Raw genomic sequence first — 72,089 nt, forward strand, 5'->3', positions numbered from 1 at the left:
AAAAAGTAGATTAGTCCATAATTAAAAGGGATAATATATCTAAATCCTAAACAAATTTGAAGAAATTAAAAAACTTACTAATAACTCGTACCGATAGGTCTTCGAGCGAATCTCGGATCAAATAGATCTTCGAGTAATAAACTACATAAAAACTAAATAAAATAGCCAGAAATTCCAACGGTAGACCGGTTTCGTCTTTACAGCACATAAACGTAGTAAAATGAAAATATTTCTTCATACCACGCCACTTGTCATCAAATATGCTAGACCTTGCGCGTCTCTAAGTGTTTTACTGACAATGTGAGTTGTAAGGCTTATTTTTATGCAATAGTGACATTCCAAATTGAAAATTTATTAAACCGGCAATATTTTTTAGAAAATATAATATAAACTTCCACAGTTATGATAAAAGATGTTTTAAAAATGGTATTTTTTAATATTTAATGATTTTATTCTTCAAATATTTTTTTAAGAACCACAAGTTTATTTATATTCGAATATTTGGCATTTAAAATATACTTTAGATTGAAATAAATTTTGTAAACCACGCCACTTGTCATCAAATATGCTAGACTGACAATGTCAGTTGTAAGGCTTATTTTTATGCAATAGTGACATTCCAAATTAAAAATTTATTAAACCGGCAATATTTTTTAGAAAATATAATATAAACTTCCACAGTTATGATAAAAGATGTTTTAAAAATGGTATTTTTTAATATTTAATGATTTTATTCTTTAAATATTTTTTTAAGAACCACAAGTTTATTTATATTCGAATATTTGGCATTTAAAATATACTTTAGATTGAAATAAATTTTGTAAACTGTTAAAATTTAACTTTATCTTTATTCGGGTATTAACTTAGTCGTTTTAGTAGACAAGAATGACCGTCACATGGTCATCGACATCCAGATGGCTTCGCTCCACGAATCTTCGACGTTTCTCTCTTAACTCTTCGAGCGTCGCCTGAGATGTCTTACTCATGACCACAACATAGTCCCTTCACCGTAATGGGTTTGGCCACCCCTTCGATGGACTTCGTATCATAGTGAAAAGACTTGTGATAAGTAATAAGTTTAAACCGAAGATTTAATATCATGGCAGATGGCACACAATTAGGTTAGGTGAAAATGGAATCTAAAAGGGGTTTAGCTTAGGAGGTTTATTAGTAGTTTTTAGTTTCCTTTCATTTAAGAGTGTGCATGTTTTAACCATTTTTATGTCGCGTAAGTGTTTAAAGTTATTTGTCTAGTAATAATTAAAATTGGCCTTTTGGTATGGCAAAATATATTTCCTTATTTCATCTCTACCCACAAATTCAAATAGTAGCGTACTCCGGGCAGTCGGTTAGAGTAGATTCGCAGTAGTAGTAAAATAATAGTAACAATTGACAACTGGTAGGCCCAGATCTAATAGAACGGTCAGGGGATTGAAATTGTTAGAACTTCGAGTAGTAGTTTAGAAGACCCAGAAATGATTTTAGTTCTTCCACGATCTTCGGCTCAGGTGCTTCGGATATGGTAGAAATTTTCGTATTTTGTAGATGAAGTCCTCCGTGATCTAGATGGTAGCCAAGGAAGTCTATAGCTTTCTTCGCCAATGGTCACTTTTCCCAAAACAGCTTCAGATAGGCGTTTTGAATGACTTGAAGTAGCGAGTCCAGTTTCTTTATATGGTCTTTGTTGTCAGTTCCTGCAAGCAGGATGTCGTCCTGGAATGGTGTGACTCCTTTTCGATTTCGTAGCATAGACTCCATGTGTTTTTGAAACACTACGGATGCAGATGATAAATGACTACGAGATCTTTCGAAGAATCGTCCAGCTCCAGCTGACTATAAGCATCACGCATATCGAGTCGGGTTAATACTTTACATCCTGCAAGCTTGGCGAATATGTCTTCTGCTCTCGGGAGTGGGTATTTCTCGGTCTGGATCTGCCGATTGGCCGTTACTTTGAAATCTCCGCAAATTCTGATCTGGCCGTTAGACTTCATCACAGAAACGATGGGAGCCGCCCACTGTGCAAAGGGTATGGGCGATATGATTTTGTCTTGAAGCTCTTGCTCGACTTTGTCTTTATACGCATACGGGATAGTTCTTGTTTTGGAGAATCTGGGTTCTGCGTCAGGTCTTCAGTGGATGTACCTTCACGCCTTTTAAAAATCCCCTTTGCTTCGGGTCGAAGACGGACTCGTGTTTATTCAAGACTATCCTGTAGCGTCTGATCCAGATTGTAAATACTCTTGGTGGATCGGAAGTGACGAAGATATCCATGACCTACCGTAGAGCATTGGTCCGCGGCCATTATATACGATAATCGGGAGTATATCTTCGTGCAGGTGGTACGATACTCTGACTTGGCTGACTCTTACTACGTTAATCTTGTGAATTTGAAATGATTTTAGTTGAACGTTGGATTTGTCCAACGCGTCCATCTTGTGTATTCCTTCAGTGTCTTGACTCGACATTAGTGAATGTACGGAGCCGGTGTCGACTTCCATGTTAACTTTAACATCGTTGATGAAGCAAGTAATTCTGTATGGTTCAAGAAACCCCTTCTTGTGTCTTGTCTGCGATGGTTCTCGACGTTCTTATTTTGATTAAAGAGATAGTGTCAGAATTTTCATCAATTATTGAAAAATATACTAAAGAAAAATATAGTTATAAAATATTTGGTATAAATATAAATATTCACGATTAATTTCAAATTTTAAAATAGAAAGATAGCGTAACTTTTTTTTATCGTCATAGATAGGTTGATGTTTATTGGTTGCTACTAGAGCGAGCGGGAGAAAGAATTTTTAGGGGATTACAGGAGGAAATTTTACTCCCATCGCTTTCGCACGCTTTAAGGCCCTCATTCGATTTAAAGTAATGGAAAGATAAGCCACTTTTGTTGTTGTTATTACTGCAAAAAGGAACTGCACAATACACTGTGGCGCCTACGGTCTTCGGTGCTTTCGGTGGCATCTTTCTGTAGAATATAAATATTGTTATAATGACTACGTATAAGAAATAATGATATAATTTATAAACAATACCTTGTTTTCGATTTTTTCTTCAATTTCTACTTTGAAAATAATATTTTTACACGTAGCCGGCTCGTTAAGTCGTGATTCGAGAATCTCGAACCGAGTGGTCCGCGAGAAGAAAGTCAAAAAACGCGCTTACAAATCCTCTACGCGATAGTAGAAAGGAGGCGACTGGAAATTCCCCGCCGCTCGAGCGCGCCGAAATCGACCAAACTCATGACGTCAAAAATCTGTGAAGTTTTGCGCGGCTATTGGAATACCATTATTTTACATTAAAATATAAAACTAAATACTAATTGAAAGTGCTAATATGTATATATATTCTGATTCAGGACTTAAAAATCTATCATAACGTGTAAGCCAAAGAACAAAATTTTAAATTATTCTGAGTTGGCACTATCTCTTTAAGGTATTTAATATACGCTTTCCTCGCTGAGGGCAAGTGGTACCATGGTTGTAGACAGCACGAAAACGTCGTACTCCAGGGACTGCGTATCCTCCGTGATACGATTCGTCTGCCCTTCATTTCTCCTTGGAATCTTGTTGTAGCAAGCTCTCAATATATGACCTTTCTTTCTGCATTGCTGGCAAACCAATTCTTTGTATGGGCAGTTGATTGAATTGTGTCAGCTACTGCTGCAACGAGAACACTTCTCAGTGTTGGTGGTAGCTTGCCTTGATTTGATACCATCTCTTTGGGCTTGAAGCCAGTTCTGGTTCTTAGCATGTCGTTTTCCGGATGTGCTTGGTCACCTTTTTCTGAAGAGAAGTGAAACGGCGTGAACTTTTTCGGACGTGTAGCTGGTTAGCTGATTTATCATGGTGCTGACATTCTTAACCCCCTTTTCCATAGCTTGGGCTATGGACATGGCCTTGTTGAGAGATAAAGTTTCTTCCGCCAACAGTCGTTTTTGTAGGGAATCATCTTTACAACCACACCAGTTGGTCTCTCAGCATATCGTCCAATGAAGCAGCGTGGTTACAAATTTCGCTCATCCACCGTAGCTCCGTTGTCTTTCCTGGTCTTCGATCTCTTGAGTTGAATTTACACCGTTCCACGATCTCTGATGGTACTGGATTGCAATACTCGCCTAGTACCTGGACCAACTCGTCGCAAGTATTGTCTGTGCGTTTCGCCGGTCCTACGATATTCCGAAGTGTCGCGTATGCTGCTGGGCCAATAACACAGTTAACAGTGTCGCTTTCTTTTTCGCCTCGTCGTCGATGCCGTTTACAATGAAGTACTGCTCCAACCACTCTGCGTAGTCTCCATGACTCTGTCTGGTCATCGAATTGTTTAAACCGATTGGTGACTGACATCGCTCCTTTGGTGCTTGTCGTCTCAACTCTTGGATTCTGGTAGCAATTTTCTTTTCAGCAAGTCAATGGTGAAACCTGTAGACTCGAACAATCAGGAGGATCCCATCCCGTCGCCAATTTGTTGTGTTCAACAAATAATCGTTTAGAAATTAGTAGAAACGTTTATTATGAGGATTATATATTTACATGATATGTTGACATGACACTTTATATCTATACTAGAAGTAGAGAGTTATACATGCTATAGTACTCGGTGATCTGCCTGTGTTACAATAGGGATATGACTATTTATACAGTTCATTTCAGATAAGGTCAAATTATTTTTGGTAAACAACAGTTTTTATGCCTAAACATTTCTAAATGAGGCTAGATAGTGGTGGCTCAGTTGTAAAACACTAGCCTCTCAATCTAAAGACCCAAGTACAATTCTTGTCCGTATATTATCTAAAAATTTTAATGAATTTTTCTACTATATTACGTGCGCTCAATCAGAAAACTCGTTCCTACCATGCTGTAGAACCGGGATCGATTCTCATCCGGCACGATTATTCGTATTCCTGAATTTCTCTACTAAGTAAGCAGCTTCGGTGCTTCAATGGATGAACACGCGCCTGCCATGTAGGTGACCCCGGTCCAAATACGAAACAATGCTATTTGCCTTGATAATAAGACATATACCGTAAACAATTTGTCGAAGCTCTGCCATTTGGATGTTGAGAGGTTTCTCATAACCCTCAGCACTCGGTTCGTCTTAAACGTCAAAAAGCAGTAACTATCAACCGCACAAAACCAACACACGAATACACCTAAGACGACTGCAGATTACGTAATTAAAGCGGTAGTAAAAGATGCCTTTTCTATCCCGCTAACACTTTGCACCGGGTTGCCAACTGCGAACACTGTTCTAACACTTAGCCCCACGACGTCAACTGCGAACACTGTCACACACACATGCACAGACACGGCGAAAACTATACCTCTCCGTGAACAAGTTCACTAGGAAAGGTAAAAATTGAAACGTTTAACGATTGTTAGTTCCACATGATAAATATATATATCGAGTGGAAATACTGTTTTCGATGGAAAGTTGTGTAGTGTAGCTGTGGTTGTCGTCCACATTTGCAACACCTTTCATATCGTTTTAATGGACTGACATAACAACGACGTTTTCTCCAATAATAATAAATAGGTTTTCTCTATCTGCACAACCAAGTTCCGGAGGTTAAAAGTAGTTAGTGGCGATTTGTCAGCCCATTTCATCCGACCCACCTTAAAAACTTTTATAATAATACGCACTCTTATAATTTTGGATCCGTTTGACTTTTAAATTTCGATTATTTTTTAATCTTTATTACTTCTATACCTCTACATTGTGTTAAAGTGTCAGCTCTAGGGGGTGCAACATCCACCCTTTTCGATTGTGGGCGTTGATTTACGCACTCTAATTATTACCCAACTGAGTGACTAAAAAATTTAAATTATTTTTAAAATACGTATGTTATTTCTAATGGTGTGCCAGGTTTCTGTGTCCTAGAAAACGGTTCCTTTAAACATTTTGTTTTATCCTTAAATTTATGTCCCCTTTTGTTTAAGTTGTTTTAGTGTCCCCTCTTTTTAAGTTTTTTATAGTGTTTCCCCGTTTGTATAATTTGTTTATTAACCGTAATTAAATAAGGATTATTTCTAATGTTCTTAAATCTACCACATGGCAATCCTCAATTTAATTATAAGCATACCCCTAGAACCCCATTAACCTCGATAACCTCACCAGTAAAGTTACGCGAGAGGAAGGACCACATTTTAATGTAGGCTTGGTCGCCGGGTTTCCTTTAAGTTAGGAATAGCGACTTGGATTTATCTAGAAAAATCCCTACAAATGCTGATGGCGCTTGATATTGGTACAACAAATTCATTAGAAACTTTAGTTAGGCTTAAAAAACTAGAAAATCCTTACCTTCAGCGGAAAAATGCCTTGAACAAACCCATATAATGCTGGTGTGATTCTTCTCCAAGGCTTAAACATTTTAACCATTTCTTGGGATCAGGCTTCAGTTTTTTCTCTTTGATGCCGTACCACGCACGGAATTGGATAAAATTTAAAAAAAATCACTCACGTTAGGTTTTTTATTTGTTCTCTTTCAAGTTTCTACACAGCAAGAACGAACCCTTTTTCACTGATGCTATGGCAACCTGGGATATGAGACCCCTCAGTATGGCGGCGACAGTTTCTAATTTCTAGATCAGATTCCGCGAGGGTATAAAATCGTCTGCTATTTCGCGCTGTGACGTAGTTTTTTTTATTGAAGTTTCCCTATAGGAACTACGAAGAAAATTCGCGTTAGACTTCAGCTTCTTTATCAAATATACCAGATGCCCGTTACAAGCATTGGCGAGCTACGACAAAGAGTGGTTGGAACTTTCTAATTGGCACTCCCGATATGATCCAGTGCCCATTTCCACCGTGCGGAAACCTGTATAGCGGTAAATGCTGGTATTATTGAACCGTTTCTAAAAATTGGCTGATGGTAATAAAAATTATTTACTTTATTTTATATGAGACTAATGGATGTGCTATGCTGCAAAGCTACAAAATAGGGACACACAAAGTAAATTTCCAACAATTTTTAGTATGGCGCTTGCTTTCTATGACAAAACATGCCATGGCGCTACTCCCTAAAATGCGTAGGTGGCATAGTTGGCATAGTTCCGGCATAGGTCGATTTCCTACCGTAAACGTTGCTACTATAGCAAGTAAACCAAGGAGCGGAATCACTATTTAAAAGGCATTGTTGTTTTGTACAATTAAACCAGATTTTTGGGTTCTTCACTGGGGTTGAACAGACTATCGTATACTATATTTCCTTTACCTCAAACTTATTTGGCGTTCGAGATTAATAAATTCTTGATGGATATGAGTAGAAGGTCATTGGTTTCTTTTCTGGGTTTATTGGGGTTATCGTTTAAGACTATACGGCACTGTAGAGTTCTCTCAAGTAGAAGGGTGATATTGCCAATGTGCTTGAAAACTGCTACCGAGACAATCTACCCGATAAAGTAAAGCAATATATACTGAAATAAATTGTTATTTAACAAAGCTTGTGAGCAATACCAATTTTAATTCACGTAACGCTGTAGAAACGTTCGCTGATTTTATTATCACTTTGCAATTGGTTGTGGATGGGATAGAATTTATGTTATGCAAGTAGGTTCGACAGAGTAAGCGTAGAGTAAATTCCACTTGAAATAAAATTTAAAAGCTTCGTTAAAAATAATTATTTTGGAAATCATTCCGTAAAAGTTAGGTATATTACACGATAGGTGATGGATGCATACATTTCATGCCTTGAGGAATCTATTGGCGAAGGTGCTAAAATTTCTGACTACATACGTGCGCATTGCGCAATTTCCAAAGAACGAATGGACGTCGAACAAGAAGTAAGTGCTTGAGGAAGCAGTTTTCGATTCTTTGAAGCGTAGATGAAACCAAAGAGTTGCTTAGGTTAGAACTAGTACAACGTTCGTGATCCATTACGGAAGGCGCTTATAGCTTAGCGCTTCAGAGCATTGCTCAGCTCTACTCAAAAATCGTTACCTGAGAGCTTAGATCAAGCAAGTCTGAAAACTCTTTATTGAGAAAAACAGTCTTTAATAATCTACAATTATGACAATATTAAACTAAACAAGTTCGCCAAGATGGCGAGAATATTATTTCATGACCCAATTTAAAGTGTTCTTTCACAATGCGTTTATTGCAGAAACAAATAAAAATAGTGGCAATGAAAGCCATATTGATGCAAGCATAAGTAACCTAATAACTTTAACCATTAGCTAAAATTGTAGGGTGCAACCGGAAATCCTGGCTATTTAATTTAATTTTTTATTCGTTTTGGACTTGAAGATCTGTAAGGTCTATTTTTCCGAGTAACTCATACGTTTTTTAATTTCTATGACATTGCTAGGGTTTAGCTTTTTTGCCCACATTTTCATTAGGGACTTTTCTACCTTTTCACTCGTTTTTGTCATTCTTTGCATTGCAGCCCATAGCCCTGGTTCTCATTTACCTAAATATACTTAGAGACTAATTGCAGGAACAGGCTATGATTCTTATTTAGAATTTTTCACACAGCTAGGTAGCGTTATTGAAACGAGTAAGGGAAAATCGTCAAACCATTGGTGTTCTTAGATGTATAGGCTTTTCTCGTATTAGGCCATACTTCCATAATACATATTTACATACTTTTGGTTTTTTTCAAAGTAATTTAAATTTACTTTAGAGTAGAGACTGTATGACTGAGAACGAAGAAGCATTAATGGAACTTGTAAGTGTCTTATCGCGAAACGAAGTGATAATATCCACCTGTTAAATTTTTAATATATCTACTTGTTCTTGATATTTTTCAGGGAACAGCAATTTTAAGAGGACTCAGAGATTTCTACTTAATTATCTTTTGATAAAATCGTATTGACGTCGCTTTTCTAGTAGATCAAAGAATAATAATAATTTAAATTTTGGCCGACTTGCGTACGAGAGATGAATGGTAAAAAAGAAAACGGCACAACGCATTGGTGCTTATGAACCGTTTGAATCAAAGTGAACGTGAGTATTTTATTTTTCCTCGTAAATTCACTCTACCAAATTTTTCAGTTCTTGCTTGCTCTCCTCGGAACTTTCACACATTCTGAGTTTGTAAGAGCTTTGTATCTGCTCTAAAATACTAAATTTTTCCTGTAATATTTCAAGCATTTGTTAAAAATTGATTTATCATTTACTTACAAGCGTACAATAAAATATCGCATTTCGAAATTTTGTTCAAAGAAACTTATAGTTCAATAGTGACTAATTCAATTTTCTGGCGTCTTCATCAGTGACGTATTAATCGATGGCCTGACCCGTACGAAATCACATTGCCCCTTGTGATACTTTGGGCTCTATAGGCTTCAGCTTATTCAGCCTTATTGCTAATACGGCACTGATCTTCACCACTTGGGATGAAACAATCTCGTAACTCTTTATTGTTTTATTTTATGGAAACACCAATTGGTTTGTTTTTTTTTAGAAGCAGCATCATAATATTTATACATTTGTTTCTTCATTATATTTTTAACATTTATATAACTGGTAGTTTTTTAATAGAGCGTTCTATAAAATCGGTGTTGTGTGCTTTCCCCCTTTTGAGTTCGAAGGAGGTGAAGGTTTGGCCGTTTTTTCGTGTGAGAGAAAAATATTTATCTGGCAAACCCGTAAGAAATTGAGAGCAGTCGATTTTTAGGAGTAGGGTAGTTTCTAGCCTAGGCTTCACAAATTTCCGGCTTTCCGCGCCGTTTTTCTTATTTTAAATGATTTTTGTAATAAATGTATGATGGTAAATAAGCAAAATACTAGTCCCAGATCCACGGGTTTCAAAATAAACTTAGATCATGAAAATATTCTTAACCCCAAACTTACGTCAACACCTAGGGTCCCTCCTACAACTCCTAAAAGGTACGTCTCTAAAATATTCATATAAAGACAGGAAATAAGCCGAATTCTCTTAAACCAAAGAATAACAAAAGTTGTTAGTCCAGCTGAACTAGCTCTATAGTCTGTATGAAAAGTTTGGCCGGTTTTGGGCCGATTTTATAGAACGGTCTATTGTCATCACCCTCTAAGTTTAGCTTATGGATTTCCTTCTATTATATTTAATCCACCTTCCCCTACTATTTAAAACAACACCCCTCTATAATTTTCAATATCGTGTTTAAATGTTTTTAATATCCATGAGAACCTTTCTTTTTAACATTTAAATTATCACCATGAAAATAAAGTCTTTAAAATTATTAGTTTAGTTATGTTTGAAATTTGTTTAACTAACAATACTGAAATATATTGGATTTAGCGGTAATTTGATTTCTTTAATGCTCGCTTATCGTTTCATCCGCAATTATCTAGAGCGCTAAGAAACCCGGGGAATCGAATGTCAATCATTTTCCGGGAAAATATTTCCGGTCGAAGATTTTGTTATCGCCTTTATACCATTATTAGCTGTTTGACTAATTAAGCGAATATCTTATCGTGAAATAACCCGTTTCCTTTATTTATTTTGAACCCAAATCATATTAATAGTGTCTTAATCAAATTGGTTAAATTTTAATTAGTAATTTACTATCATGAAATATTTTCAGCATAGATTTAGCGATAAATTTGGGTTATGATATATTATATATAAATAAGATTTTTTTCAAATATTTCGTAAATCACGATGAAAACCATATTGATTTGCGGTCTCTTTTTTGCGATATTTTCATCGGGCTATGCCGTGACAAATGCAGAAAGGGAACTTGCTTGCGGTAAGTGTTTCTAAAAAAAATAATTGAAGTAAATAATCTATCTTCTACAAGAGATGGTCCCATAAAAAACGATATTTGTATTTTCGCGGAACCTTGGCCCGATATTCTTCTGAAGCCACGTGTATTTTACTCCGCAATTTTAAAATGTAGAAATTTCTATGAAAATAAGCTGAATTCAAACCAATAAGGTTAGCAGATTAGAGCTATGCATACTGGTCTCTAGGATATGTTATTGCATATTGTAAAAGTAGCGAGTATAATTAGAAACTAACAAAGAGACTACCCGTGGTGGTTATCACCTTATGGTAGTATGAAAATTCCCAAAGGGAAAAGTTGCAATGGGCTTTAGTTTAACCATGGCAACCGAAAATGTTTTTGGACTCTCAAAACAAAAAAATCTCCATTTAAAAAAGCATGGGATTTTCTAGGTTTTGAATAAATAAAAACATTTTAATATCCGCTTCCCATCTGTTGGTGACGTGTTTTCGTCAAGTTGTAAGTGATTTACTTCATATACCGTGAACAAGGTTTCATTAAAGAAAATACTTTTATGGCATCTGTTACGAGTGATTAGGTTATACTGTAAATGCTTATACACTTATTCATCGTTGAATTTTCAGGTCAGTACGAAGAAAATCCCCAATTGAAAACTGTTGCAAAAAATTGCTTCGAGGATAATATGCCTAGAGAAGTAAGACTATTTTAAACGATATATTTCAGTTTAGAACCACTTTCAATTGATACTTTTACTAAGACTGAATGAAAAAAATTGTTAATGGTGTTGTTCTCGGTGCTGTAGCTCAGGGATGTAGTTTTCACTTCTATTGAATGGAAATATAGATTTTGTTGTTGATACACCGAAAATTAAGCCTGTTTATAAATTAAGCAAAAAATATTTGTCTTCAGAATTTGGGTGGTATGGGAAAGCTAATCCACCCAAAAACCATTTGGTTAAAAATTGCAAGGTCCTTTAAACAAAAACGTCACGTCCTATATTACTCTAGGCCATAAAAGTAGTGAAATCAAATAATGGGCAAGATCTGTAATTATATTCCCATAAACGTCATAAACTGGACTTCTTTATCGACAAGTGATGTGCTCTGAAGTAATATGCTAGACCTTGCGCGTCCTAAGTGTTTTACTGAGTTAAAATCCTTTGTACAACCATTTCTTAGCTTAGCTGTAACTATTATAATGATACAAAATAAGTTAAATAATTTACCAAATTAATTAAAGAAAAAGGTCAATATAAGAAAAAACGTTTTCTTAAGAATGTATAAAGAGTGAACAAATCATAAAATTTACAACATAGCGGACGAAAGGCAAGCATAAATATCAAGAATTAGTTCCTAAAAACGATGTAGATGGCAGCATTACCTAATCACGGGACCATTTCAACCTCCCGACTTTAAAGTTTTCTTTCGTTCTCGCAAAATAAAAACACTCGATAAAATTACTGAAACTGTCCGTACTAGTGGTACTCGAACATTTCTGTACATTATCGATAGGTGGCAGAGCGACTACTGAAACTGGCAAATTACTGAAAGCAGACAAGTTGTTGACTGCAGTGACGTAATTACTGCAGTCAACAACTTGTCTGCTTTATTTAATTATGGTTTTAAGGTAAAAGAGTAAATTTAAACAAAGAAGATAATATATTTCGATCTAAACAATATATTTGATACACTGTGATTCTAATATTAGCCATTCTCTTTGAAATGTTTTATGGTTGTACAAAGGATTTTAAAACAGTAAAACACTTAGAACGCGCAAGGTCTAGCATATTACTTCAGAGCACATCACTTGTCGATAAAGAAGTCCAGTTTATGACGTTTATGGGAATATAATTACAGATCTTGCCCGTTATTTGATTTCACTACTTTTATGGCCTAGAGTAATATAGGACGTGACGTTTTTGTTTAAAGGACCTTGCAATTTTTAACCGAATGGTTTTTGGGTGGATTTTACGCCTTTTTGTTTATAACAATAGAAGTGAAGTTATTATAATACCTTTAATCGTAACAAAGCGGAAATAATGTTTATAAACAAATTGGAAAGTAAACTTTTACCTATTTGGAATATTGAGAACTGCCTAGCTCTTTCGCCAACATTGTGTACGTTTAGATATTGTTTACTTTAATTTTTTGAAACCGTGACGTCATTATGCTCTCTAATTCATTTTTTAATGTTAATAAATAGGCTTGTACGATTGTTATTAAACTTTACACGTTTTGTACTGTGTTTATTACTCATTGGCATGGTTTACCGCCCTCTGGCGGCACACTGCCCACCCTGACACTGGCGAGACAATTCGAACTCACTGCAACTCTTTCACTTAGAAACAACCTATAAATCAGTAGCATTCGAATGTTTAATCTATTTCTGTAATTATATACCCATAAACGTCATAAACTGGACTTATTTATCGACAAGCCCTATGTCGGACAACCCCCACCCTGACACTCGCAAGACTATTGTTGTCGAACTCAGCGCCCCTTTTTTCCTACAATCCACCTATAAATATGTTGCATACATAGTTTTCAAGTATATCCGTTTTAGCGGGCATTTTAACCTTTAAGACTATTTTTCGAACACAGCGCCACGTTTTCACCTAGAATCAACCCTCAAACCTTTTGAATTATTTTTTTTAAATCGCTGGTCGCTCCAGTTTAGTACTTCTTATGTGTTTATTACTCCATGGTTTCGTTACGGACTCGCTAAACTGTACAATTGTCACCGTAGCTCAAGAACTATACCATATATGAACTTCTCCTTTGGCAGGACACAATGGGAGCTTAATATAGAACTGTATACCAAATTGAATTTAAATCGGTTCAGTAGTTTTTGCTGTAGAGCGGTCTGCGAGGAGAAGATGGAAGAAGAAGAAGAAGAAGAAAAGAAGAAGAACAAAAATTAAGCCTTACTTTGCCCCATTACTACGAAACGTCGCCTTAACCCTGTTCGATGGAATTCGTATATGTTTGTCGCGTTCCTGTAACCTTTCAAACGATACAGCACTTGTTTTGATACGACCTATAGTTTTTGAGATACGAGGGTGTAAAATCGGCTTCATTCTGACTCGAGATAATATAGCAAGTGCTCGGGTAGGTGCTCTACTCTATACCCGGACCTTGCATAGGGACTACCGTCCCTTTTGATATTGAAAACCGGGAGCGGTTGCGTGTCAAACATTAATAAAGCGGAAGCGTAGAAACGCAAAATAAGTCGGATTGAATATCAAGAAATTTCAAGGTATTTCTTAAGCCAAACGAGTTCTATGTGCCAATTTGGATTTGTGTTCTGTATAGTACCTGGGATATTAAATTAAAAATTAATTATGTTTTGAGAAATTAATACAATTTCGTTTGTATTTATAGGTGGTAATTGTTTATAATTCTTGTATCGCAAGAGCAATTGGTCCAGGTGCAACTGCGGAGGAGTTCATAGCTCATCAATGCTCCCCGAGTTCGGAAGAAAGAAAACAACTAGTTGAAGATGATGTACGACTTATTATTTATTTCAAAAATGTCAAATGAGCTCAGAATTAACTATAAAACCCAATATTAATCGAACATTATACAAGATGTCCACTAAAAAACCTAAAATGATAAATAACTGATAAACGTTTTTTTGAAAAATTTCAAAATTCTATGGAACAATCCTCGTGTAAAATTGAATAACCTTGAGCCATGCCTTCAAGGTCAATCAAAAACTATCTCGATAACCGTTGGGTTTGCGGATTTGGTTCCGATTATAAAGTTGTTCTTCGCTATATTATTAGTTCAAATAACCAAATTTGACCAATCAGAAGCCGATAATTTTAAGTTTTTCTAGAAAGAATAATAAATGCCTTCTGTGACATTTCAATTGAAATGTTGAACAACTCAATGAACTCCGTCGTTAAACGATCTCAAGCATGTATAGTAGCCAACGGTGGCATAATTGAACCGTTGTTAACTATTCAGTATTAATTTGATTTAGTCACATTAAAACTAAACATATTATTTTATTATCATACACGGCATTTATTAACCTTAAATTTATCGGCTTCTGATTGGGGAGCAACAACTTTCATTGCCCTTGACATGGTTCAAGGGCATTCAATTTTACACTAGTAAATGCCCCCCTGCTCGAGGAATGTACCATAGAAATTTTAAATTTAAAAAACAGTTATTTATCATTTTTCGTTTTTAGTGGACACCCTGTATACTAGAAAGTCCAACGGCTCTTTCCGTAATGTCTGAACAAATCATTTGAAGTTAAAAAAGATTGCTTCGATGTTTCGGATTTATTTGAAAAGAAAGATTGGACACATGGTGCGAAGTGTGTTAGATCTGGCATTAACTAAAGTAATGTATAACAACATAAGTAACATAATAATTGTTGCAATGATATTTAAAGCCTTATCCTCGCTCTTTTTCTTAATACCACTTTCCTTCGCCACTGAACTATAACGAGGACTAAACAACCAATTGGTTTCTTATTCATATATTCAGCTAATTTAAAATTTTACGAATCTAATTCTATTATAATTTAGGTCAGGAATCCATAATGCTACTTGGAATGAATAACGAATTTATTTCCCCGCCGTTGTGGCGGAACATAGCAGGCAGAGCTTATAATTGAGAGTGTTAGCTCCTCCTCCCATAAAACCACGTGACTAATGTGTGGTTGGGTCTTTGGCCGAGTTGAAGGTTATAAAGTACCGATAGACCTAAATATTAATAAGAAAAAGTTATTAAAGAACTTAAAAAACGGTTGAAAACAGTATTAATTGAGAAAGTTGTTTCGGAAGTCAACATATTTTTAGAGAACGGCATTTTTAATATTCCCGACGGTTTAAAGACTATTCAGTTCATGCAAGGAAAGATCGAATGATTTTAACACTTTGTGCCAAGCACTAAGAATTGATCTTTACGGACAATTATTATGGCTCTTTTCAAGCTTGGTCACAAACTACTGTCTTTTCGACACCATGAATTGGTTTTAATGAGTCATCTATCGCGGATTCTAATACCGGAAAAACATCTAAATCATTTAATCCGACGGATTCTGCCATTTTTCCCGATGATGAAAACTACCAAACGACTAATAAAAACCATGGGTGAAATATACAAATAACTGTATATTTGTAATAACCAATCAAACGCAAGGCCTTTTACGTCACCGAATTTTACGTCATTTGTCGCGGTATAAGCGTTTTTGGGCCCACCCAGAATGTTCCGCCACAAAATACCACAGGGGATATGCGGAGATATTTATTCTAAATAGCGTTATGGATTCCTGTTTAGGTTGATGTTTATAAACACCACACAGATCTTAATGTGGACAGTATTGCCTCAAGAAACGAAATAATGGCTTTAAAAGTTGCTTGGCGACTTAGGCCTAAGGTGGTGCCTTGGGTATTAGCCAAGCCTAGCTGAAAGGAAACAAAATACATTCATTTTATGTTCAAATTCTATAATTCATTATTATTTACAACATTACAATACATTTCAATATAACAAATAAACGTTTAAATTTAACTAAGCCTTGGCGGGAAATTTTGAAGAAGCTTCATTTCATTTAGTGGGGAACCTCTATTACGATATTTTGTAGGTCACTTTGTAGAAAGGATGTATTAAAAATCTTATCACATTTTTCTTTATTCATTTTAATACTATTTATCGTGATAATAGTTCTTATATAAAAACCAATTTTTATATTTACATCAATACATTTGTTTTTTAAATAGCTATGAATTAAGAGTTTTTACAATTTCAGATTATGCGCTGTATGAATGAGAACCTATTCGTTTTAATGCAACACGTAAGTGAAATCGCTTGAAACATGCACCTTCGCAACTTTCTAAAATTATTTCAGACTAAAATATGCATTATCAGGAGACATGACTAGGAGTTCACAGCCGGGCGCTTTTCCGAACGCGCGCTGTTAACGAAAAACGTGTCTTTCCCTTCTCTAACTTTTACCCCCCCCCCCCCCAAACCGCGGTATCTCCAGTCTCGGAGACGGACTCGAGATGAAATATTTTAGTGACGCTCTCTAGCGAGGATTGTGGGAACTACCGCTGAGGTTGTAGAGCCGCCTCAGCGTGAGCCCGCGAGAAGGGTTTTTTTTTCTCCCAGAGGGCGCTATGTTGATAGTATAGTATCTACGTGACGGCCGAGAAAAAAAGAAAACGCCAGAGAGAAAATTCGAGGGGTGGGTAGAAAGCGGGAATTAGTGGGAAAAACGGGTTCTTGTGTTCACCACGCCGGGGTCCATTCACCGCGGCAACCGCTGTCAACTCCTAGTCATGTCTCCTGGCATTATATATAAGAAAATTCCCATAGGAAGTATAGTGGGAAGTTTGAGCCACGATTTGTCGGGATATTCACCCGCATTGAAAAATACCTCAAGCCTGCAAAGATACGTGTTTATTTTTGTGGCTTAGATGGAAAATGCTTTCGTAAGTGTTTAGAACTCTCACCTCGCAGATATAGCGGATCCGGGTTCGATCCCAGGGAAAACTCGGAACCACTCCTTCCGCGTTGAGTTTGTTATCTCCCTGCTGGTTAGAGGGGTTTCCCGTTTCCATAAAAACTGGCTGAGATTAACGGTAATAGTAAGTGCAGGGAGCTGTGGCTCGCGTGGATTGAAGGGCTCGCCACAACGCTCCTTCGCAATTTAACCCGGCCACCGGTAATTGGCTTCACTAGTGTATTTAAGCCTGTGTGGTTTCTTGGGTATTAGCTTAGCTGATTATTATAACTTATACTCTTATTAAACACATATTTTTAGCACTCATGTCACATCACAAATAGTAGATGTGGCACCAACAGATATTTATTTACATCAAATAATTCAATTTAATAAAGAAAAGAATATTGGAAATCGAATAGAGTTTGCCCGTTGTTCCGCCTTTTGGTCTCTTTGCTAAAGGGCTTATTGGCTCCCTATCTATGTAGGTTCGGTGTCTACTTGGGATACAATGACATCCACATTTATGGCCACAGCTGAGCGTCCCATTGGTGCCCCTTACGGCTGTGGACGCTAGTGGGGGGCAGTCATGATAGGATGATACGATATGCACCGGTATATCAAATACTGACACATTGCCTAGATAGCCCTCACGCTTCGCCTCCAAATACGGGGATCTAGTTAGAAGAACCTTTTCGGTATAACATTGACGTCAACAAAATTAAGCGTAATATAAACTTTTGTTATCTATAAATCGTGGTTGATCTTCCATTATGGACTTTCCTCCAGTGACGTATTTCTCTCTTTTCTTTTCTTTTTATGGCTGGTCTAGATTAAACTTGTGTTCAGTCCTTTAAGGTTTCTCATTTTCTAAATCGCCAGCCAGATCGATTTTTGTCTCTATCTAAGTTAGCCTACGCGGAGTGAGTGTTTTTCAAAATACACCAATATTATAAATAGAATAGGATATATCGTTATTTCACTCGCGAATCAACTTGGTTTGCAGGTTTGCCAGATTATCTTTTTCCGAGCCTCCCTGGTTGAAGCAAACCTGTTCAAACGCTCGTCCCTTTGTACTAAAAAGGATGAAAGCACTCGTAAACGAATTTATAGGAGAGTATATTTAAAAGATATCCACTTTGAAGATCTAGTTCACCTTGTTTATAGAAGTTATTTTTTACAATCGGTTTTTAATTTTCGTGAGCATTTTTTTAATAATCGTTTAATTATTTTGCGCAGACGGAGGAAATGATGAGAGGACTTAAAAAGACCTCGGTAAGTAGTCCATACTCATGAATAATGGAAATTAAGAATTCACACACGCTTAAATTATCAAGATACACTAATTAATCATCATCAGGGGTTTTTAACACACTATTGATGGTGGATATTTACTGAGCTAATAATTAATGTTTCATTAGACTTTTACCGCTTTTGTAGGAATGTGCAAATGCCCACCGCGAAAACAACCGAAACAGGCGAAATGCGTTGGCATCCTCAATATCTTTCTTGTTTTAAAATAAAAGTAAATTGTAAAAAATGTGTAGAAAAATAGGAAATAAAAGCAATCACAACTTGATGTTTTTATCATTTCCCAATTAAATTTTAAGGTTATACGTATGCTCTGTTCTCGAGAAAAAGACTACGTCACAGAGAGGTTAAGGTCGCGCTTTAAAACAAGAACACGGTGAACGTCTTTACGCCTAGTAGTGTTGCCAGCTATGGCTTGTTGTCAGGTACGTACCGGAGTTAGTCAAACTCATCCTCATTTTTAAAAGTCAAAATATTTTTAGAATTTTTCTTTAAAAAAACTGGTTCCGAATAATGAACAAAATTATTGTTCCCCTCTCCCGCAAAGGGAATCCCTGATTGATGTAAAAATTTGAAACTTTTGGAAACTTAATATCCGATGACCTGCTTAAGTAGCTAGTAACCCTTAGCTAATTCTGGTTTTTTAGATTTAGTGTTATAATTTTATTAATTGCCAAAATTGCATGCATTTTATCTTATAGTTGCCATAGCAAGATTTAATAACACAAATGTTGAAATTCATAGATACTTATAAGGGCGATTTGGAAATTAACTAGTCTAACATCAATTTTAATAAAATTAAAAAATCAAATTATTTATGATTACGTTTTACCTCAAATAGTAAAAAATACCACATTTGGTAGTTTAATATCCTTCAAAATTATATCAAGTGGCGGTTCTAGTGTAGATGCAACGATAAGAGGCGATACTTTACGGGTTCTTTTTGTAGTGTAATAGGGGGTAGCATCCAGAAGCTTTATTTTCAAAACTGTCTCTGAGACTGCTGAACCCTTCAATCAAAGAATTTTAAAGATTTCCTTCATAATTATGGTCTGAAATATGTGAAAAATATTCGAGGTTGCATTTTCCAAATACGCTTAAATCCAGCGCAATAACCTCAGTAAACTCTGAAGTGGGGCCTCTTCTTCCCAAGTGATGAAGATGAAAATCAAATGAGAAGAAAGTTTAAATTTATATTTATTAGAGTTATAAAACATTTTAGAACCCAGATACAAATTTTTCAGTTGATGATAGTAGCAAAATAAACGACAAAGGGGGCGACTATGTAAAATATCCGAGGGAATCGGTCAAAGGTTGGAAACTATAGAAGAGTAAATATACCGCCAAAGGGGTGGGGGTTACGTGGGAACAAAAATGTTAATTTACAATAACTAATTGCATGTTCAACAAAGCGAATGCGTGGCGGCGTCTTCTCTTTTTATCATTACCCTCTCTTCCGCATATGTACAAAATTATTCAACTAGGATAACAATTGCATTAATTCACTAGCCCCAATGCGAGTTGAAATATACGTTCTTTGACCGCCTCAATTCTTCCTAACATGGCTGCTTTCTGAAAAATATAAACAATGATAAGTTATTTTGAAAACCCCTTTAGGAACGTATAGCGTAAACAGTCTGTACACAATAACGCTACAGTTCTACAGTCCTACACTATCCTTATTAGCGTTGTCTAGCGGTGGCTAACCCTGCCTTTCCAATTTGTTGCAAATCCGGACTAACGCAGGGAAATTAGTTCAATATGGATGGATTCGAAAGTCCATAAAATCCAACCTCCTTAAAAAAACTCGATAAAATTGAACCTCATGGAAAAACCGACAAACACATTTATCGTCGACGGTGGACGTCTGTTACATAAAGTAGTTTGGCCTCGACCTTAAACATTTCATAATCAATTTGCAAAATATCTCAAACATCAATATGGAGAAAACGTTTCTGTTGTATTTCACGGATACGAAACAGAAAGACTAAGCACTAAAAGTGAAGAGCTCAGGCGTCGAGCAAGGTCAACTCCCGACGGAATAGTTCAGCCTAGTTTATCGTGCACCGTTCCTCAAAATCATTTTTTTTAAAGTACACAAAAGAAACAATCGTTTATAAATGAGCTCGCAATTACACTACGAAAAGCTAATTTTAGAGTTATTCGCGCGCCGTCATTGTATCTACTGCGATGGAAAGTAAACAACCAGAAAATTCAGTTTTCGTTGTAGCTGACGATACCGACATCAAGGTATTATTAGTTTATCGCTGCTCTGGTAAAAACATCTACATGTTAGGGCCTGGCAAGTGTTCTAAAAGCGATAGTATAACAGATATTTACAACTTAAAATGCAAACTTCAAAATGTAGCCGAAGTTTTGACTTTTGTACACGCTTTCTCTGGTTGCGATTCTACGTCTAGGTTTTTAAAAAAAGAAGGAATAACACTATCTTGAAACCATTTCGCGATAATGAAGATTTGATCCAATTTGCTCTAATTTTTAAATAAAAAACGTGGATTAAAATCAAATCCACCTGGTAGGATACAAATAATTATCAAGCTATATAACGCTAAAAAACACTACAAACCTAAATGAACATCGCTATATCATGTACAATTGATTTGTTTCTAAACAAAGTTGAAAATCCACGAATGAGTTGGCAACTCTCGCACCGACCTCAGAATCAGCGAAACATCACATAAATAGAGTCTATTATCAATCTCAAGAATGGTTAGCCAATAATCAGAACCCTGAGAATTGGGGATTGAAGATAAATGGGATTTACTTGGAAGCTATTCAATGTGAAAATCCGCCAGCTCCAAGAAGAATACTAAATCTAATATTTAGTAGATGCAAAAGTAGCAATTGCAGTAAATTATGCTCCTTCCAATGATACGGAATTCATTGTTCCACCTTGTGCACCGAGTGTAATGGAATATCATGTTAAAACTCTTACAAAGACGACGAAGTTCAAGACGATACTGAATAATTTAATAGAAATTAATGTACACTATCATATTTCATATTTATATGCTATAGCCGTTTTTTGTGGATAACGAGATTCAATCTATGTGCGCTCTCCCATATAAAGTACCGCAGGTAAGTTATATATTATTCGATAGGAAATTGCATTTTGAATAAGATTGGTCGAAGTTGATAAATGAGTATATCTAATGGGTTTCGCGTAAATACGCAAAACCCAAAATAGACAAAATGGCGGCCATTGTTAGACATGTTCCTCGATTGCAAAATCGATCAACTTTTTCCCGAATATAGTTCGTCGAGATGAACATAATCTAGCCAAAATTAGCTTGTAACAAATTAGTTCCGGGTCCAAACCTAATTTCCCTGGGCTCGAAACCAAAATACAAACATAATACCAAAAGCTAAAGTTTGCGTCATCGTTTTAAATTGAAAGTAATACAAGCCGAAAGAGACACTCAGTTTATAACCACAAATAATTACAAATTAAAATGTAACGACCAAACTGAAAAACGCAGCACACAAATTTATTGTTAGTGTAACTATACTTTGATAGCTGTTGTTGAAGACGGTTTTATATTTCTAATATTGAGGAATATCCCCATTGAGATCCAATTTGGGTGATCTCCATAGTCACCCTTCAAAAAAGGACAAATCTTTAGTAAATATTTACGTATAAACAAGTAACAAATAATTTAGTATATCAACTTTAATTCTTTTTGGGAATCTTCAAATCTGGATGCGATCCTGGATGCCTTAATGACTAGCTTGACCTCTGACGCTTCGTTCACTGGTTGATAAAGGAAAGAGAAGGCATAGAGATAAATACTCCAACTGGCAGTCCTTCAATCAGGCAACGAAAGTGTGGTGTATACAAACCCTTTTTCTATAAGGGTCCATTGCCAATATTCGTGCGATTCTATCCGAAAAATATTTTGTAAAAGCAGGGGCGGTGGAATTCAACGCTTTTTTCGGATAGACTCACGAACGTAGAATCTTCCCCGATCGAACCTTTGCAACGATCCTTTAACTGAATATACTTTCAAATGACTTTTTGTGAAAAAAAAGTGATGGGTAGACTATCGGACGTACTTTTTAACAATATAATAGGCCTAATAATAATAATAATAATAATAATAATAATAATAATAATAATAATAATAATAATAATAATAATAATAATAATAATAATAATAATAATAATAATAATAATTTATTGGAATCTTCATTATGTCTGGTACAGGATTAGAAGGCCAAATTGCTACGCAACTTTTATTCCGAGTTTTGATGTACATTAGTTATAGAAAAAATAACAAAAAATAAAAAGAACAAAATAAAGAAAATAATAAATTGGATTATACAAACATTAATTGAAAATTTAGATAAAACACCGAGGAATTTAAAAACTATTGTATATAATTTACATTCGTATTATTTAAAAACCGGTTTTAGCATCCTTTTTTAAAAAATGAAAGTCCATTACTGGTGGATATATTTAATTTGTTAAATTCCCGATTATTCTTTAAATCTTGGTATATAACAGCGTGTTTTCATTGATCAAACTGTGTGTCTTTATTACCGTGTTATCTGGGGTTGTTCATTAGCTATAAACTCTAATTTGTAGTTATTGTAGGCATAAATATGTTTATTTAATAATAAACCAGTTTTTATTCTTTTAACTACCATCTCCGTCATTGAAGTTTTGCTGAATACTTCTTTGAATACGAATTTCAACAATTTTTAAATGGGCCAATAAAAAAATTAAATAGCTAAAAAATACTAGAACTTGTTCGAGTTTGAAAAACATAATATTGAAAAACATCTTTTGATGGACTAACGAATTGGAAGCCAAATTTAAATTGGTAAATTATTAAACCACTTTAAAACGGTAATTACTGTTAATACTCGTTAATTGAAGTTGATAATTTATCAGTTTATGAGATATAAAACATTTTAATCAGAATCCGGCTAAAAAAAAGCTAAATTAACTTAACATTCCCTTTCAATGTTATCAGATCTTGCGAAATATTCCAGAGTTGTACCTCATTATTTACTTCCGATACGGTTCGTTGAAGCAATTTTGGTTAATCACAGCTCCACCATATCCTTTAAAATGTAATTAGTTTGATTTAATTGATAAGCGTTATATTTGACGAGCTATAAATACTAGTTTAAAATGAGCTGCTCGGATTCCATAGTAAAGTAATATTAGTCAAGATGAGGTCAACGTTAGCTTTCGTCGTTTTGTCCGTAATTTTTGCAATCGGACATGCTGGTGTTATGGAGAGTGATAGCGAAAAAATGTGTGGTAAGTCATATGAAATATTTCAATATATGGGTGGTTAAATAATTAGTTTTATATCATATGTTTAATTGGAGATAAGTACTCCCATTTATTCAAGGATATTTAGTTTTTTTGTTATTTCGCCATCTTCAAAATATTATGGTTCAAATTGGTTGACTTAATTTGACACCGAAAAACCTGTTTTCTTATTGGTATATAATTTGATTCGGATTCCACACCCGTTATTTACCAAAACAAATAAAAATGCCTAGGTTTCGTTTTTAATTTAGATAATTATTTTTTGTTAAACCGTTTAGGAAAATGTTTAATAATTAAATTATTTCAACTTTTATGTCTCAAAAATGTGTAAATTTGATAAAATTTGATAATATTTTATTGAAGAGTTTAATCCGAATAAAAATATCAAATATCAAATAAAAATATTATTATAAAGGGTCAAAGGATAAACAATTTAAGTCCTATATAGATAATTATGACATGGTGTGCAAGAGATATACTGAGGATTAGAATAAGGATGAAGGTTCAAATTTCTATACTATATCGCCAAAATGGCTGAATAGACATTCCTGGAAATCTTGAATTTGGTTTCGAAAATCGCATGGAGGACCCAGCCGAAATTAAAACTAATATTGCTTTAATAATCGAATTTTAATTTTCAGAGGAATTTAAAGAACGTCCGGAGCTGAAGGGTATCGTAAAAGATTGCTTCCGGAACAACATGCCCCAAGAAGTAAAACTTTTCACACTTTATTTTAGTTGAGCTTTCATAATAACAAAATAATATCTTTGAACTTCAACTATAGTACATTTTATTCCCCATTAATTACTAAATTAATTAACTAAACCCCATTAATATATATTATATTACGTTTTTACCTATACACAGTTCATCACTTCATTGTTTTAATATTTATCTGTTTAACCATTATGTTAGTTTAATGTTCAAATATAAATTTATAGAATTGATTACCATTTCAGCTGGACTGTTTTAAACTCAAGTTAATTATTATTCGTCTTTTTCATCTGTTTACCTTTCTATTTAATATTTTGTTAGCTTATTGCACAAGCTGTCACGCTAAAATTTTACAATTTAGGTTCTCGATCTGTACGATACTTGTATTCAGCGTGTGTTGGGTGAGTCGGCCGATGAAGTAACCTTATTGGATGCGCAATGTAGTGATCCTTCAGAATTCTTCAGTGTGACTCTAAATGTAAGAAATTTCACTTGACTTTAAAATGATATTGTGCGGGAAAACCGCTTATAAAGCGCTTTAATATTTAACTGAGGCTAGACAGATAATCTTTTGATAAAAAGGGTCGTTCACAAATCACACAACACCGCGTAAGGGGAAGTTGGGATTGTATAAGCGTTAGTAAATTTTACGCTAAATATCTGAATTCTATACCGGAACCTGAATTATAGCAATTACTTCAATTAGTAAGTATTTCTGATTAGTAAATGTAAATTTAATAATTTTCGGGCTTATGTGTGACTTTAGTATATGTTACGCAATTTAGGGGTGAAGTTACTCTTTGTTACTAGGGCAAGGGTGTATCCGTGATTTCATTTCGGTTGGAGATGGAACTGTGCACCGTCCTTTTTAGAAATGTTACCCTTTGCACCCCCATCTATCCATTTCGGGGACCCCCATAAAGAATTTTTTGGCTACGAACTTTTTTAACAGCCCCAAATTTGGAAGAAATTAGAAACCTATTTTTTTATACGATTGGCAGTTGCAAATTTTCTATCCTTGTTTTCTAGATTCAAAAGTGTATAGCTGAAAGTTTTGAGGTTCTATTACGAAACGTAAGTGATTCTTTGCATAAATCGTAAAAAAATCATACCAGGGGTTTAACAAACTTATTTCCCTCTTAATTACACTTCATTGGTGACAAATAGAACTTAAAACTAAAATTGCGCAATACTAAAACGTATATTTGGTATATACGCACGTTTCGATTCTGCCACAAGCAATATACTGAGATCTTTTCGATAGAATAAAAACATCGAGACCACGGAAGACAAATGATTTTTGGTTTCTATTATATGATATTATAGCCACATTATATTTTCTTAGTTTTTATATTATTGGTAAGTTATTAATATCCGTAAAATAGCCCGTAATATAACTTACCCGAATTTGTAGTGGCCCTTCCTCGCTTAAGCAGATCCGAACAATTAAATTCTACAGACTAGCGGGGGAAATAACAATAATTCCCAATATACGGTATCCCTTGAAACTGTCGTGATTTTTCAAATCGAAGATTTTAATAATACCACCAAAATAATTAACGAAACGAAAGCAGGTATAATTTATATTGACGCCTATTTTCAGATGGATGCAATTCAAAGTGGTGTGAGTAATGCCATGGTGAGTCAATTTTGTTACTTGAGTAAATCGAGCGCTGAGCCCAAATACAATTACGCTATATTATTACCAATCAATGTACGATTAGATAAAATAAGTACCAGCGCAATATTATTAAAATAAAGTTTCCTGCGTAAACCATAGCCTTTGTTCCTCAGCAATATTTCAGCATTTTTAGAACTTTGATCGTAAGAATAACGAGGTCATTTACCGTCATTACCCAGGAAATTCGTTACCACTGTATAAAAGAAGCATATTTCTCGCGATTAAATTCAATATATTTGATTTGATTACTAAAGCAATTCATGACGCTTAAAGGGGAATTGTCACCAAAACCAAAATTTACGAAGTTTTTTTACAGAATTATAGAAAATATATCAATGATTATGTCCCTGTAATTTTATAGTTATTGGGAAAGTATTTAAAAAGTTACGCTACTTTTTCCGCAACTTACATCAAACGGCTCCAAAAATTTCAGAAATCTTGGTTGAACTTACGTGCAGCGCCAAAAGAATGAAGCGGCAAAAATTTAGAAAGGGTGGCGTGTAAGGCATTTTTAAAACACGATAAACTACAATCTACGAATATAACTCGGTTAAAAAGCCAAGAAGAATGTCGTAGCAGATGACAGTTCCGACCGAAAAACGATAAAACCGGGGAAAATAATATTTCGTTCACGAGATGGCGCTACAGGTAGGTTCAACCAAGCGGTTCGGAGATTCTCGAGTCGGGGGGGATAAAACACGAAATTTGGTTGCTAATAATAAATCAAATACTGGAAATATTAACATGAAATGTTTTGTATAACCATTTTCGGACGTCCTCTATCCATTTAAATGGTTTTTAACCAATTTTAGGGTGGTGAAAATTCCCCTTTTAGAAACTCTTTTTATCTTAATTTCTAAATATATAAAATATACCAAATCGTGCGAGCCCTTTACACCAATAGAGTGCTCTCGATAGCTCGAGATTGCCTGGATCAACATTTCATGTTCCATTTCCATGTTTGAATCCGATGCGACCAATTTTTCCTCGTTTAATCTACCGCTTTCAAGAGAACGCTCGAAACCGACCTACTGATTTCGAGATCGCTCTGGAAACATGTTTTTTGCATGTTCCAACTCAGGAAAAAATTTTTGGGCGTGCTTTTCTAACTTAGGAATAAAGTGCTCGAATATTTAATTTATCTTTCGGCCCAAAAGATCTATAAATGAAGTCAGAGGGGGCATCGGAGCTCAATTCGACCAGTTAAATGGAAAATGCTAAAACAAATTAAAAAGGTCTCCCAAAGAAGCAGATCATTTTCTTCAGAATTTGTTTACCGCAGCTGAATATTGTCAGGCACATTCTAACCGTACTTAAACGCAATCCCGTAGGGATTGGTGTGTTATTTTAATAAGGTTTAGGGATAGAAAGGCCAATAAAACATCAATCGATAGGTTATATCGTTCCCTCGCTGGCACTGTTTCTATTTTGGCATTAGTAGCCTAAATATTGGGCATTAACTGTCCCTCATACCATTCGCCAATGAAGGGAAAATTATACGATGTGTCCTCGGTTGCTCTTTATCGAGTATAGCACTTGAAGGCCCGCATGTTGAGCCTTTGACCAGTTAATAATTTTTCTCGATAATCTTAACATATTGGGGGGATTGTATGTACTCAAATGTGTGTGACATCTCTTCTTGCTTAGGGAAACAGTTGGCAAAAGGAAAGAAAGAGCATCCAAGAGATATTATTTCTATAGGAAAGCAGTTAAAACTACCCATATAACTCTCTTTGCTTGGGCATTGGGTCGTTAGAGGCAACAAATAGTGTTATTTCGCTAAACGAGTTTTACTTTTTCACTAGTTCAAGTGGTAATTTATTCATCTGAATTTTTTCGTTTAAAAAACTTCCGTAAATATAGCTTCTAAATTTATGGAACTTAAATTCAAAACAATACGGCCCACGTTAGTGTTTTAATCCTAATGAATTCTATTTGTGAAGATTAAGAGCTTTTTTAAAGAGGAGGCTCAAAGTTTGGGCATTATCTGTCCCTCACACAGTTCAATAGTGAAATAGAAATGATTAATATGAAAACCACCCTTCATTTACTCACTTCTCAATATAGAAGTATAACGGTAACTCAAAATTTTTAAAATGATAATTTCACAATTTTTTTACTTTTACGCTACATGTGAATCGCACATTCCAATTGAATGATATTTGCGTAAGTTTAAAGGTTTTAACAACGTTTAAATTTTAATTTCTTTGTACATAGCAATGTGGAAGAGACTATGAAAGTTCCAACAGCCGGAAAAAACGCCACGCGTTTGCTCACCTCCTCACCTTTGTTTGATAATTATAAAATTTTGTGCAATGATATAAATAAAAGTATCTTTTTTGAGAATTAATATTAATTAATTATTATTTAGGTGGTATGAAACATACTTATGGTTATCATGTTCGTACGCCGATGCGAAACGTACCAACGAAAATATGAGTAATAATTTCACATAGTAAATGTGGCACCGTGTGTACGTGGTAAGTGGAACCGTTTAAAACCGACTTCATTACCGGCCTTTTTGATCATAAGACAGATAATACATCCAATGCTATACTCTCTTCTGAGGCAGATTCTACTCGACACAGCCTTATTTCGTTCCCCTTCCCTGGACCCAGTTTTTCTATTTTCCTCGAATTTATGTCGGGGCTCCCAACCACGTATAGGGACGTATACAAATTACGCAATGTACAAGCATTACTAATTGATACAGGCGGGAGGGGACGGACTAAAATATGTTACGTCAATTATCATAATTATATACAGTTCTACCTAAATTATTCATTTGTTGAAGATAAATTAGCAATTTGATACTTTTATTTCCGATTTCTATGATTGTTTTTATAATGGTAAAAAAATTGTGTAAATTAATAATTTTAAGGTTTATAGGGCTATTATAATTTAGGGGATCAGATATTTCAATTAGTTGAGGACAACGGCGTCGTCAGCATTTCACGTTTGGGGCGCTTATCCATAAGCCCTTTCACCTGGAAATCGCCGTATGAAATATAAAAATTATTTAGGCCTAGAAGAGGAGTTTTCAGGGAACCTAGAATAGAGGTTTCTATAAAATAAAACAGAATAATAAAAAATTCAAAGTATAAAATGTTTATCTGTGTCACGAGCTTAAGCTTTTTAGTACTATATTGGCACGGACGTGGACTTCAAATTTCGACTCGTGCGTGCGCCCTCTATCTTCAATAACTATAGCTAGTGATGTAGAAAAAACATTCACAGGTGACCTCCCGTATTTTATAGAAACACATATTAAAGGTATATTACATTTAATTTCAAGATGTTTGAAAAAAGGCTGCGTTTAACCATCCTTTAAGAACCCGATGCATCAGTATTGATACTATGATGATTTATGGAATGCACGATTTTCTCTTAAGAGGGGGAAATGGGTGACAATAGGATAGGCTTTTCGTAATTGTAAAAGATGCTTAAAGTGTTGGTTGCACGAAATTTTAGCTATGGCTAATTAATGGTTCATTAGAAAGAGCAAACATTTTATAGCAAGTACAGAAAATTTCATCAAAATCAGTTAAGTGGTCTTTGAATTATTATAAAAAGTAGTTGAAATGGTGGAAGTCGAGTTTTTCGGCGAATTTCCAGACTTCTCGGCACCCATGACGTCAGAAAATGCGAAGCGTATCATTGGCTAATTGTCTATAATACATTTCTTTACATCTGGGATTAAAAGCAGGTTGATTTAACACCCAGGAAAAAGTCCTATACGCAGTAGTAATTGAAATAGGCATACACAAGCCTACGTAGTAGAAAAACGATATGAAACCGAAGGCTCCTTGTAAATTCTTCTTAAAACGTTGGGACCCGCGCGCCACGTAGCGCGCGCGTAAAAAAAAATTATTTCGATAATAAGCCTAATATTATGATTAAAAACCTCTGGTTTGAAAACTTCTACAAGTAAACAGAATCCCCCCACTTCAGTTCCTTCTATTTTAGGAATAAAACCACAGCTTTGATTTGCCCCAAATTACTCGTGCTACGGAGGAGAAAATTCGCCGAAAATTTCAGGATTTTGGGGAGCGAAAAAGGTCAGTTTCGGACTCAAAGTTAATACACTTAGGCTTGGAAATTTGTTTCGACAATGAAATTTTTGGAATGAGAACGTCCTGGGCTTCAAAACAAGCCCGCATTCATTCGTTTTTATTACTATCGATTTTTCGTGCAACCAACACTTTAAGAAATGTTTTAGGTAGCTGAAATTTTAAAATTACTCTACTGCCATCCCTAGATGTGTCGCTGAACCAACATTTAGCAAGACGAAATTTTAGGCCTAGATAACCATACAGTTTCTAGATGTTTCAATTCGCGTTTGAAGTGGGACTCGGTGCGTAAAAAAAAACATATCTTCCGGAAGAGCATTTCAGATAGGAATAACCCCACGGAAGATAGAGATGTCCAAAGTATTCTTCTTAAAATGAATTTTCTAGAGCGTCGACGAGTACTCATATCGTTGGAAGCAAAATGGAAAAACGTTGGGTCTAGGTTGCGTAGAATTTTGAAGATGCTCATCAAATCCAAAAAGGTCTGACTGGTATAATCAAAGGAGCCCAATTTAGCTTTTTAGGACGGTGAGAGAGCGGGATAAGTTGATAAGGAAATCCGGAGACCCTTGCGTGTTAAGTGTACATCAGCACTCCATTTTTGACAAGCACGTTACAAGATAAATGGAATTATTGATGTACCCGACAACTTTGCTAATAATTTTTACAGCAAAAAATCTAGGGATGGTGCCACTATTGAGGCTACAGCGTAGCGTGATGATTGAACGATGGCAGGGTAGTAAAGGTATATTATTGAAGCGAAGGGAGCTAAGTTTACTTTAGAGTTATTTGGAAATTGAAAATACTTTTTGATATCCACGCAACTGATTTTTGCTCTACGACTTTTCTCCGACTATCTTTTGTTCAACTAGTTGGATAGTGTGAACAATCTGCCGTATTCAACTTCCAAATTGGGCCATTGAGCGATTCTAGTTCCGCCGATGTTAGACAACAATTAAACTTTTGAAGAGTTTATCAATCAACATCCTTTATAGAATCCAGCGAAATATTTCCCACGTGGGACTGTTTGCTTATAAAAATCAAAACATCTGAAAGCTCGCTTTTTGATTGAATTGATTTCATTATTTAAATTTTTACTCATTAATACTGTGTAAATTAAACTAAAATAATGGGACTTCATTATTAAAAAAGTAAGCAGTAAACCGTTATTTTATATAAGCTTATTGTTTGAAATTTGCTGCGAGTCTTAGTTGATTCTGTTGAATAACTTTCACATTATTTTAAGTTATAGTTAATTTTATTAAGTTTTAGACCCAAAAAAAAAGCGGAAATCACAATCATAGTTCCCTGGAGTCTACATATTCGGAGTCTGCTAATTTTCTTTGTTTCTCATTGGTTAATATTTTAAGAATTTCCCGAAGGGACATCAGATTTGTTGGGTTGAAAAACGGTATAAATATTGGCTACAAATCAGATTTAAAAAATCGTGTAGTGTGAAACCCACTTTAGTGATTTGATGTAGTCGTTCCTGAGGTACTACTGAACTCAATAAAACTAAATCATTAATTCGTATTTTTAATTGTTCTATGTCATTTTGCTTAATTATGCAATATTATAATAAACTGTTTGATTCCACTTTAATGTTTCACTGGATTTCCAACTTGTTCTTTACGGTATACCCACAAAATATCTTACGCAACAAACCACTAAACAGCGCCGTAAATGTCTAATTCTTGTAGTAATTAGGAGCTACCAATGTTGGAACTCTTTGGAGTGAGGTGACCGAAATAATAGAGGTTATAACAAAGCAGTGCACTGTCTCAGTTATTGTCTTGTTTATTAATTACCTTTCTGGTCCCTCATTGGTGGTTTCTTTATTAACATTATTCTTAAAGAAATTTTTAAAATAATCTTTAATTTAAATGATCATTCATTAAGCTTATAGTTAATTAGATTTTTTAGATTAAGAGCTGGCTGCGGTGAATGTTTTGAACAAATGTAGTCATCAAATTCGTTACATGTTCGGGGTACGGAACAGGTTGGTAGCAAATCCCAAAGTAATAAACATTTTAACTAGCTAAAATTGTATAAAAGATCAGTTACTGCATGGATTTAAAATCATTGTTTATTTATTTAATAAATTATTTATTTATTTTATTAAATCCATTCAGAAACTGATCTTTCATATAATTTTAACTAGTTATATTTTTACCACGGAACGGAAACTTAATATTTAAGAATAGACATTTTAAAATTCAATAATTTTTTATTCTAACGTACTTTTAGTATCTGAATAAAATTATAATGACAATCTATTGCTTTGCTAGCTTCGCCCAACAAAGTTCCACTAACCGATGGTCTAAGCCTTCTACAGTCTCTTAAAAAGCTTTATTCTGTGACCAGGAACTGGGCGTGAGACCATGTGAGGAGCGAAGGTGACTTTATCAATAGGATCCAATGACGTCCACGAAAAATTCCTGACCAAATTAGCCAGGACAGTCTTCTCTTCATTCAAAGCAAATTTTTGACCTTAAAAAACCGAAGGTTGAGTCAGATTTATCGAAGCTCGTATAAGCGCTAAGCCACTTTTTGTGTAATCTCCGCTTGGTAAAGGACCATAATTAGCTTTCACAATTCCCTATTTTCTTTGGAGTGCAAGCTTGAGCACACACTTTTGCAGGTGTTGCGCAATGACAATTTGTCAAACTGAGAGTTTTAATTGATCTTTTACATTCAACATGTTCGTTAGATAGGAGCTGTTTGATCTCTTTTCGGAATTTTGGCAATGGTCATATTCCAGCGGTTTGTCTTTACGAATTGAAGGAATGTGAATATATGATATAATTTACCAATGCAATTTCGTGGTCCAGCTGAAAATGGAATGTAAGCGTAGGGGTGTCTGCCGCTGCTGTTTTCCACTGTAAAACGGGATGGATCAAACTCTTTTGGATTCGGAAAGTGTTCTGGATTTCGATGGATGGCAGAGATGAAAATGAAGCACGTCGTTCCTTTGGGTACCACCTTTTTGTCTACAAAAATAATAAAAACAACAACACTCGTCTAAATGCTTTAAACGTTATTTCAAACTATTTCTTGATCTTCTAATGCGCAATAAAGGTTCCGCCAGCGCCGAATTTATGATAATATGTAGTGAATAATACGGCATACCTATGACTAAGTCGTCTTCAAGTTCTCGTCCAATGAAAGGAACAGACGGAAACATTCTCTGTGACTCCTGAATAAAACCAATAATCGTATAAACTTTACAAAAAGATGATAAAATATGCATTAAAATTATGAAAGGAAATTGATTCTCTAATTTCCAATAATTATTCGATTTTAATTGATGATCTTGCAAGTAGTTTTTGTAACTGATTTTCCAATCAGTTACAATAAAATAAACGATCAAATAATTGTTTGTAAATTAAGTTTTTTGGATTTGAAATATTACCTAACATCGATCAACTTTTTCGATTCGAATATTTTTTTTTAATATATATATATTTCTGAAATCAAACAATCGTTATTCGTTTTGGCAATTATTCTTGCAAGTATTTGGTTAATATTGATATTGAAGTTTTGAACGTTTGAAGGGTTCTTAACTACGCTTTTTTTAGGTTGTCATTTAAATACTTTACAAAATGTAACTTAATGTTAAACAATCTTGTTACTAACTTTGATGACGCATTCGACGTATTTCATTTCTTTCAATTCCTCATCCGTTATAATGCTGTCTTTGCTTTTGCCAAGAACACTCTGGACTTCTTCGAATAGTTTATCTTGAATGTGAGTGTGATGACCCAGAATGTAAACACACCAACTCAGGCCGACAGCCGTTGTATCGTGGCCCTGTTATTTGAAAAATAATTAATTACATGAACAATAAGAGGGCGTCTAGTTAACCACTTGTGCCTTGCATTAGAATTTTTTTTTTTAAATGTTGTGTGATTTTAAGATTTGAATTTAATTTCTAGTTTTTAAAAAAGGTAAATGTCCCGTGGGTTTTTTCCTTGATAAAATTACAGCAATGAGGTTCTCAAAGTCGGTCAAAGTCGTTTCAATTATACATTTATCTTCCATTTTTGAGGATACTCTAATCAGATTTGAACCTTTGCGTTAGACATAATTTAATACTGGTGAAGTATCGACAACTATTATTAAATTACCAATATTGATACCTGGTAGTTTCGCAAAGTAATTAACGAGCTTTTAAGGTAATTGGGCATATCTATAACTATAGAAGTGTATAATATATTTCTTAAATCTATCCATCCATAAATTTAAAAGTAAACACAGGCTTGAGGCGATATTCAATGGATGTGATTTTATCTCCCAACCGCCTAAAATTTATTGCGTGTGTTAGTAATCCCAGAATCCTAACGTTTTTACTAGTAAAAAAGCATATATTTCCAGAAAACAATTTTGAAAATTACTGTAATCACAAATTTCCCCTCTCCGGTTCTATTGTTTTTTTTTCACGAAACATATTTTGAAAACTAAGAGGTAGCATGCGAATAGCATTAGCATTCAGCGAGATATGAATATTTATCTCTACAAGATATGTTATATACCTCTGCTAACTTGATTTTCAATACTAATTATTTATAAATATTTTCTTTTTTGACCATGGTTGACTAAATTAATAATTATTAAAAACAAAAGATCTGCTACTTCATGGTTTATTTTAATTTAAAATCACTCGGGAGCTTTCGAACCGAGGTCCTTCTTCAGCCGCGTCTTACAATTGATTAGTTACAATTTTCAATTTCCTAACATTCCAGATAAGATTTACATTTTTTTTTAAATTAATAATAAACAACGATTAAAAAACAATTAAAAAACAACAATGAAAAAACAATATTAAGTAATAAATACAACCAACGAACCCCTTTAGACCATAATGCTTTCATTCCCTAATCTCAAAATCTCCCCACCCTTTTACGTCTATTAAGGAAGCTGTGTATATAAAATAAAAATGGGACATTTGAATTTAGATAAGGGTGTAATAGACGTAAAAGGGTGGGGAGATTTTGAGATTAGGGAATTAAAGCATTATGGTCTAAAGGGGTTCGTTGGTTGTATTTATTACTTAATATTGTTTTTTCATTGTTGTTTTTTAATTGTTTTTTAATCGTTGTTTATTATTAATTTAAAAAAAAAATGTAAATCTTATATGGAATGTTAGGAAATTGAAAATTGTAACTAATCAATTGTAAGACGCGGCTGAAGAAGGACCTCGGTTCGAAAGCTCCCGAGTGATTTTAAATTAAAATAAACCATGAAGTAGCAGATCTTTTGTTTTTAATAATTATTAACTAATTAATTAGTTAGAATCTCAAGGCAAAGTTATCATTAGCACTGTTAAATTCTTTAAGTTCAATCCCTCTATTTCTATTCCATTCGGCAGAAGTTCATCAAAAAATAAGTTTTCAAATGACGAATACATGCAGACTTTTCTATGTCAGGGAAATCTGTTGCAGTTTTCAAAAATGTATTTACTTATTCTTAGACAGAATGACTACGCTCGAAATTCCCCCGTCACGAAGAAGGTGGGAAAACGTCACCAGCGAGCGCTTCAGTCCCTAAAACTAACAGCGACGATACGACTTAAATCTCTTTTTACTCTCCCTCTACACGTCCACTAAAGTCAATGACCTCTTTACCTTTGGCATAAGTCTATAATATTGTTCCATATGTTTGTAACTTTGGGGAATATTTTACTGATAGCTAGTAAAGGAGTGATGTCATCACAAGAAGAAAATCTCCCTCTAGCGAGGCGCGGTCATAGGTTACTTGTGGCGAGATAGCAAGCGGACGCAAAACGGCGACGAAGTGCAGTCGGTTTTGTGAATAGCTCTCAGTAAAACCTTTGTACGTGAAGAATAAGAAGTGTCACATTTATATAGCAGTATTCTACACTTATACCTTTGGCGATGGTAAAAACGAAATTTATAAAATGTGTCCGTTTATCAGAGTATAAACTGTATAATTCTGATGATCCGGAATAAAAAGCCACGATTTGCGAATTACCTCAAACATAAAAGTATCAACTTCTTCTTGAATATCGGATTCCGAAAAGGACGGATTCCGACGATGTTCCTCAATAAGTAGGTCGAGAAAAGCGAGTCTCTTCTTCGATGTAATTTCCGAATCCTCCTCCGACGGAGAACGATCACCATTTTCCAATTTCTCGGCCATTCTCTTTTTAATTACCTGAAGTTATTTTACAAGGTTAAAAAATAGTAAGAGAATTTGAATGTCATGAAATATGGGGTTTGATCAAGCACATCAAAGATTTAAAATTTCGTGTACAATTCAAACAAGTGTAAGAGCGTTTTCCTCTAAGGCTGAGTGGTTTCTTATCATTCCTTCGTTAGAACTTTCGAATATTTTTATTTTTAACCCTAATTAAAAATGTGGTAGATTTACGGGTTGAATCGATTTTGAATTTTCTTTAATTTATAATACGTACAAAGATATATCGTTTTAAATTAAAAAAAAAATGGGATTAACTTACTTGCTTTGTGAAATTGTGAACAATTTTGAGAGCACCATTGTAATTTCTGCCATCAGTAGATAATCCAAACATCGTTTCTGACCACTGTAAGGGATTTGTCACCCTGCGTGTTCCAATGTCACTCATTCTAAATGAACCAAAACAAAACACAAAAAAGAAGAGACTATAGTAAATTCAGAAAGGTTAAAAGTTTGTCTCTATCTATTCATGGCAACCTCTGTGATATTATATTAGTGTTATATATTAACAACGATTTATATTGTTGTGAGTAAATAGAATTGGAACCTCCATAAATTTATAGAATGACTTACGTGTGAAGGGCTCTAATATAGGGTGAATCGCTATTAATCTGTGCATTAATTGACACACCCATTGCTGTCTCTATACAAAACAAAATAATTTAAATTTATGAAAAGTAATGCGAGAAAAATGAGATCAGACAAAACACGTGCCACAAATGAAAACTATTGTAAATCAGTGGCGTTATTTTTTTCAATGACGTGCCCCCCCCCCCCCCGAAAGCAAATCCTGGCTACGCCACTGTTGTAAATATTAACATAAGTAACGTAGTGGATCTAGGTATGACACTGATCAATGGCGCATAATTATAGTCTTTCCAGATCGGAAGTTTCGGGAGAGGAAACTCATAATCCTTTAAGTCAGTTCACTTGATGGAAAAATCGTGCGTTTTGTGATAAAAGCATGAAAATATGTATACATACATTTTTTATTTGCTCAATCGATTTAAGACGGAAGGCCAACGGTTTCTATTACGTAACGGCCGTAAAAGCGAATAAAACGCGCCGTCAAGTGCAATCGGCCTACTATAACGACCCACGGAAGAGAAGGAGAGAGGTTTAATAATCAAAATAATCAGCAAGGCACCACCTTAGGCCCAAGTCATCTAGCGACTTATAATGCCTTTAAACAGGTGGCCGGGTTACAATGCTTAGGTGGGTGGTGGTAAGACCTTCATGCCACGCGAGCCAACAGCTCCCTACATTAACTATTACCGTTAACCTCTACAAGTCTTTATGGGAAGGGGAAACCGAAGAACTCGGGGGAAACCCCTTTAACCAGTGGGGAGAGAATTTGCAAACTCAACGCAGAAGGGGTAGTTCCAATTTTCACCCAGTGCTACAAGCTGGGATCGAACCCAGCTCCTCTTGCTGTGAGGCGAAAGCGCTAACCACTCCGCCACCCCACCCCACCTTTATTTAAGGGGGCATCCGTAAAAGAAATTTCTTACATTTTCTCCACTTAGTCGGTTTTTAGTATAAAACACGTAAAGTTCAACATAAATTATAATACTAATTTTCAAATCGGAAATAAATAAAATCGGAATATATATTCTTATATAATATATATATATATATATATATATATATATATATATATATATATATATATATTATTTATCAAGGTTAGAAATTTCTCAAATATAACAGTTAATACATAATTTACGTTACAGTTCCAGGTATTTGTATATGTTACATATGTATCTAAAAAAAATATCTTTAGTGTGGCTCGATATGCTCTGATCAGGCTTTTTTCTAAAAAACTATTTTAGATATAATTTGCAAATTTTCCCATACGTTTTCATGTTTTTTTATTTATTTTTTGACCGTTAGGTGCTAGCGAACTATTTGCAATGAGAAAGTTGTAGAGCATACTTGAAAACCTACAAATAATGTTTGTTCGATCACAAACAAACAATTTTGCACTTAGATAATAACGTCAGCAAAAAAAACAAGTTCGCCATAGCAAGCCAAAGAGTTATTTTACAAAGCTTAGTTAAATTAATGGTTTTTGAGAATAACATGTCAACAAACAAGTTAGAGAAAGAACAGCTGGTCTAATTAGATCTACTAAATTTACAAAACAACGTACGATAAGTTATTTATTTGGTACAAAAAAGTGAGAGAAAGATAAACAAAGTACTTTCCAATCAAACTAAAAAACACATTTGTAATCGAAGTAACGAAAGTGTCGCGAAATTACAGGTATGGTTCGATAATTCCTCCGTCTGCCACGATACATGTTTCTGCGCGATGAAGCATACTTTGGAGTGCACGCTAGATCATGTCGAGAGTGACCAATTGAAAAACATCGATGATACGCTGACGTAATTCGTCCAGGCGCGTAATAGGCATCGCATAGACATGATCGTTGATGACACCCCACAGGAAGAAGTCCGTCGGTGTGAGGTCAGGCAACCTTGAAGGCTATTGGACTGGTCAGTTTCGTCCTATTCATTGTTGTTGGAATTCAGCGTAACGGTGGACTACTACAGCTCAAGGTTGTTGTGGAGTCGCACTATCATGTTTTTACCAGAAGGAATGTCATCTAATGCGCCCGCGATTTATTTCTGTAACAAAGCTAAGTAACACTGCCCATTTAGACGGTTTGGCAGAAAAAATGGGCCAATGACTCGATCTCCGTCCAGACCCGCCCACACGTTTAACCGAAATTGTTGTTGGTGGTGGTGGGGAAATCCCCATCGTGGATTCACATCACTAAACATGTTATTGTTTTGGTGGTTAAATGGTCCGTCTCTCCCAAACGAACACTCATCTGTCACCAAGAGCAGATTTAAAAATCCGAAGTTTCGTTCACAATGTTGCTTAACCAATTAAAAATGTCAAACCTACGAACCATATCTCCGTCATGAAGAGCTTGATGAAGTGTTACTAGATAAGGATGGAAGTTGTGCTCGTGAAGGATACTCCAAATGCGGATTCTGCGCAAACTCAACCCTACGTTTGAGGTTCGAATGCTTGCCCTAGTAGCACAAGACCGTCAGTTATGAGTCGCCGTGTTGGGTGAGTGATGGAGTTGGTTTTGAGTTGTAGAGCGACTCTTTGCCAACTACGCCAAAACACATTAAGTCAAAATACCAACAACAATTCCTAAGCATTCCCAATCGAATTTATGGTCAGTAATGAAATATAATAAATCCCTATTTTGAAGAAATATTTTAGTTTTACCGTATGTTTCATATAAGTTTGCATAACTTTCTTTCAGATTCAATTGTTTTTTTTGTAAATATTATCTTTAATGTGCCGTCTTTTCCCCAACTATGAAATCACAAGGCGACGAGTTTGAAGTCGGGTCAGAGCCGCTTAGATAGTGTAGCGCGCGGAGACTAAATTGAATCACTGACGAAATTCCGAACTCAAAAATCTGCGTTTATTTCCATATGAATTTAGAAACAGAACCGTTGTAAAATTAGATATAATATGTGATATATTTAATAATTTTAACTTTTACAGTATTAATTAAAATTTAACTTCATTAATTCACTTATACTCCGACGTTTTCCCCACCGTAAAATCCGAGGGGTCGGACAGTTGCCATTATTTTGTACGGGATTTCGTAGAGATTTTGGCGATTTATCATTACTTTTTGAAGTGATTTTGGGATTTCAATGTTAATTTACCATAGAGAGAGTTAAAAGATTTTGCGATTTTAGACAAAGTGTACGTGATTTTGGTAAATGTCCGACCCCTCGGTAAAATCATCCGGATATTATCCTATAACATGTCGGACGGTTTGTAGTTGGGTTTGAGTCACTAAAAAAGAGCTGCAGCTAGTCGGGCTTGAGCTACACTGACTATTTCTAAAACGCACCAAATCGAGAAAGATGCCAATCAACCGCAAAACTATTTTAATCAAAAAATGTATTATTTCAGCGTTTTTTTTACTATAAAATAAATCAAATACGTCTATTTAATGGTATTTGTATATACTAGTTTCACTAGAAATAATTTTGTATGTAAAAATATTTTGTATTTATGCCAACCTTTTCCCAACTCTAAAATCGTAGTTCATATAATTTTTATTTTAACCGTTAAAAGTAGAGAAAAAATTAAAAAGAAATGTATAATGGTTCTCTGAAAAATTTTAAACACCAATAATATTAAAAAATACGAAGAAGGCGCTGAAAATTAAGCGATGTTTATTCTTTCTTTTTATCGCGAACCGTGTATGAAGAAAGGGAGGGGGTAATGCGCTTTTTGGATAGGGGGCGCTGTCGGAGATTTCGTTAGCGAAGAGCAGGTGACGAGCTCATAAAATGAACGGGGTTTTACCTCTGGAATTTTTCCCACTATTGTCAGCTGATTGCAAGAGTAATTTTTCTTATACACGAGCACGAGGACAAACCTTTTCTTTGAAACTGTGAAAACCACGTTGAAGGGAAGATTTTTCAGAAGGTAAATTTTAATTATCAATTACATTTCATTCTATATTCGCTGCCTACGTTAATCAAGGCCCGTGCGCGCTCATTGGGAAGGGGGAGATTTTAGAGAAACGCGACGACTTGTTTTTTTCGCTACTCTGCCGTAAGATGGCTCTCTTTCCTGGCCCAATTTGTATTAGGTAAGGCGGGAAAAGGTGTAAGCTTAAATACTTGTATAAATTATTGTATTGACTATTGAGCGATTGGAGCCCTGTTCTTATTAAAATAGCATATTATTAAAAGGACACTTAAAAACACCACATAATAACGTAGGCAGCGCTATATTCATGATGGCTATTTTTAACAATAGGTACTTTTGTTTTAGTTGGGTTTTGTTTATTTTTTTAAATGTATTATTTGTTAAGGATTACAAAAATGCAAAAAGTTTTAACCGCAATTTATTAATTAGAAAGATATGATAAATTTAAAATTGTTACTTGCCAGCTATTTTTACCCCGGAAAATACGACATATTTCGAGATTTTTGTACGTGTGGGATGATGTAGGACTGATGACGAATCAGTTTTAACGACAAGATATTACTAAATTTTTAAAACGTGTGCAAACCAAAAATGTGTTTTCTACTACGGCTTTTTTGGTTTTGTTTTATTATTTGTCAAGGATTACAGTAATGCGAAAAGTTTTAACCGCAATTTATTATTTAGAAAGATATGATAAATATAAAATTGTTACTTGCCAGCAATTTTGGGTAAAGTGTAGAATAGCTGCCCCCACCCGATTTTTTTATATATATTTTTTTGATAGAGGGCAAGATGGGGATTATTTTAATTTTAATTATTTTTGGCGGAAATGAATATTAACAGAGATATGAATTTTTAAACATTGGCCTTTTGCAGTGAATTTTCTATAGGACGATTCTTTAAATTCCTAGATTTTAATGCGTTGTGGATAACGTGGGGCTGATGTAGAAAAATAAAATGTGCAAATGAAAAACATACTAACTTACTTTTTTATTTCAGGTATTTTCGCCGTATTTCAATGCATTTTAGGGGTTTTGGCGGGGAAAATAGGTTAGGTTATTTATATTATTAGGTTAGTTGGATTAATATCGGGTTGACGATACTTGATGTGTCAGGCTTGGTAATGCTTTGGCGGTGCACGGGGTATATAAATACAACAATCTGATGTCCTCTAGGTTGCGTTATAGATGGCCCATAGCTTTTTTTTAGTATGGGGTTGGGGAGGCGCCGCGCGCCCCCAGCGCTCGAGCGAAGTGAGTGCGCGGCGCCGTCAGGCGCCAATACTTAGAATACATTCGACATTGTATAAGTCAACATAACACAGAAGACATATAATATGACATGGAATGGTTAACAAAAGGCTAAAATGCGTTGAAATACGGGAAAAATTCTCAACCCTTAAAAGTTAGTACTGTTTTGCATTTCAGTCTTTTTCTTTTTCGTCATCAGTCCTACGTTATCCAAAAAGTATTAAAATCTAGGAATTTAAAGAATCGTCCTCGTCATCAGTCCTACCTCATCCAACACCTACAGAAATCTCGAAATATGTCGTATTTTAAGTTGTAAAAATTGCTAGCAAGTAGCAATTTTACATTGACAAGAATGTATTGAAGTTACTAAGAATATTTGAGCATAGCATTAACCCCTGGTACCATCCTCACAGCTTTTGTGCAGAAAGTTCGTCTGCATTTAAGGCGCATTCAAGGTTATACCATATAGCAAACTTGAATTGGAAAGCAGACGAATTTAAGCTACAAAGGCTGCGAGGATGGGAATCTAAATCCTGTAGTCCAATATTCTTAGTAACTTCAATACATTCTTGACATTGATCATATCTTTTTAAATAATAACTTGCGGTTAAAACTTTTTGCATTACTGTAATCCTTGACAAATAAAAAAACAAAAAAACAAGTACCTATTGTTAAAAAATCCCTTGATGATTAATTAACATTTAATGTATAAAAGTATGATTTTATGAGAAACTGCACCAAATTTTTTGTTTACCATTTAAGCAAAGCACTTAGGCTTAGGCTTTGTTATGGTGCTTTGAACGTCCGTTACTAATTTCTTGTTTCAATGTTTTTCAGTATCGTTTTGGTTTATCACATTTAAAGTGGACTCAGATGAAAATGTATGTAGATTTGTTTTGAAATATTTTTTTATATTGGAAATAATATTTTTCTGGAGTATTTAGGTTTTTTAATTAAAATAGCTAGGTTTTACTTTGCTATTGTTTTAAATGGATAATAGTAAAAACACTAAGACAATTCAGGAGGACTACCAGAATAATGTTGAAACTGAGTCGAGTAAGAGGCAAAAACGTAGAAAAAAAGCCAATTATATCAACAACATTTTAGAGCAGGCAGCTACAATTAACTCTGATAGAGAATATGAAATTTTGGGTCATCTCCCTATCCAGTTAAGAGTTTTTCGAAAGTGAGCCTTCGGCTTCCTCTAGTCAATGTATAGCGAGCGAATTTGTAAATTCACACCACGTAGATGAGAGCGTAAATGGTTCGGATGAATTTTTTGACTTTGTTAATGAAAGCTTTGATAGTTTTTCTTATGATGATTTGTCTGATGGTGGCGGTAGCAGTAGTATTAATTGTGGCAGTTCCTCTACTAACTTGTCTGATATACGTGAGGATATAGGCATTGGGCTTTGACTTATAAAATTGACACTGTTAGAGTAAATAGTTTACTAGATATTTTACGAGCTCATGGTCATGGGGATCTACCAAAAGATTCTCTTACACTTTTGCATACACAGAGACAAACGACTGGAATATCCAAAATAAGTGGGGGTGAATATTGGCATATGATCTGACAGCCCTGGAGAGCAGACGTGTTTTCTCCTAGCTCCCGTAGTTTCTTGACAAGTCTTAATAATTTTATATTTAATAAAAACGATTTCTTCAAAATATTTATCGAAGAATGATCTGAATCTTATTAGTAAATTTATACTTCCAATTCTACAATATTGGCAACAACAATGACCGGGACAAGCGTAGACTCAGAAGAGGAAGTTAAACATGTCTGACCCAAGGCTGCAAATATCATAGAAAGGATGAAATATCAAGTAGGAATGTTATGAAGGCTTGTGGAATCTGTCTCAACTATTACCATTTACCATGTATTAACATGAAAGTAGCAGATTCCAAATTCTTCTACTGCTGTAATGACTGTAGAGATAGAATAATCAAGCCTTGCCCCTGCAAAGGCTTAGCAACATGTGCACAATCAGACAAAACTGAATTAATTGCAATAAAAAAGACCTTGCAGCCACAAAGTTACAGTTCAATTCTCAAGTTAAAGAAATCTTAAAAGAGGTTGATATTTTAAAGAACAATGTTAATACTGAACTCCCAACGAGACTAACAACACTGCAGTAAAGCTAGGGAAAGCGAATATCATGTTAACGCTCCATACAACTTTGCTGAAGCCACAAAAGCCACCAGTTCCATTCCTTCCCGAAACCCTAATCAAAGAATGCCTCCTAAACGTCTTCCAAAACCACATGACAGCTCAAACCAAGAAAGACATACAACTAACATGGAAAGGAGTAGTTACAATAGTAATACTTACCACCATAACTCAAAGAAAACTACCCATAAACTACCTGGGAACCATCGAAATGCCAGACAACAAAATCATAAGTTTGGAGAAATGTCAGGTGACAGATTACCATCTTGTAAATTAAATATCCCAGGAAAGTCCGAAGACTATTTTAGTGGAAACTGTAATACTGACTCTGACGAACAATTAATTAAATCGTATATGCAATCCCGATCCATTGCTGTGGAAGCAATCAGACTCACTCGGCAATCTATGGACCCAAATTCCAAGTTTAAATGTTATATAGTCAATTCTTCATCCGAAGCAGATACCATCTTAGACCCAAAGCTATGGCCAATTGGAATTTCATGCCACAAATTACAGGCTTCAAATAAAACCAAGAAGACTTGGGGATCCAATCCTGATGAAGATGGCTTGAGATTATCCAATTCACCCAACTATAAATACTTCCTATCAAACTGCCCAAATAATCTATCCATTGAAAACTTGACAGATCATTTAACAGAGATAGGTGTTAATGTAGTCAAGATCACATTAAAGGAATCAGAGTCACGACCTAATTGGAAACCTTCTTACATCATTCAGTGTGAATCAAACCAAGATCTTACGATATTAAACCCAGAAAACTGGCCATACCCTTACAAAATTCAACGACATCGATTGCCGAAGTTAAATCGTATAGAGGAAGATGAAGTATGACTCCCAGGGCAATCCAGGAAAATACAGGAAATCGATTCGGATAATATTAATCAGAGGTACCACCAGCCAAACATATACCATTTACCAGTAGGTCAAGTACCTTATCAAAAGCATAAAGGAATCAAAATCGGACACTTAAATATTCGACACCTAATTCCCCACCTAGACGATGTACGAAATATTCTGCACAGTTTTAATTTTGACATCTTGTGTATCACCGAGACATGGTTAAATGATAGTATTCCTGATGTGGTAGTAAATATCAATAACTTTAATCTCCATCGCTGTGATCGAACATACAGAGCCGGTGGAGGTATCTGCATCTACTATAAGAACAAATATAACTTGATCCTGGACGTTACGCCTGCATTAGAGAAGGACTGTTTCATTGAAAATCTATGGTGCACCCTATATGAATGCAATACAAAACCAATGCACTTGGGGGTTTGCTATTACCCTCCGAATGCACAACAAACCACTGAGAACTTCAATGCTGATCTTATAAAGGTACTACAACATATTCCCAACCCAAATAATGAATTACTGATACTAGGTGACTTTAATTGCAACCTATTAAAAAAACCGCTGGATTCAAAAAGCAAAATTCTTGAAAAACACCTATCTTCCTACACACAACTAATCGATTCTCCAACAAGGATTACACTGAATTCTGCAACGTTACTTGACCATATATACACCTCTCATCCAAATAGAATTCTGGCAAGTGGCAATATCACGCTTGGAGTGTCCGATCACAATCTCATTTTCTGCATTAGGAAAAAACACTGCTCCAAACCCAAGAAAACTATAGCGAAAGTTCGAGACTATCGAAACATGAATCTCAATGCATTCATTTAGGATCTCATCGAATCGCTGGAACATTTTGAGATGGCTGACGCTAATGAAGGTGCTGTGAAACTTGAAACCATAATCTTAAAACATTTAAATCACCATGCTCCGATTATCTCCAAACGGAAAAATATCACTCCAACTCCATGACTAACTAATGAAGTGAAATACATGATGCACATCAGAGATGTAATGAAAAAGAGGTCCATCCATAGTCCAGAATTTCTTGAACAATACCACACATTGCGTAATAAAGTTAATAATCTTTTAAAAAAAGCAAAAAATTGCTACTTCCATAAAGAATTAAGTGGATCTAGCAAGCCTCCAAATATTTGGAAGGTCCTGAAACCATATATCAAGTCAAGAAGTAAAACGATTTGCGCACTAAAACTCAATAACATTACGTGCAACCCAACAGATATAGCCACCGGCTTTAATGAACATTTTATAAATAATCAATCAAATGTAACGTTATACTCGAGTATCAATCCGCTGGACTTTACAGAGCAATTGTCTTCCAACTTCTGCCTTAAGAATGTCACCGTAGAAACAGTGTTCAATCATCTCAAATCTCTACCTTCTAGTAAAGCCTCTGGAACTGATGGTCTACCTGTCAACCTAATAAAGGGCTCAGCAATTATCATTGCTCCAGTCGTTACTGAAATCATTAACAAATCATTCAACTCGGGCGTTTTTCCAACAAGATGGAAAGAGGCTAAGGTCATTCCAATCCACAAAGCCGGCGACCAAAAAGACCCGAACAACTACAGATAAATTTCTATTCTCCAGGGCTTATCTAAAACAGGAGAAAGATGTGCTAATGATCAACTGTTAGAGTATAGCCTTACTAATAACATTTTCTACTCGATGCAATCGGGATTTCTTCCTGGCCACTCAACTACAACAGGCATCCTAAACCTTCATGAGCGCATCTTTAGCAACCTTGAAGAGGGTAAATTTGTGGCAGTTGTCTTCTTGGATCTGTCTAAAGCGTTTGACAGTGTGAACCATAAATTACTACTTGAAATTTTAAAGCTTAATGGAATTGAGTCAGCTACACTCGAATGGTTTAAATCCTATTTTAACTAACCGTACGCAAATTGTATCTGTTAATGGCAAAACTTCAGACCCACTTACAATTAAGTCGGGAGTACCACAAGGAAGTATCCTTGGCCCGCTCTTGTTTAATCTTTTCACAAGCGACAACCATAAAATTATGAATAACTCAATCTCTATGGAATATGCGGATGATGATGCCCTCTTGAATTCTAATGCTAATCTCAAGGTTGCACTAAAAGATCTTGAAACAGATGTACTCGCGCTACGAGATCTTCTACAGGCTAAGGGCCTTATTCTAAACGAAAGCAAATCCGCTCTAATGATTTTCTCCCCCGACAAACTGAAGAAAGTGACTGCTGCTCCTATCTTAAATCTAAACAACACCAACATAAAACGAACTTCTGCCTACAAATATCTGGGGTTATATTTTGATGAGGACTTTAGTTGGTCACATCATATCGACTACACCTTTAACAAAGCAAAGCAAAAGCTTTGGATATTTAAACATTTTCTCAATAGTCTGAGTAAAAGCAATCTTTGTATTTTATATAACTCATTGGTACAATCAGTCCTCGACTATGGTGATATTTTTTATAACCACGCATCGAAGTCTAAATTAAAAAAGCTGCAAATCCTACAAAACAATAGTGCCCGTTCCATTCTACACAAACATTCCAGATCATCTGCCACAGACACCAGGACTGGGTTAGAATGGATGAACTTAAATCAAAGAGCAATATATCACACGCTAATCCTTATGTATAAAATTTATCATAAAAGCTGCCCAGTCTACATTACCGACATATTCATACAAACACTCAACACCAACCACACCTATTGCACAAGAACCTCGAAAATCAATTTCAACGTCTCCACGAAAACCAACAAATATAGTGAGAAATGCCTTAAGAGTTAGTGGTATCAAGCTCTGGAATTCACTACCCCTAACATTAAAAAACGAAGATACGCTCTTAGCGTTCCAGAGAACTCTGAAAAAATATATATATGATTGTCTTTAACCTAATTTAATTTTTTAATTCAATGGACCTCTATGTAAACCAGTTACAAACTGATAAGCGATATCCAATAAAAAGCTTTATTATTATTATTATTATTATTATATTAGTTTCAAACAAGGGATTTCTGAATTTTTAAAATCTAACCCACACTACAGCCACCCTCTCTCATTTGCAATAAATATAGATGGAATTCCGCTATTTAAGAGTTCAAATAAGACTTTGTGGCCAATATTAGCAGCAGTGTATAAATTTAGTTATGGAATTGTTAATTAGTGAGGTTTTTCCGGTTGAAATATTCTGTGGAGAAAGCAAACCTGAATCGTTAGACGAGTATTTAGAGCCTTTAGTGAAAGATTTAGTAGATCTTAATGACCATGGATTTATCTATGGTATTAAAACAGTTAGTTGTCTTTGTGATGGCCCTATAACACTTGATACCCCAGCTAGGTCATTCGTGAAACACACCAAAGGACACACAGGTTTTTTTTCGTGTGATAAATGTAATATTAAAGGTTTAGATATAACCGACGCACTATATTTTTAAAGCAAATGGTGAAAAGGTATCTTTGCGTACTAACGAATCTTTTAGAAATCAAGAAAATGAAGAGCACCATTTGGTAGGGTCGGTTACTCCTCTAGAAAGATTAAACATTGATTTAGTTAGGCAGTTCCCTCTCGATTACATGCACCTTATTTGCTTAGGAGTTGTCAGACGGATTTTAAATTACATGGTAAAAAAAGGTAAGCACGTTGTTAGATTAAGTAGCCAGATGGTGAATGATTTTTCCAAAAAGATTAATATATGCAAAAAATTCATCCCAAGTGAATTTACACGAAAACCAAGATCTCTCAAATATATTGACCGTTGGAAAGCTACTGAACTAAGACAGTTCGTATTGTATACAGGCTCAATTTTAGGTGAAGGAATATTGCCAGAAAGCGTTTTAAAACACTTCAGGCTTTTATCCTGTGCTGTTTACATTTTAGCATCTCCAATTTTATGTAAAACTCATTGCGATTACGCTGGTGAACTGTTAAATAAGTTTGTTAGGTCAAGTTCAGATTTTTATGGACCAGATTTTGTAGTGCTAAATGTTCATTCATTAATCCATTTATCCTCTGATGTTAAAATGTACGGCCCATTAGATGCATTTAGTGCTTTTCCTTTTGAAAATTACCTACAATTGTTAAAAAAAACTATACGTTCTCCAAATAAGCCATTAGAACAGCTTCAAAAACGCTTAGCCGAAACTGAGGGCCTAGTTAAAAACCCCAAAAACACTCAAATATTATTATCAAAAGAATTTAAAAACAGAAGTCCTAATGTTCCAAATAATTCTAGGTTATTCAAAAAAGTTCAGACGCCAATGTTTATTGTTTCAGTCCATTCTAGAGATAGTTGCTTCATATTAAACTCTAGCGATATTATAAAAGTTCGTGAAATTTATCAAACCGAGGAAAAGGAAATAATGGTTGTCGCCAATATTTGTCACAAGGTTGATGGGTATTTTTCTTACCCCATGGATTCCAAGATATTGGGAATTTTCATTGTTAGAGTTTCGAGAAGTGTGAAAACCTACTCTCTTTCAGAGTTAGAGTGCAAGTGTTTTTTTTTCCCAAATAGTGAAGATTCACAATTTGCCAAAGTTGTTCCACTAGTGCACGGTTCTGGAACAGCTAAAGAATTTTAGTTTATTAAAAGTTCTTTAGGGTCTAGAATTAATTTAATTCTGAATTCAAAACTGTAAAATTCAATTCTTCGAAAGTTCTAATTTTCATAATTAGATATTTTAAGGTAATGTTAAATTGCTTAGAAGTAAATTATTTTGTTTATTAGGGATTTTTTTTATCAATTAGCGCAGGGCTTAGAAGTAATCATCTTATTTATTAAAGGGGTTTTTTTTCAACTTGCGCAAATTCACTTCCCTCTTTTTTCTCTAAAATTATCCCCTAAATTAAAAAACCAGTACACTTAAAATTATTAGCTTTTAACAAATCTCAAGTGGTTTGACTACTCGTGTAAGGAAAATACAGCCAATAATTTTGTTTTTCAGATGTACGCTGTTTTCAGTTTTGAAAACGAAGGGTCAGTGGAAGTTGTTCCACTCGCTTGGTGCCCGACGCTAGTGACATGTTATTGGCCCCCACCTAATTTACAAACTCAAATCAGTAATCTGATACTAAAAAGCAACCCTTGTGATCCGAAAAAATGGAGGAAATACAAAGGGAAAACGTTACACACCACAAGTAAATATATTTGTTAAACTATATCTTTAAAAATGCTTTAGAGTATTTGGATTTTACAAACGAACGTTATTCAGTGTCTTTCAGTAAAGCTAGAGAGGTTGCGAAAATAGCCGAAATGACATCTGATCTGTGTAGCGATACTGAAAATGTTGGAAGAGTAGGTAAACGACGTGCAAAAAATGTTAAGAAAAAAGACATCAGACAAGAAAGTGATGATAGTTCCGATTCTGGTAAATACCTAATTAAATTTAACTTGTACCGAAAAAAATTTAAATAACTGAATATAACGTTTTAGATGAGGTAGAAATTAGGAAATCGAATCAACCAAAGACGAGTACCACTTCGAAGAAAACCAAAGATAGATATATTAAACTTCCAACACCACCACCACTGCCAGGTAAATTTTGATCTTGTTACAAACAAGCTTCTACATTATTTTACATATATTATTTATATAAACCTGTAGATTTTCGTGAAATTCTAATACCGGACGCTACGGTCAGAAAAGAAATTAATGAGGCTATTAACGAAACCACTAACTATGCTGATCACAACCGACAACTAAGCACAAATCGTAAATAAGTTCATGTTGGAACTGGCTCTAGTACTCCCCCTCCACTCGGAGCTGAAGCCGACACCGATTATCCAAGTCAAAGCAAGGAAAGACGTATGACGCCAAAAACCTCTTTTAAGAATTATAATCCGCAGGAAAAGTCATTTGAAATGGAAAGCGATGATGGAAGTGATGGTAGTCTAATTAGGCGTGATAGGTCATTTCGTACTAAACATGACTGGAATGGTTACGGACATGGTTCTCGTGGAAATGAAAATAGACAAATGTCAAATCGACATGAAAGAGTAAATTGTAAGTTGTTTTAAATATATTTTAATGTAAAAATGTTATAAAATATGAATGAGTTTTCAGCCCCTGAGAAAATAAATATGAGATTCGATTCAGAATACATTAGAAATTGTTTAAGAGATGTCACAGCTGAATGTAAATATAAACTATTATTTGAAGTTCTTAGTTCTCTTAAGTTGGAAACTAATTTCTTGATATTTCAATGATTATGTAGCCTCGAGATCGGCTTCAGTCGTCCCCTCTAGCAGTAAACGCACCATCCTCGAAGGTACATTTTTCAAGAATAGGAAATTAAAATTTAATTGTTTTTCACCCATGTGTTATCTTTTTGGTTTTTAGATGTCAGCCAAACCAAAATCCTAAAAGGCGTCTTTCTAATGATGTCTGAGCTTAATTTCGAAGTTGATGAGATATTGAAAAATCAAAGGCAATCAAATGGGATAAATCCTTTAGACCTTGGTGACATCGAAGGGTTGCCCCCCCCCCCCTACCTTTGCAATCCCTTGAAGATGTAAATATTTTGGACCATTTACTTGAGAATGAGGAAAATAAGAAGAAAATGGTATTTAAAACTATACGTTTGTTTGCTAGTGGTTGGATTTACCTAACATATTTGCTTTTATAAATACAATTGGATAGGAGCGAACGGAAAAAATTCATTCAAGGACTTGAAAGTTAAAGATGTTATTATCGGTAAATTATATTGAAATTTAACTTTAACTTTTACTATTACCGTAAGTTTAAAACTTTTACAAAAGTCCGCTCACTCTTTTGTCTCGAATAGCCATAACAGCGCCTCGTTATGGGGAAGATTTTCTTACCATGATGACGTCACTCTAAGAATTGTTCTCAGTAAAATATTTCCCAAAGAGACATACTTCTTGAAGACTATTATAGACTTATGCTATTACCAAGTTATAGAATAACCCTATAATTATAACTATAATTCCCTGTATTAATTATTTTTAGTATAACAGACCTAACTTAATTTATTCTACTTTAGAAGCCGTTCAAGTAAACATCAAAGGAGCTAAAAACTTCGATGTTGAGGCAATTATAAAAAACTGGATAAAATATGCACCAGACCGTGAAGGAGGAAGGGAAAAACGAAAAAAAAATACAGAAGAAGCTGAAAACATCGGTGAAAACGATAAGGACGAATAATGTTATTTTTTAAATAATGCTGACAATTTTTTTTATGAAATAAAAAAGGTATCATGTTTCGCAATTAATTGTTCGTTTATTTAATTTACACACAAGGAATTTTGGTTGGGGCCTACTAATTTTTGGCGTTGGTTTAAAAATATATATTTGATGGGCTTAAAATCATGGTTTTATAATTAGCCCGACTTAGAAATAACATAAACTGCTGTTAAGAACCAACTAATTTGATAGGAAAACAATGTCGGTTACCTACAAACAAAACCTAATGGTGGCCCACTACTGATTTTACAAAACAGACTCCACCTTCAAAACAGTAAAAACAGGTTGGCCAGGTAGACAATTATGTTCAAAAATGGATGGAGGCCCAACTGTACTATCCATACGTCAAACCACTATTCGGCCATCATTGGGTTTTACAGAAGCAACCACCAGCTTCCCAACCATAAAAACTGCAGTTGGCCAGGCGGACTTTCCGACTCAAATGTGGGTGGTGGCCCAACTCTACTATCCATTTCAAAAATCATTAGTTGGCCGTCACGAGGTTTTACCTAACCATAAAATCTGTGGTTGGCCAGGCGGACATTTCAACTCGAATTTGGGTTGCGGGCCAAAACTGTTGCAGTTGGGCCAGTGGAATTGTGCTACTAGGGTGCTTGAGGATGTGCCGCGAAATACGCTAAAACTAGCTCTAATTCGTCGATGTTTTGACAACCAGCTACTCAGTATCTTGGATTGACATTTCTATGGTTGTGGAAATCTCGAACAACTCCGATAACGGTGTTGTAACTGGGAAATCTATTAGGATACCCTACGAGCGTTTCGATGGGCCTCACTAAAAAGTAATTAGACCATTAGAGCGCGCTGTCCAGGCATTAATGATGAACTTCGCAAACTTGCAAGACTGAGACTGCACTTCATTTTTGGTAATTTTGGTTTAAATACTAAAACAAAATTAAACTTTTCTACCAGTGGCGTAACGACAAATTTTGGGCTCCCCCGCAGGATATCAAAAGGGCCCTTTATAAAAAACAATTTTTTTATTTACCCCATTTTTACAAGTTCTCTGAAAATATTGGGGATATGTGCCAGATTTCTACATTTTTACCAATAGCTAAAGCATAATTCATTTAATTATTTAAAAATTTAAATAAATTAAAAAATCAATAATTAAAACGAAAGGGCCCCCTATTTTGTGAAAATGTCATTTGCCCCCCCGCGGTCGCGGAGTCTGCGGGTCCTTGGTTACGCCACTGTTTTCTACAAATCAACTAAGAAAAAACATGTTTTGTAAATTTAGTAGGACTAATTAAACCAGCTTATCTTTCTGTAACTTGTTTGTTGACATGCTATTCTCAAAAAAGATTATTTTAGCTACGTTTTGTAAAAGAACCCTTTGGCCTGCTATGGCGAACTGTTTTGTTTTTTGCTGACCTCATTATCTAAGTGAGAAATTGTTCGTTTGTGATCGAACAAACGTTATTTGTAGGTTTTCAAGTATGCTCTACAAATTTCTCGTTGAAAATTGTTCCCTAGCACCTATCGCTCAAATAATAAATTTAAAAAAAACGTGAAAACGAATTCGAGGCTTCTGCAATTTCAAAGCTTTCCCAACCAAATACGCATACCCTAAAAATTTCAAAATTATATCTCAAATAGTTTTTGAGAAAAAAGACTGGTCAGAGCAAATAGAGCCACCCTAAAGATATTTTTTTTTAGATTAATATGTAACATGTACAAATACCTGGAATTCAAATATGTAACGTAAATTAATTAAAGGGAATATAACCTCAGGTATTTGGTGTGGAACACCAACGTTTGCAGCTTTGGCCACTCTTGCCTTTGGCTTTGGAAATGTTTGGCGCCACTGTATAGGAAAATTTTAAAAATTGAAGGGGTCTTCCGCAAAGATGGCTTTGCATGTTATATTCCCTTTAATAACTGTTATATTTGAGAAATTTCTAACCTTGATAAATAATGTATAAAGGTTCGATTAATTAGGAATATGTATTATCCTTCGCAATTTTGTTCTATTTGTCACCGACTAAAAACCGACTAAGTGGAGAAAATGTAAGAAATTTCTTTTACGGATGCCCCCTTAAACAAACCTATCTCCTTCTCAAAGGAACGAGTCACGTGGACAGGCGTTTTTCTTGGGGGTCGTTAGAGTAGGCTGATTGCACTTTTACGGCCGTTACGTAATAGGTACCGATGGCCTCCAGACTGAGCATATAAGAAAATGTATGTACACAAATTTTCATGCTTTTATCACAAAACGCATGATTTCTTCAAAATTTTACATTTTGCGACCTGAGTATTTACTCTTTGTTGACAGAATTACTTCCAGCCTAATTTGATGCCAATAACTACGAGTCAAAAAGGCTATAGGTCCCAAATACCAAAATAACCAACAACAAAAACGAAGCGGGTGTTTATAATATTAAATTTCAAGTTCCTATTCCATAATTCATTATTATTAAGAAAAATAAAGCATTTTTTTACTTTTGAAAGCGTTTCAATTTTCACCTAGCCTTGGCAATTCCCTAAAATTTGTTGACATCGTTACCTGACAGTTCCAGAGAGCAGTGGCAGCACCAAGGGTGTACATGCAAAGCGCACCGAGATATTAATGGGCTAATAAACGTATGAAGTTCCCCCTTTGACTATGCATGAAGTGTGCCCCCCTTTGAAACAAATCCCGCAAGCGCCCATATGTACACGTGGTGGGCCCATCAAACTACTGAATGGGTCTCCAAAAGGGAATCTCCGAATTAATTTCTGCAAATAGTAGAGCTTTATTAAGAGCCAATATTTGAGAAAATGTATTAGCGTAGACCTGAAATTATTCTGGCGCCACCACTGCAGGAGAGCGATGTCAGTCGTTAGCCACATTATGTTATATGTGGTCATTGGCGAAATATACTTTCATTTAAACCCCTCCACCACAGAACATTTATCATTTAAGAAAATGGATCAATGAAAATATGATTTACCACATATTATATCCAGGGTGCACATAGTCATAAAGTGCATCATATCGATGGAGTCCTTTTCAAGTTGTTTATTGAGATGATCGACAAACAGCAGCGATTGCTCACTTATGACGGTCTGGAAATCTTTCAGAACTCGAAAATGAAAAGTAGGAGTGAGCATTTTCCTCCTCTTCTTCCATTTGTATCCGGTGCTGAAATTAATCGGCCTTTCATTAAAGTCAGCCTTTTAGTTTTCTTTAAATTGGGTTTTTTTTCTTAAAGCGCTAACTACGTTTTAGCTGAAAATTGCGATACAACTATTGAACCGAGCGAGTCATTCTATTGTATATTTGCTTAAGTTTAATGCTTTCAAAATCAAATATGTATGACTAAAATTGATTAATACACGAGACACGATATTTTTCGTAAAATTATCCAATTGTATATTTCACTAGTTTTTTATTAAAACCATATTTAAGAACCAATTTTATTCGTTTAATTTTAATTACCTTGTTAATAGTCCTAATCCCAGCCATGTATGAAAGTACGAGTACTCCCTTGATTTCGTTATTTCTTTAGTGCTGCTTAAAATGACCTTTTTTAAACAAAACATTTTTATCCGTAAAATATCTGTATTCCTCTACTCTATGTAAATCACATAAGTAAAAGGTAAATTATTTTCAATAATTAAAATATAATATTTAAAATATTTGCGCAAAACTATTAATTATATTTTGGTATATTTTGTCTCCACTCAGTATCGAAATTCTTAAATTATCTTACAATTGTTAGTTAATAAACTAACATAATAGACATAACGCATACTATTACTATATTATACTATTCTGTGTACATACAGCTTTAAGAAAAAAATTATGTATCTCTCAACGCTAGAGTTTCTACAATATTTAGCCGTTGATTCGTTAAGTTAAGTGCAGCCAAAGGTAAAATATATAGTGGTCTATAAATAAAAGTTAACTTACTTCAGCGGCATCAGCTCTGTAAACAAAAATGTAAGGCAAAACTGCCACCCAATATTTTACAAATGCTTCTTTTGGAAACAAATGCATTGTTCCGAACATAACTTGCTGAAGAACTGAAAGGTAAATTGTTCACAATTATATTTCAACAATTTGAACCATTTTATTTGTACCTAAAACTTCGATTGATATTCGTTGGAGCGCAATACACTGTTAAAATTACCTATGTTTTGCGGATATCCAGGCCTCATTTTGGCACGAATGATTGGCAAATGTCCAACGAAGGGAAAGGACTTAAAACCGGGCAAGCGTTCCACCATTATGGCCATCCTGACGAAGCTCTTCAATTTCACGAACACTTGATAGAAGATTGCGAGTAAAGTTACGTATAAGAAACTCGACGCGGTCAAAAACTCCATTTGAGCAAATATTTCTTATTTCAAACACTCTAAAACAATACGAAACAAACTTCTGTTAAAAGACAACGGCAGTAGGTAATTTGAATAGATTGGCTTCGCGTTTACTTCTAATATAACTGTACACGGCTAACGGTTTTAAACGACTAACGATAAAAGATAAAACGGTCTCTTCTAAATGACATCCAAGGTTAATAATACCCATACCTAATATCTGTTCGTTTATTCAGTGGATTGCTGGAATGGATATACGTGTAACTGTTCATCTAAAGCTTAAATATATCATACATGTAGTTAGGTTGCGCAACTTAGATACGTACTCTTGAATTTTAATAGGAAACTTGATAATCTTTTGAAATCGCTACGAAGCTTGGCTAGCGTAAAACAATATCTGGAACTAGACTAGACGTTAACGTGATAACGTCCGCTGTTAAAGCTGACTAAAATATGCCGATAAGATATACATGTAGGATACATTATCTCGTGAGCTCCAGTATATAAAGATAGAAGAGAAAGAGCTATTTTATGAAACGAAAGAGATTCTTATGGGCATTTATCTTCAAATTAACTATATTATACTAACACGCTGAAACGTTTCAGTACATGTTTATACGAAATAGTCTGCCCTTTAAAAATCCACTTACGAATGCTACGTTGAAAAAGACGGAAAAAGTAAGAGAATCCGGCGTATGATTGGCTGAATCTGGAATCACATGGATAAAGAAGATATTCACTTTTTTGAGAGATTTTGCAGCCCCGGTGTGGCTCTTAAATTATTGGTCGAGGTGAAACCATCTTATCAAACAAAAAGCCTTTCTATAATTTATTCGAATAACATCAGGTCCATGACATCTTGTTTGTCCCGCGTATTTTACGTCACATTATCGTCACAGACTACGTTTTATTTACGTTTTTTCAGGTCCGCCGAGACTTCTCAATGTTACATTATTAATTAATAAACAATTTTTTTTTAGTTTTAGCTGGCAAAAGTTTAAAGCTAACAGTATTTATTAATTAGTATCAATGATGGAAAAGTATTATAATAAATTTATATTTGTATCTTTAACATGAATTGTTAGTGGGAAAAGGCCCGAAAAATGCAAATAAATAACAATCAAACTTTTCCAAAGGGAAACCGGACAAAGCAACTGAAAGTGATATCTCCAATATTTATAGAAAGTACAAATATCCAGCATTATGACAACCTAAATTCAAAAACATTTCACCCTTGGTAACCGCGTATGCTTAAAGCGGGTAAATTGTCAGAAATGTTTTTAATCAGGTGAACCTGAAACTATTCAAATATAATGTTGCAATAATAAATCAATCATCTACTTGTATGGTTGAAATGGCGTGGTGGTTGCAAGCATTCTGGTGTTGTTTTGTGGTTGAAGATTGTAAAAGATTGGGCAAAACATTCTTGCAAAATGACTAAGCGTGCACAGAAAAAGCTAGAACATTGAGAGCGCTGAGCCCTTTCAGGAAAGTGTTGACTAAAAGCATGTTTAATGAATTATAATTTATTGAGCACATCCCTGGAAAAGGTAATAAAAGGCATTAATAAATGTTTGGGTTTTGAAACACCAGATGATGAAAGTTTAATGAAAGAGAGGAATAAAAATATACTTCATAATTTAATGATCTACAACACCGAATTAATTTTTTCAAAAAAAAATAATTCATAAATCATTAGTCAGTGACAACTGTCCAGGCGTACGACAAATATCTTTTAAATTAGGAATATTAGACATTCCGAACTATGTTAAACCGTTTTTTTTTTCGCACCATATCTAAAAGTCCCGATACACTGATACTATTTTTGAGCTCTTCCCTAACGCTATAAAAAGTTAAAAACTCGAGCAAAACAATCTCAGTTCAGTTATGCGTAAGCCCTAAATTTCTGATCGCTTGGTACATAAAGAAATTAAAACATTTTCTAAATGTAAAGAGGTAGGGCTAAGCAGCGACTAAAACAAAAGAAAATTCAAATAAATATTTGAAATTGGATGTAAATGTGGAGCTGAAACTATATTAAAAGCGAAGGTTTTCCTCGTAGTTATTCGTAAATTTGACTTTATAAATAATGATAATACCCCACTATTTGAATCAGACCTGTAATAAAATGGCAGCTCTCACAAATAAGGATATAAAAGAGTGTTTTTTTTTTCAAATATTGTCTGCTTATATTCTTTTTTGCACGTGTTCGTGACTCTTCACGTGTATCTTAGTGGTAATTTGTATTTAGATATTTTAATTAACGGGAAAAAACTCAAAATAACATTAAAAATGTGTATTTCGAGTTTTTCGACCATGAATTCCGTAAGTTTCTTTTTGTTGGAAATTTGCATATTCCGATTATAATAAAAATTAAATATTGTATTATTTTAACATAACTCCAAACTGTTAGAATGAAAATAACTTTTGGCCTTTGAACAATATCAATTTAGTATTTTCCTAATGCATTCCCTTTTCACCTTCTCATTAAAGTGTTTGTTGCACGAAAAATCGATAGTAACCAAAACGAATGAATGCGGGCTTGTTTTGAAGCCCAGGACGTTCTCTTTCCAAAAATGTCATTATCGAAACAAATTTCCGAGCCTAAGTGTATTAACTTTGAGTCCGAAACTGACCTTTTTCGCTCCCCAAAATCCTGAAATTTTCGGCGAAGTCTGGAAGTTCGCCGAAAAACTCGATTTCCACCATTTCGACTTCTTTTTATAATAATTCAAAGACCACTTAACCGATTTTATGAAATTTTCTGTACTTGCTATAAAATGTTTGCTCTTTCTAATGAATCATAAATTTCGTGCAACCAACACTTTAATATTCTTCGCTATTTTAAGTCGGTGTAAAAGTTAATTACTTTAGGGACGGGGAAATTTAAATGATATAGCTCAAACCAACCTCTTGGTCAAACATGTGATCATTCAAATATGGGAGAAGTGTTTCATCATGGTCAAATATGATCATGGTTGAGGCACCTTCGAACCAGCAACTCAATTTTTAAGGTAAGGCATTTATTTGAGGCCCCTTGATTTTCCAGTTAAATACTTCTTACGCACTTTTACTTTATTTGAAGAATTTAAACAACACTCTCATGATTCCGTAGAATTATTAGGCCTTTCGTTGTTAAGCAATAATCATGTTGGCGATATTTATCCCTTCTTCCTGCACCAGCTCAAGCAACATTACCAATGACCAAAGTATATCCTTAAATATAAGATTCATTTAGAAATTTTCCATTTAATTTTTTCCCAGATTTTGTAATTTGGTTTATATTTTAATTATTTGTGGATTCTGACTGATAAATTGATTCTCATTATAGATATTATATACAAAAACATTCTGAGCCGTCGGTCAAGATGTCCACCTTGTCACTCCTGAAGAAATTGACAAACTCAGTTTTGGGTGGGTCAAAATTCGAGCACGAGAAAATAGAATATCTCCTCTCGGCCTTTAAGCTTTAGTTTGGGTTTTGAGCGTCACTTTGACTTTTTGGCATTTCTTCTCTTTAAGTTTGGATGGCGGTTTGGCGGTTTCAGCCCCGTTAGGCTTAGGTATCAATTTAGTAATTTAAATGTTTAATAATCAGTCAACTTATCAATGAATTATTAAGTATTTAATCGTTAATTCGATATGAATTATCATAAATAATAAATAATATAATAATAATATATCACGTTTGTTACAGTTGTGAATAATCAAGTATACCGTTATGAATAATTAAAGAAAATTACCCGAAAAAAGCTCGATCGAGTACCCGAACGTTTTTCTTAACTACTCGACTACTCGAATAAGGAAGATTTTGGCCAAATCGAGTACTCGATTACCTGACTCGAATAAAATACTACACGACTCAATACTCGACGAAAAGAAATTCAGATACTCAGTACCCGACTCGATTGCCTAAAACTCTCGCTAAAACTACTACTCGCACAGCCCTACCGAGTGACGTTGTGCTCGCGGCGCGTCGTCACAACTTCTAGATCGAGATCACTATTTTACCACGTGTTGTATTTCAATTTTTATTAAGTCCTAAATAAGTTTTAAAATTGACTGAAATAAAGGGAAAATAGGGATGCAAATTTCCATATTATTGAAGATTTGGAAAAGTCTTGAATGAGGTTTAAAATTAAATCCTAAATGGTTTGTCGATAAAAATACCTGTAAATTAAAAATAATTATTTTGACCTTATTAGAGTGCTAAAGTCAGTTAAAAAAATAAATATTAAACGTATATTTGAGTATGTATTTTAAATACTAACCCAGGTAGCTAAATCACGTGTTTTTCACGAGTTTTGAAATAATTTATTTCACGTGTTACATCCACGTGTGTCCACGATGGATCATGTCCGCCTAAATTACGTGTGTACGCATTTATTATCCACGTGAGTTACACGAGTAAAATCACATATTCAACACCTTTAAAATACTGACTTTACACTATCTTAACACCTTTTAACCACCAATGTTACACTTGTTAACACTAGAATAAAACCCTTTGAACACCAACCTTACCAGTAGCGGCGCTAAGGGTGGGCTGAAGTGGGCTTTAGCCCCCCTGCATTTCTGAGAGGGGCCACATATTTATATTTAAGAGGCCACATATTTGAAATTTCTTTATGTTTTTATTGCCAAGTAAAGTTTTTCGGGGGGAAAAATCTTTAAAAATCAATTCGTTTACTCAAAAAGATAGTAGACCATAAACAGATAGATTCGGGAGGCGAAGGGAGCGGAAATGGAGAGAAAGTTTAATGAACAATTGAAAGAAAAGAAAGGGGCTTGAGGGAATTTCGGGAAATACCCCAGCGGGCATGCACGTCAATGCTCGGAATCCGACGCTCGGATACAAGCTCAGAAGGGGGTCCAGTAAACGCGACGATAGCCACAACAATAAAACGACCTTGCTCTTCTCGGACTTCTACCTCCTCGAGGTTTAAAGAAGCCCTAATGCGCTTGTTTAAAATATAAACACTTAGCTAAATGAGTCTAGTTGATAGTTGGATTTTATTTCAAATTATTTCAACAGCCTTTTAAAGGCTAATTAACTATTAATAGTTAATTTTTCCAAAAAGCATTTTTCAGGGCTAGCTAACTATTAGTAGATATATATTTTCCAAACCGCCTTTGTCAAGGCAAATTACTATTATTAGTTATTATTCTAATATTTTAGAAACTTAGTCTTATTATTTACTAAGATAAATATTCCTCGAGAATTAGAAGGATTTTAGAGATACATTTTAGATAATTATATCCGGTAAATTTAACTATTTAAGTATTGACAAATTAAAAAAAATTGTAGAAATGAGTGGGAGAAAATTTCCGTCCGGAAGCCAAAGTCGCAAAAAGCGAAAAGCCAGTCAAGAATTTTTAAATTCTCAAAAAGGGGCTCTAAATAAGTACTTCAAAACATCAATTCCAGTCTTAGAACAAACTCAATTAAATGCAATTGCGAACAAACTTGACTTACCAACCACTACTGAATCTTTAAAAAATCAACTTTCCCACAACGAAAACAAATCGCTAGAATCCGAACCAAAACAAAATAGTACTGACAATAAAATAAGCTTATTGAAGGACGCTATAGGGGTTCATGTTGAAAGTAATCTTTCAACTAATAAATCGAACGATGTTATAAATAAACATTCTATGTTGCAAACGAGTCAAAATGTTTTCGATAAAGTTGTAGAAGGCATTGAAGAATCAGTTATTGATAATATCTTAATAGGAGCTCCTAGTGAAAGTGAATCAAACAATTCAAATAACATTGCACTTTCATTTGTCGCTTCCAGGAATTCCCGAGAACTCCATGAGAATAGCAGTATCGTGCACCATTTAACTCCTGCTCTATCTGATTTAAATGCAACTCAAATTATTCCTGACATTAGTATCGACATGGATTCTCCACTCGCTCAACCAAGGCTCTTATCATTTCCCCAAACGATTATTAGGGGTCAAAAAGTTTCAATAGTATTTATTATGTAAAATATCCCTTTTTGGAATATTCTGTAGAAAATGACATGGTATACTGTTTTTGCTGCCGTCATTTTCCAAGCAGTGGTAAAAAAAAACATATTTCACAACTGGTTTTAAAAATTGGAAAAATATGAATGAGAAATTTCACGAACATTTTACTTCCGAGAAATCGACCCACCAATTAGCGGAAACGAAGTACATACATTTTTTACAGTCTAAGAAACGAGGAGCTATAACTTCACAGATAAATAAGCAACACCGTTTAGATACTATTCGAAACAGAGAAGTTTTATCCGCCCATGTGCAAATTGTTTTAACATGCGCTCAACAGGATATCGCGTTAAGAGGGCATCGAGAGAACGACGATCAGCAAAATCGTGGAAATTTCATTGAAATCCTAGAATTGTTAAAGCGCATTTCACCTGACTTAAAGAAAAAAGTAGATAGCATGCCCAATGTAGCAAAATATACCCACGGATCAATACAAAACGAGCTTATTAACACTAGTGGTGCACTTGTTCAAAGAATGATTATTCAGGATATTAATGATTCGGGTGGTTTTTACGCAATAATTGCTGACGAAACTAGGGACAAAGGCGGTGTAGAACAACTAAGTGTTTGTGTTCGATTTACCACCACTAAGGGAGAGGTTCTTGAAAGGTTTTTGTCTTTTGTTGATTTACATAAATTTGACGCTGAATCTTTATCTTCCGCGATTATTAATATTCTTTTATCAAATGGGTTAAAAATATCAAACTGTGTAGCGCAAACATATGACGGAGCGAGTGTAATGAGTGGAAGTAAGTCGGGAGTGAACATTAGGATTAAGGATGCTGTGGGTGGGATGTGTCCATATGTGCACTGTTACGCCCATCGCCTAAATTTAGTTTTGGGGGGTACCTGTAAGAATGTACCAATAATTCGTGAAACACTTGGTTTGTTACAGGCAATTTATACATTTCAAAGTAATTCGTCACTTCGAAGTGAGTATTTTCAAGAGGCCCAAAAAGAGCTTAAATACGATGTAATATTAAAATTACCCCAGAGTTGTGACACTAGATGGTCCAGTAAAAAAAATTTATACATTTTTTTAGAACTAGATATAATGCTGTAGTTTTAGCTTTAGAAAACTTAATTGAAAGTGGCAAATCTGAGGAAGCAGCCGAATGTAGAGGGTACCATTCCCAGCTTCAAAATTTCAGCATTTTATTAATGGTCGTAGCATTAGATGAGATTTTAGGCGTAACAAATGTGTTGTCTGAATATTTGCAAAATCCAAAAGTAGTTATAACTCAAGCCGTAGCAATTTGCGGTGCCACAATAAAAAAGTTAGAAACAGACCGAAATTCTGAAAGATTCGATCAAATTTGGGATGTTGCGAAACAATTAGCTCTCTCAGCCTCAATTCCAGTACCAGAAAAGAATAGTTCCGTCAAAGTACCCATGAAAAGAAAAATTATTCAAAACAAAAGGTTAAAAGGTACCATAATAACGGGTACTATAGGAAGTCGGGAAACGGAGTTCAAAACTATTGGCGACCAACTTAAAGCAACTTATTTTGAAATTTTAGATAGATTCGTATTAGAAATGAAAAAAAGATTGTTAGAAAATTGTTCTATTTATGAAGAACTTTGCGCATCAGAGCGAGTTTTTGAACGTTGAAAAAATTACTGCGTTTTGTCAAAACTACAAAAGATTTAATTTTGAAATGGAGTCTCTGAAAAATCAGGTCAACGTTGCTAAAATGTTATTTAGTACCAAAAGCGGTGAAAACATAAACACAGAAAGTTTGCAAACGCAACTTGAAACCCATGAATATCTTAAACCTCAAAATTTGCAAAATGTTTCCGATTGCTATAAATATTTATTGACATATGAGCAGGCATTCCTAGATCTCGTAAAATATTTCCAAATTGTATTATGCCTACCTGTTGCTAATACTATTTCAGAGCGTAGTTTTAGTACACTTAATAGACTCGAATCATTTTTAAGAACAACAATGTCTGAAAATCGATTAACAAATTTAGCCTTGCTCTCTATAAATAGAGATTTATCTAATAGGTTAAGAGACAATCCTTTGTTGGTTGTTGACGAGTTTAGTAAAAAAAAAGAGAAGAGTGCAATTTATACTTTGAGTTAAATTTTCAAATTTTTAAATATGTAGAAGCTATAAGAGACATATTGGAGGGCAAGCCACAGCTGCCACCAAATTATAAGGGGTAACTAAAATGGTAAGGGCCACAAAATTCTTAGGGGCCACAAAATATTTAGCCCACCCGTGAAAAAACCTTAGCGCCGCTACTGAACCTTACACTTAAATAACACCACCCAAACACTTATTATACACTTCCTCAACACCCTACTTACACTTCCTAAACACCATACTTACACTACCTCAACACCATACTTACACTTCCTTAAGACGTAAAACAAACACTTGCATAACACCAATCAAACACTTGTCTAATAGTTGCTGACAAATATTTTGCGGTGATTATTTGACATCGAAAATAAACGATAAAATTAAGCCTTATTAATAATTTTTCTACTGTTTAAGAAACAAGTTCAAACAACCAAATTCATAACGAAAAATCGTATAATAAAAAAGTTATTGTAGTGGGATAGTGGTACAATTAATGACGAATCAGTTTTCCTTTTGATTAAAAATTAGCCAAATACACTTTACAGGCGATTTGTCAAATGAAATTCAAAATTTTAACAAGATGGTTACTTTTCGCAATCCTCATTGTTCTTGTTGTTTTCCTTGTTGTTTTCTACTTGTTGTTCAGCGCATGGACTAATTAACAACAGGGACGGTCCGGCCCGGGAAAAAAAGTAAAAAGAACAAGCAACGACGCACTCTAGCGGTATTCGCGGGCATAACAGGAAAGGCTTGTAGAGGCTGGTGATTCAAAATAAGCGGGGGGGGGGGAGAAAATAGGGAAAGAAGCTTCCTTGGAGTTCTTGGAATTTAAAAGTTGAACCACGAGATTACCATGCGGTGCTAATATATTAGTCTTTTAAATTAATCGTCGTAAAAATTTAGAATGTCGAGCTTTTCCGATCATACATATAGTAAAACATTCTGCTTACCGTCTGAAAGCAATTCCCAAATTTGTTACGGTAATTATTATTATCATAATATAATATTATTCATAAATATAAATGATTGTACCAAGGCTTAATAGTTGTTTACCTTTTCTTATGATGAATAATTTCCGAGATAATTTCGAATCTATCTTAGAATCGGAGGTGGAAAACGTATCATTTAACTATACCAATTATACTAAAATAATAACTATAATTATAGTTATTTAACGTGATAACATTTTACCTTTGCCCTTGCTCGAGCTTTTAATTCTATTGGTCACTTGTTTCAACCATTCTTTAATGATCTCTTCAATATCCGTTTCCTGGGCTTTTATATAGCAATTGTTTACTCGTACAGCACTGTTAAAATTTAAAACATTTTGGTCAATTAATAATAATAATAATAATAATAATAATAATAATCAGCTTAGGCACCACCTTAGGCCTAAGTCGTCAAGCGACTTTTGAAGCCTTTAATACAGGTGGCCGGGTTACAATGCGTAGGAGGGTGATGGCAAGCCCTGCATGCCACGCGAGCCAACAGCTCCCTACACTAACTATTACCGTTAACCTCAACAAGTTTTTATGGAAGGGGAAACCGAAGAACTCGGGGGAAAACCCCTTAATCCAGTGGGGAGAGAACTTGCAAACTCAACGCAGAAGGAGTTGTTCCGAGTTTTAATATAAGCAAATATAAAAACAAATTAAAGAAGTATTCTTACTAATTACTAAATCTTTGGTCAATAAAATCTTAAATGACATCACGTAAGAGATTTTCCCATTAAAAGTATTAAATACTGAAATTAACTCTTAATTTCTAATCAACAAAAGTATAACTGCTCTCTAGACTACACCACCATTCTTAATCCCACTGCTGTGTGCGAAGTGGGGATTGGTCCACCCATTGCTGCACCTTCTGCTGGGTTGAGTGGCTTGCGTCAAAGGTGCGACCATCAGTATAGTAGGGTACTACTACCCATGCTGGATTTGTCACCTGTCCGGGCTAGGTGGACGCTGGCGTAGGGCACTATGATGATAGGCCTCCGGTGGTATGGTCTCTGTTACTAGGTACACCGGGCTATAAATTCTGACACACCACGTCAAATGACGATTTTACCCTCAACAAACCCTAAAATGATTTGAACGTAAGAGATTTTCCCATTAAAAGTATTAAATACTGAAATTAACTCTTAATTTCCATTTCTAATCAACAAAAATAGAACAGCTCTCTAGACTACACCACGACAACTGACTTTTATACCATCAATAAACCATTAAAAGTATTAAATACTGAAATTAACTAACTCTTAATTTCAATTTCTAATCAACAAAAATAGAACAGCTCTCTAGACTACACCACCATAACAGACTTTGCTCCCAGCAACAAACCTTTTTTTAGGTTTTCATGCCAGAGATTTTCCCATTAAAAGTATTAAATACTGAAATTAACTCAATTTCAATTTAAAATGCTCAACAAAAATATAACCACTCTCTTGACTACACCAATATAACTGACTTTGCTACCATCAACAAACCTTTTTAAGGTTTTCACGCAAGAGATTTTCCCATTAAAAGTATTAAATACTGAAATTAACTCTTAATTTCAATTTAAAATCAACAAAAATATAACGCGTTAGTTAGTTCCATGCTACGACGGTACGTACGACCGCGGCGCGGCGTCACTCTCGTCGATGGTGATAGACTCGTTGTTAATTTTTAGAAGCAGCATGTGGTGTAGTAGATTAGTTAAGATACTCTTCTAATAATTGACAGGGCACGGGTTCGAGTCTTGGCATTGAAGTTCGAAGAATGTAATTTTCATTTTTGGTGTTAATTTGTTGAGGTTACTGTATTAAATGGTCAATAATTATTTAAAGGATTACATTGTTCTCTGTATTTTTTTTATTTTATAAGAGTAATTTTTAATTTTAATTTATTTAATCAAATTAATTTTATACTCATTTTTAAATATATAAATTTTATACGTGATTTGTACTAATTATGTTTAGTAATTTATTTGGATTCTTCTAATAGACTCTATACAAAAAGGCATATTTTCGCGGGAAATACCGGGTACCTCAGCTAGTGTACTCAGTTAGGATTTGGTACTCCTGGCGGAGCTGAAGCCGCAGCCCACGCAGCTCGTCGTTACGTCAACCACCCCCACCACGATCCGAAGGTCCTGCTGAAAATCGACTTTCTCAACGCTTTTAACATGATCCGTGGCGACCGTCTCCTCGCTTGCGTTTACGAAGATCTTCCGGTGCGGTTCGCATTGTCTGTTCAGACGATACCTTCGCGCCTAATGACCCTGCCACGTACGATATCCTAAAGAGTAAACACCCTTCTGGAAAAGACCACCAGGAGTATGCTTTCGAAGTCGATGATTTGTCTTCTCTTCCGATACTTAACGTGACTGACTCCAAGATCAGGTCTGCCGTTTCATCGTTTCCTGCTGGTTCAGCCGGCGGGTTGGATTGTTTACGACCTCAGCATTTGAAGGATCTGTTGGGCCCGGGTGCCGGTGCCGCTGGGGAAGGCTTGCTAAAGTCTGTAACTAGCCTATGTAACCTCATGCTCGCGGGAAAAGTCCCAACAGAGATTTGTCCGATTCTATATGGGGCTTCCTTATGCGCCTTAAAGAAGAAAGACGGCGGGGTTCGCCCTATTGCCGTTGGTAACACCATTCGCCGTTTGGTCGCTAAGTTGGGCTGTGAATATATAGCGCCAACTCTGGGTCCAATCCTTCGCCCAACTCAGTTACGATCCGAAGGTTCTGCTGAAAATCGACTTTCTCAACGCTTTTAACATGATCCGTCGCGACCGTCTCCTCGCTTGCGTTTACGAAGATCTTCCAGAGCTTTACCCATTCTTGCGTCAATGCTATAAAGTCCCAACCCATCTTTCCTACGGGAATCTCTAATTTCTTCTGAGCGCGGTGTCCAGCAAGGGGACCCATTAGGTCCCGCCCTATTTTGTAGGAGGGTGGTGGTAAGCCAGTAATAAGAATATTTTAAGAAAATATATATATTTAAAATTAAAATTAGTTTTAAATTCGGTTTAAAAATGCAGCCTAGCCTGTACCGAAAAATAAACCCTATTTAAGAATGGAACGAGGATAATTAAGACTGAAATAAACAAATATTTTCGAAACATCCCAAATATTTTTAAGGAAACCGAGGGGCTAACCACTCTCTGATAATATGTACACCGATTACATAAATATGAAAATGAGTACAGCCTTTGGTAGTGCTAAATCTGTACTCACTTATGTAATCATTTTAGAGCAGTCAAAGCTACAGGCATGTACACCGATTACGGGGAGTGATCAGCCCCTCGAAGGAAACTATCAAGTTCGATCGATCACAGATTTCAAAAACTCTCTCAAACAATTCAGTGTTCTGTTGGTCACATAAAGATTGTACTGGGGCACCCGCAGAAAGTTTACAAATGGGGGCAATCTTCATATTTCTAAAGTCAAAAGGGGAAACAACTTCATACCTTTATTAGTGCATTTATAGCTCATAAAAGGGGGGCATTTGCTCCGTTTTCCTCCCCTCCCTGCGTGAGAATGTATTTAATTATATACGTCATAAGTGTTTGTTTCAATCTCATCGTCCCGTCGGTAGATGTCAGTGTTAGGGAAATAATAATAATTATACAAAAACCAGCTCTGCGAACTGAAAAAGCCGTGTTTATTCTTGTTAATGTTACGGCTAAAAATAGACTTTGAATTCGTGTCTTTACGAAACATAATGAAACATACTCGCTGGAAAAATACACAAAGATAAAGCTCTAAGCGTGAAGCCATTGTGGGAAAACTGAAAAGGAAAACGTGGTTTCGACCGGGATCTCATCTTGTCTACGTCACTCTCTGCCGAAGTCGGACAAAATGAAAGAACTAAAATCGAAATAAATTTTTTTTTAGTTATTTCGGTTGAAAAAATAAAATTATTTCGGCCCATTCTTTGGGTGGATTAATCACTTCATTAATATGCAATTTTGAGTCTTAAATCAGGCTATCGCGTGCTTTAATTAGATCTGTTATAAGGATGAATATGGGATTGAGACCGTTTAAAAAAAGAGTATTTTGAGTTCATTTTGCTGGCGCTTATTTAAAACTTTTTCATATCTACATTCTACAATTGTAAATAAGGCTTCATTAAGCTCGAAATTAAGGTTGAAATAAGGATGAATATGGAACTGTGGCTGCTTAAGACTTGTCTTTTTTTAAGTTTTAAGAAATCAGCCTCGATTTTGCTAAGGTATATTATTACAAGAAGAACAAGTAGTCGCTTATAACACCAAAATTATCGTTACAAAGCCCATGTCATTTCATTTGAAGAAGTCACCAACAAATCCTTCTCCATCACCTCTCAATGCAATATCATAAAATTTAAATGTAAACTCGTTTTGAAAATGCTCTATTTTAACAAATTTTACATTCCTTTTTGTGATTTCTAGGATGTCAGCCGAACGAATATTAGACTTGATATTAGCGTATGATAATATATTTGGGACAAATAACTAATGCACATAAGTTTTACAAATTTTATTGCACCGTTTTGTTATTGTTTTAGCAAGCCAAAACTTTGATGGAATTCACACTTGCCCCTGTCCCGTGAAGAAGTCTCCAGCTAGGATTTGATATCATAATAACTATGTGGAACTTTCTATCACCCTCACCAGTTACATGTACTTATTAGGCTCAGTAGTTAAAATCGTTAAGGTAGTTTTGTTAAAAATAGTTCCACTTGTCTTGGTATAAATGAGAATTAAGAACTCTTAATCAAGATTTGATATCACTGAGTCGCGCACAGGCAATAGGGACGAAAATACTTCGCACTGAAACTCAGTAAAACCAGAAGTTCATAATAAACCCCTTCGGGGGAAGTACTCCACTTCGGTTTATTCATGATAGATCATTCCGCGGCACTCACGGGCTCTACTTCAACGCGGCGGAATACAAACGCGTCCTACTCGCGGATGGTGATAATCCTACACCATACGCGTGTTTGCCGCCCGTCGTCTGCGGTCGGCATACGTAAAGATGTTTAAATTAAGGCGTCTTGGATGACGTTTAACATTGCCGATAAAATTATGAAAGTTATACTTTTTAATAAGTTAAAATATTTTAGTAAATTAAATATTTAATATCTTTTAAAATAGGAAAGAGTGTGAATGGAAAATGTATTTCAAAATATTGGGGAAATAATTTGGTTGTTTTTCTAACAACACCTTATCACGAAATACAATTTATAGGAATTCTACAAAGAATCATAAGTGAAAGAATTGACAAGGTAAATAATTCAAGATTATATACGTAACATCCAGGATTGAAAATGCATTTAAAAAAATTATATTAATTATGAAGTTAATTATATATTTAAAACTTAGTTTGTACAAATGTTTCTTATCCTACTAGAACCACTGTGATAAAGAAATCAACCTTAATTTTATGTTTATCAATTTATTTAATATAAATATGAAATTTATGTCAAATAAAAACAAGGAAAAAATGCTCAGATGACTTTCATACCTTACTGTTTATAATTGATTAATTGTGTTTATGTTATTATTATGTTTTAAAACCAAAATTTATTTTCAAATATAATTGTATTGAAAGTAAAATAAACTTAAATCATATACACTTCAAAATTATTTAATATTTATTTTTAATTGGCTTGAACTTCAGCATGACCATAATAATATCTATTTCGGTTCTTTAAAAGTTCCATCTCTAATGACTAAAATTTTCATAGCCTTCAAAAACAGCTTTGTCATGATTAATTGATTATATCTTAATAAAATATTTTAATAAAAAACATTGTTTAAAGCTTTCACCATGTTATAAAATTAGCCTACCATTTATGTGTTCAACATTTTTCCAACAAAATAGCACTCCAACTAATCGCTACCTGAGAGGAAGGTACCTGACTTTTGGAAAATTTTTGAAGAATCCTTAAATGTTTGGTTATTAACTTCATGTAATGTATAATATTTATATTATTTTAATTAATATTTTAAATATATATCCACTATAAGATTATTATTGTTGTCATTATTCTGGATACAAAACGGAAACAGGTCTGCTTGTTTCTAAACAAGTCTTTGTCTCAGGTTGTGCAATATTGTTAATTTAATTTCCTTCAGTTGATGGTAATTTTTTTAAACAGTCTTCAACAATAACATTTATTTCCTAGACAATAAATTTATCGCATTTTGTTAATGAAAACCAGTTAAAATTAGTAATATAATACATGCA

The 72,089-nt window shown here is 34.8% G+C and overlaps 3 protein-coding genes across 3 annotated transcripts; 2 read left to right on the forward strand and 1 right to left on the reverse strand.

Moving 5' to 3' along the window:
* Nucleotides 1-10,591: 10,591 nt before the first annotated feature.
* LOC149942933 (uncharacterized) lies at nt 10,592-18,656 on the forward strand. Its single transcript, XM_090179549.1, has 6 exons — nt 10,592-10,679; nt 11,300-11,370; nt 14,057-14,179; nt 16,443-16,487; nt 18,378-18,413; nt 18,579-18,656. The coding sequence occupies exons 1-6, from the start codon at nt 10,592-10,594 to the stop codon at nt 18,654-18,656; spliced, it is 441 nt and encodes a 146-aa protein (XP_090035675.1).
* A 4,979-nt stretch (nt 18,657-23,635) lies between these two features.
* LOC149942934 (uncharacterized) lies at nt 23,636-28,475 on the forward strand. Its single transcript, XM_090179930.1, has 6 exons — nt 23,636-23,739; nt 24,396-24,466; nt 24,831-24,947; nt 25,499-25,543; nt 26,073-26,108; nt 28,368-28,475. The coding sequence occupies exons 1-6, from the start codon at nt 23,649-23,651 to the stop codon at nt 28,443-28,445; spliced, it is 438 nt and encodes a 145-aa protein (XP_090036056.1). The 5' UTR covers nt 23,636-23,648; the 3' UTR covers nt 28,446-28,475.
* Nucleotides 28,476-32,427: 3,952 nt separating this feature from the next.
* LOC149942935 (cytochrome P450 4V2-like) lies at nt 32,428-56,877 on the reverse strand. Its single transcript, XM_090178201.1, has 11 exons — nt 56,566-56,877; nt 56,346-56,458; nt 55,872-55,957; nt 55,384-55,574; nt 37,010-37,079; nt 36,699-36,825; nt 36,212-36,394; nt 33,857-34,030; nt 33,350-33,416; nt 33,031-33,210; nt 32,428-32,710 (listed from the first exon to the last, which is right to left on the reverse strand). Exons 1-11 carry the CDS (start codon nt 56,759-56,761, stop codon nt 32,550-32,552), a joined length of 1,548 nt encoding a protein of 515 aa, XP_090034327.1. The 5' UTR covers nt 56,762-56,877; the 3' UTR covers nt 32,428-32,549.
* Nucleotides 56,878-72,089: the final 15,212 nt, after the last annotated feature.

The sequence above is a fragment of the Leiobunum rupestre genome, chromosome 6 (genome assembly GCF_980474605.1).
Source record: "Leiobunum rupestre chromosome 6, qqLeiRupe1.1.hap1, whole genome shotgun sequence".
NCBI classification, from domain to species: domain Eukaryota; kingdom Metazoa; phylum Arthropoda; class Arachnida; order Opiliones; family Sclerosomatidae; genus Leiobunum; species Leiobunum rupestre.

Bases quoted from the DNA above. Each gene is read 5' to 3' on its own strand.
- LOC149942933 (XM_090179549.1), top strand. From the start codon at position 10,592: ATGAAAACCATATTGATTTGCGGTCTCTTTTTTGCGATATTTTCATCG. The intron at 10,680-11,299 runs GTAAGTGTTTCT...TTGAATTTTCAG, and splicing joins AGAAAGGGAACTTGCTTGCG to GTCAGTACGAAGAAAATCCC. The intron at 18,414-18,578 runs GTAAGTAGTCCA...CCGCTTTTGTAG, and splicing joins GAGGACTTAAAAAGACCTCG to GAATGTGCAAATGCCCACCG.
- LOC149942934 (XM_090179930.1), top strand. From the start codon at position 23,649: ATGAGGTCAACGTTAGCTTTCGTCGTTTTGTCCGTAATTTTTGCAATC. The intron at 24,948-25,498 runs GTAAGAAATTTC...CTTGTTTTCTAG, and splicing joins TCTTCAGTGTGACTCTAAAT to ATTCAAAAGTGTATAGCTGA. The intron at 25,544-26,072 runs GTAAGTGATTCT...GCCTATTTTCAG, and splicing joins TTGAGGTTCTATTACGAAAC to ATGGATGCAATTCAAAGTGG.
- LOC149942935 (XM_090178201.1), bottom strand. From the start codon at position 56,761: ATGGAGTTTTTGACCGCGTCGAGTTTCTTATACGTAACTTTACTCGCA. The intron at 55,958-56,345 runs GTAAGTTAACTT...TGTTTAAAAAAG, and splicing joins ACAGAGCTGATGCCGCTGAA to GTCATTTTAAGCAGCACTAA. The intron at 32,711-33,030 runs GTAAATTATATC...CGGTTTTTTAAG, and splicing joins TGGACCACGAAATTGCATTG to GTCAAAAATTTGCTTTGAAT.